Consider the following 71,790-nt stretch of genomic DNA (forward strand, 5'->3'; position numbering starts at 1 on the left):
CCTTTTAGCCATTTTTTTGGCTGACACTTCTGACATTTTTCAACACTCATACCCATATTTCGTCAAAACCACCCATTTTCAACATCTTAACTCAAATATAAGTTTAATCAACTATAACAAAAACAAATTATCCCCCGAAATAATTTATTTAACATGTCTCCTAGATATCTATGCAACATACTCACAATCTTAGATTTCAAACAACTTTCAAATAACAAAACTTACTTCTTCTCTCTCATGAATCATTCAATAACCCAATAATTCATTAAATCCTTTAAAAAATAGCTCCTTATGATCACAAACACAATTCTTCACTAGGGATTATAGAGTGGAACCATGGGTGTTGGGTTAAGGTTTAGGGATTTCTCATTAGCGGCAATTTCGTCTGAAAATTTTGTGTAAAATTGAACTGTGCTGTTTCTTGAGACACTTTTCAAAAAATGTTAGTTTTCAACTCAAGGTTGAAAATATTAGTTTCTAAACATATTATGAGTTATTCAGCATTATCCATACTAACAAGAATCCTCTGTGTAGACCCCATTAACATAGTTAATCTTTCCCACATTTGAAATTAGTATTATTTTCTTTTAAATTCCATTCGAGCAACCAAACTGCTATTTGGATCAAAATTCAAACTTGTGTATTGCGAAAATATGAATCAAACTTTTTTTTTTTTGTTGAGTTATTGCGTTGATGATATGGGGTTTGGCATCGAAAGGGGACTACTTGCATCATAGGTGCTCAAGCAAACAACTATAACAATATTATGTTAGCATGCTGTTTAATCTCCCAAAGTGGTTTGCCGGCAAACATCCACANTTTGTTGAGTTATTGCGTTGATGATATGGGGTTTGGCATCGAAAGGGGACTACTTGCATCATAGGATTAGGCGCTCAAGCAAACAACCGCAACAATATTATGTTAGCATGCTGTTTAATCTCCCAAAGTGGTTTGCCGGCAAACATCCACAACCATGAATAAAGGCAATATTCAATAGCCAAGACGTGGAGTTCCAATGAAATTTCTAGCAACAAACAAAAAAAAACTGGAAACAATATTGGACACGGCTTTTGAAGAAATTTAGGATCCGTTTGTTTAACTTTTTAGAATAATATTCTATTCTAAATAGGATATGATAAGATTTAATCTAATAGGATAGGATTCTGAAAATGTGTTTGGTAAATTTTTTGAAAACATTTTCTGAAAATATTTAGATTATTTTTAACCCCTTACATTTGTTGATTTACATAACACCCTCCCTAAATAAAAGTTTATAAATTAACAAAAACATCCCCACCCACCCAACTAAATGTCGACAACCGACCACCACCATCGGACGATGGCCAGAAGTCGCCAAAATGGCACACGACCTGTTGGATCTAGTTGGTCGTGCACCAATCTAGCATTTCTTGGTTAGATCCATCATGGATCTAACTAGAAATAGACAAATCTACTGCCACAGATCTAGCCATTGTTGACGGCCAAACAACGGCCAAGATATGGTTGTCATCAACGACCAGATATTTGGTCATAGATTTGGCCGGAAATGACCAAATCCAGCCGGTCGTGCGCCATTCCGGCAACTTGAGACCACCGTCCGACGGTGATACCCGACTTTCGGCAATTAGTTAGGTGGATGGGGGTGTTTTTGTTAATTTATAAACTTTAATTGAAAAGGTTAATTATTAAATTTTTTGAGTTGAATAAAATATGATTGGATTTTAAATTGAATAATCAATATTAAAACAAATATGCATTTCACTATTGGATAAGATAGTAAGCTAGGCTACAATAAAGCTAGGGACACCGAAAAACCTGCACCGAAATTGTGTACTGGCCTACGTGTAACACGCTTCTGATTTTTTTAATAATTTTTTTTCTAGTGAACGACCGTCCATCAAATTTGGACAGCCGTTCACTCACATGAACGTCCGTCCATATTATATGGACGGGGGTCCATATACCAGGGATGGGCATCCCCATTTAAAGGACGCCCGTCCATAAGTAAAATAGAATAAAAAATTTTTATAAAAATTAGGGACGGCTGTTCATCCGTTATGGACGGCCGTCCCTTCATTTTGGACGGGCGTCCGCAAATAAAGGATGCCCGTCCTTAACCAAAATATGAAAATAAAAAAAATAAAAAATTTGGGAATGGCCATCCATAAATTTTGGATGGCCGTCCATACTATTAAAAAAAAAAAAAAATTCTACACAGAACTCTTCTTCGTCTTCATTCCCCATCTCCTCTCTTTTTTTTCATCTTCATTCCTCATCTTTTCTTGGAAGGTCAACCTTGGGTTGGGTAAAGATTAACATTAATATTTTAGTTCATCCATAGGAACCAAATTACTCTTGGAGGTTATGCTACCTTGCTGGAGTTTTGCTATCTCTTATCAACCACTGGATGATCCCTTAAAAAATTAAGGCAGCAACCTGATATGGGTAATTAGTACCCCTGTACCATAAATACTCTCCTTCCCTGAGAAATGAGAATATTAATAACCTTAGATACTAAAAAGGAAAAAAGAACTCACCATTTATTTTTAGCGTTATATATAGCTCAGCCCTGAAAGTTTTTGTGATAGCTGAGACTCTTGAAAGTGCGCTATTTTTTATTATTGACAAAAACCCTGTTTTTGATTAATACTTTGTTGCTGCTATTGCTCTGTGTGTGTATGTATGAACTAAATAACGTGGTTTTCTAAGTTTTACTTAGTAAGTCACTACCATTTTGCTTCTCAGGTAAGTGGTTGCTTGTCATACAGTGACAAGATATCCGATGGATTTTACTACATTTTCGGGATGAACCCGTATCTGTGGGTGATGTGCAATGATTCGGAGGAAGGAAAGCGGCTACCATCTTTGGTGTTGCTTAAAGAAATCGAACCTACTGAAACCACCATGGAGGTGGTTCTTATTGATAGTCATGGTGACCCCCGCCTCAAGGAGCTTGAAGACAGAGCTCAGGAATTATATTGTGCTTCTGAAAACACCTTGGTCTTGGTGGAGAAACTTGGCCAACTTGTTGCTATCTGCATGGGGTAAGTTTGGAAATCCTTCTTCATTTGCTTCATGTTTGAATCTTTTGTTTTTATCGTTGGATATTCAGGGTATCGAATTTGTTTAATTTTTAGAGGAACTTTCCTGTTGGAGCAAGGTGATCTCCACAAGCGCTGGAAATTAGTTAGCAGGAGATTGAGAAGATACCGTAAGTGTATAGTGATACCTATTGGCAGTCTAACTACGGGACTGTGCAGGCATCGAGCAGTTTTATTCAAGGTAAACATAACACCTTTTTTTTTTTCCTATACATATTATTTTTCTTTTGTAAGCTTACAGCACCTGAAAACTATTACTGAAAGAGGAGACAGGGAACAGATGAACGGCCGTCCCTTCATTTTGGACGGGCATCCGTAAATAAGGGACGTCCGTCCTTAACCAAAATATGAAAATAAAAAAAATAAAAAATTTGGGAACGACTGTCCATAAATTTTGACGGCCGTCCCTTACGTTTGGAAGAGCGTCCTTTAAATAGGGATGCCCATCCCTGGTATATGGACCCCCGTCCATATAATATTAACGGGCGTCTATGTGAGTAAACGGCCGTCCAAATTTGATGGACGGCTGTTCACTAGAAAAAATTGTTAAAAAAATCAGAAGCATGTTACACGTAGACCGGTACACAATTTCGGTGCAGGTTTTTCAGTGTCCCTAGCTTTATTGATAAGATGGGATAGAGTTTGAAAAGTTTATCAAACAAGGGGTTAACAATTCCACACCTTGGGCAAAGGTCCAAGTTAACTTGTGAATAAATTAAAAGTTTCAGGATAAGAAAATAAAAGGTCATTTTAAGATTGGAGTGCACTTACAGGGTTTCTTTAGTTATTTTATGCTCAAAATAAAAGTTTTAATTTAAAAAAAAAAAAAACAAATAACGAGGCTAGAAAGAGTTATTTTTGAGTTAAAAATTAACACCACTCTAAAGCTGAATACCGTTAACTGAAGACAGCGCCAATGCTAGTGTGGGGCCTGCGGGCAGAGGTGTTTCTTATACATTTGGTGTGAGCCCAGGTTAGGCCTGAGACTGGGCAGTTGGGTCGTGATGTCCAACCACGTTAGACCTTACTTTATTGTCCAGCCCAGCCCATAATCAACTCTACTGGGCTCCATTACGGCGGTTAGCCTAAAGCGTTGAATACTATAAAATTTTAAACACACGAAAAGTATTGAATATTGATAACTAAGGGAGAAAAGGGACAGTCCACATGCTCACGCAAAGCACTAGAATAATATTAAATTATTAATTAATCAAATAATTAACAAGGAAAATGGAGGAGATTCTTGAAATGATGACAAAACTATGTCCACATCCTCGTGCCATTTCTTATAATTTCATTTGCTGAGGCACCTCTCCAAAGTACTATAACTTTTTAGTCTTTTACGACCTTTTCAAGATTCTACGTACCCACAAAGAAATAACGAAATTGAATAACTATGGAGGTGGAGGCACAGATTGATCAGTTGCCAATAGATTTGTTGGCTCATATCTTTGTTTTGATTACTTCCTTCACTGATTTAGCCCAGTAAGTATTGTTTTCATGTTTTATATTCATATAGGTTTCGGTGTTGTTTTGTTGTTGATAATTTTTGGTTTGTTTGTTTAAAAGGGCGAGTAGTGTATGTAAGAAATGGAAAGTTGCAGTGAAGCAGTCTTTAGCACTAAGAGAAAATTTGAGCTTTGCTGGGTGGAAGATGGATGATGATTCCACCGCACGTCTTGTTGGCCATGCTTACAGCCTCAAAGAACTTGAAATGTACTCTATCTTTCTCTGTTTTTTTTCTTTTTTCTTTTCTGACTGTGCAATCATTTTCTTTTAATGTTTGTATTTCTTGAAAAAATTGAGGCCTCATGGTATTTAGGGTCAGAATTCAGGAGATGATCAATGAAATTTTGAATGGGAACACTTTTTCTTCCATGAAATCCTGATCATAAATTCTGCATATTGGAATGTTCACAAGAAAAAAAAATGTCTTTTTGGTTTTAGTCGGCAAGAGTTCTCACCGTTTCACAGTTGCATAGCAACAAGCCTCCCTTAAGCAAATTTAAGCCGTTCTCTTTCTTTGTTCACAATTTCTTCGTAATCCAATTGAAACCTTAAAGAATATATTGAGGGCTTGGAGATGACCTGGAAGTTCTTGATCCTGGAAAAAAAAAAAAATTCGTGATTATACATAGTATGGAAAGTCTTTATTAGGTTATTTGTAAAATTCGATATATCATATAATTTCAGTTTTAATCTCTTTCCTCTAGTTTGAGAATGGATGAAGTTATGTTGAACAGGCTGAATTGCTCAAATGCAGCTAATAAGATTAGATTCTGTCCATGAAGATCCAAAATCGTGGCATAATCCAAACTGTGTTGTTTCAATGGTGATTCATTTGCTCTAAGTGTCTACATTGATCCCATATCGTGCTATTTTGATGAGGTTTATTTTGACCCTTGAGTAAATTGTGGATAACATGTATGTGCTGTGTTTCTCATCTGGAGTGTTCACTGCTAATTCCATGAATCAGTAATTTCATACGTGCATCATCCCCCTCACCATCCCTCCCTTAAAAATAAGTGAAATAAGAAAATAAACTTATATTTTTAAAGATTTTAATCAAATTAATGCAAGAAATATATCTAGTCTCTTTTCTTCTTCTCACAAGAGATTGGAGGATGGTCATTGATGTAGTGGGCAAGAACAATCCCATTTAAGTATATCTTTCATACTAGATTAATGTAGGATGCTCCTTTTCTTATAAGTTTGTACTAAGGTAGTTATGATCTAGCCAACATGTTAAGTTTCATTGTGCCCAAAGAGATATCTTAATTGGTTTTATCTCTTTCTGTCGACACAAGGTTTAGGAATCAAATCACTCTCAAACCAACATTAGAGGGATTAATGATGTTAAGTTTCATAGTTCTTGCTGTTATGTTATTGATTTTAAAAAAATCCTTCTATAAGCATTAGAATATCTTTCTTATTCTTTCAATTGATTACTTTATAATTGTTTATTAGTTGAGCATTGTGGAGAAGTGAGATGTGTTCTGATTTCTATCATCCTCTTTATATTTCTTTTAATTTTCAGTATAGGTTATAAATAAATATCAGGACAGCTAAGTTTCAAATTCCTAAAAAATGTGTAGGATATCTGGCCAGTAAAGAGAAAAAAAGGACATATGGACTTGCAATGGTCATGAAACCTTGATTATCAGATTGGTAATATCCATAAATATCTTTCTGCCACATGCTGAATGTGAAAGTGTTTGATGTCAAGTACATGTACCTGAATCAAGATCAAAATGCATCGAGCTGATTCTTTACATTTTCAGTTTACGATATTCTCTTATTGTATTTCAGTTCAAGGAGTCGGTGGGATTGTCAAATAACAGACAAAGGACTGTACAGAATATCATTAGCAAAATGTATCAGCAACCTGACGTGCATATCGCTGTGGGGCTTGACAGGGATCACAGACAGAGGTGTTATTCAAGTGGTATGTTGTCATAATCATTTTTCAGAACACAAATACGTGTTGGCAACAAAATTTTAATGGTTAAACTGAATGTCAAAGTTAGGAACTCTATCCTGCAAGCTATCTGTTTTGCATAACCAAATTTTTTTCTGAAAAATATTCATGGATAACTTTAGAAGTAAAACATGAATTTTGACATAGCTAGAGGTTTATGCCATTGACCGGGGATGTGATTAGGTTTTGTGTTTTATACATTTTTAAACTTATTTTGGCCATTGACTAAATCTATGGTAGCTATGGAGTTTTCTTTGAAACTAACTGATGATGCATTAATGGTTTTGCTTTTGAATGTATTGTATTTGTGGTATTTGTTTTGATTTAGAAGATAGCATGCCAATCTGGATTTTCTTAACTTACCTTACCACCTTTTCGACAGATATCAAGAGCTAGTTCCTTGAAACACCTGAATATAGGCGGTACATTCGTCACTGATGAATCTCTGTATGCCATTGCAAATAGCTGTCCACAATTAAAAGTGAGTTATCTGAAAAAATTGCACTTTGAATTATATTGTTGCACCAATTAAGACGTCTCAATTTCCAGTCCAGCAAGAAAAGAGTTCAATTTTGAATGCTTTTACATGGCAATTAGTATTACCGAAATGCTTTCTGTTAGTCAATATAGTTGAATAAATGCATATTGAACAAGTGTGTCTAAGTGTCTATAGCTCTTTTCCAGAATATTGTACTGTGGAGCTGTCGTCATGTAACTGAGAATGGGCTTCTTTTTCTTGTAAATAAATGCCAGAAGCTTGAGTCCATCAATGTATGGGGAACCAGAATTCCTGTAGACTGCTTCATAGGATTGCTTACAATCAGTCCAGCCCTTCAGATAAAGCCTGAGGGACTGCTCTTAAATGTTGGAAATGCTTCTATGTTGCCTGTTGTATAAGCTGTTGCTGTTCGTTCAATCTTGTTTTTTCTGTTGCGCTTTGTACAGATTATTTCTCTTCGTATTTTCATAATTGTTGTAAAAGTGTGTATAAATTGCCTATTGTTTTCACTTTGGTTATGTAGAGTGAGGCATCTGTTGTATTCTTTTGTGATTGTGCACAGGCACAAATGATATTCAAATAAAATAAATCTGTATGATTATACTACCACCCCATTATGGGAGCATGATTATATTAACACTCGAATTGAAGTAGCCCAATGGGTTATTAGATGAATTATTATTGGACATATCTCTCTTCTTGCTAATACTCACTTCATATTAAATAAGATAAATAATAAAATAGAAATCTAGCTCCAAAGTCCAATCTTCACCATTGAATTGCCCCCATAAGGCCTAAAATAATTAATGTGTGAATCACACACCAGTGTTGGTCTAAATATGCTAAAGAAGCCCTGCCCGTATCGGTACAGGCTTGGAATTCTTGGTTTATGCATTACTATATACTAAAGCCCCCATACAAGTCCGAGTTCTTTTTACAAAATATAAATTTTTTAAACTAATAATAATTCATTTATATAATTTTATAATCAATGTTTTAATTTTAATTTTAATTTTAAAACTTGAATCTGACCAATTGAATCCAAAACCGTTATTAATAGATCGAACCAACTAGGGTTAATTCGAAAAAGTATAAGTATTTTTAAATGTTAGGTTTTTATTCCAAAAATAAGTTTCACATTAAAAACATTATTCAAAATTTTAAAGAGAATTACTATTTTCCTCCCACATTTTATCTTTCATGACCCAATTTCTAAGTTTACCCCATTAAAATGCTTCAGCATATGCAAATGTCTTTATAAACCTCACCTATTTCCAAAAATCTTCTTTTATTTATAGTTTTAATATTTTTTATGCTTCTTATTTTGAATTAATGTTGAGAGATAAAATTCATTCACAGGTATTTTTACTTTCAAAATTGTAAGAATAATTAAAAATTTTGATGCTTCAAAATAACTTATAAAGAAGAAAAAAGTTTAAACTTACAATTATAAACCGTAAATTTTGTCTCCATTATATTTACATGACCTTGATTAAATTCTCTCAATTGCATAAATTCCATCTTTATTGAATTTATGCAATTGAAAGATGAACTAAAATTATTGAATTAGAGTTTATGATCAAAAGATTAAATAAAATTTTTAGATATGTAATTAAAAATTGAGGTCTTATTTAGTAATTTTAATAAAGGATAAAATTGTAATTAAAAATTTAATAATAATTGTGGTCTAAAGAGATAAAATATAGGGGGCCAATAGCATCACTCAATTTTAAATTATATTCTAAATTTTTAATATTTAAAAAGTGTTTGAGAAAATATTTTATTATAAAACTTATAAATTAATGTGAAAATGTCTTTAAATTGTTTTATAATTTTATACTAACTGAAAATTACTTTCAAAAATATTATAAATCATTTTTACCAAACATTTTCATAAGATTTTTTATATTCTCTATTTTCAAAAATAAAAAAACTGTATAAATACCAACATGCCGAAAAAGTCCAGCTTAGTTCATGTTTCTCTAATATGGAGGAAAGACAGTTCGATTTGCCTTAAGCGTAATTCTGAAGCTTGATTCTCAACCAAGCTGTGCATTCAATATAGGATAATCTTTCCAATTATTCAAATTCCATACCCAACACGAAACCACACTACACGCTATCTTCCCATGGCCATGGAATAAGCATTAAATTTTAAAACTTATAATATTATATCATCAGTGCATGGTGCAAACGTATAATATTGTATAGCTTGCTGGCTGTTGATAATTGGCTTTACATATATTCTTAGACAAACAAAACTTTTAAGAATGAGTTAGCAGAAAACACATTACCAGACATAATGGCAAACTTTGGAATGAAAACAATATGGATTAGTGGTATCAGTGAAGAAGACATATGATTAAATGTCAATATCTAAGACATTTCAATACTCAAGGCTCCTGAACTAAAACCTCAACCAAATTTTTAAACACTCTGGCTCTCTCCTCACCACTATCTACATCAGTTCCTGCTTCTTGCTTCAGTTCTTCATCTAATATTCTAAAATAACTCAACTCTATTAGCCAATGTTTTGTAAAAGGCAGTGATTTGTTCCACCAATTCTCATTCCAAAATCTACTATGTATCATAGTGCCTCCTATGGTAGGCGACTAATGTTCTCCCCCAATATATTACTCATCGCAGTAATAATAGAAACACCATCAATGAAAGATAAAATAATTTGAAAAGCAAACAATTTGGGCAATGGACTATTGAAGCAGAACTTGAGAACTGAACAGATCCAGTAAAGCTTCCCATATTATTTGTTGGTGGACTCCTCGGTACGGCAACATTCTTGCAAGATCCAAAAGGTGCTCCAGCCTGCAAAATTCCATCAATAAAGTCTTGTCTAACAAACAAATTTATATGCAGATAGTACATTATTACAAGAGCTAGAACTTAAAAACATACAAATATAATTATGTTCAACCAAAAAATATAAAATCCAAATTAATCAAGATTAATGCAAAATTCTATGGTTGATAAAGTATTGACAGTTCACTCTAGGGTGAGTGTAGATTCTGATGTGCACCCCAGATTAAGTCGATGCAAAGTTCAAATTATAAACATTTTGGCAATAAATTGTTGGAAATTCCTGCTAACTTATGACCTGCTTTCTTTTTTATTTTAGAACTTTCAGCCAGATTGGAAAAAATATAATAAATTGTGATTTCCTGGCTTGGCAAAAGGCAAAATATGGATTTCAGAGAGTGAGAGAGAAGTAACTGAACGAGTATGTGGACTTGGAACAGAAGAAGTTTCCAATTACCATGTTTTCTTCTTCTTTCAAAAAAAATTACTAGGGACCAGAATCCAAAAGAGAGGTAGTGAGTTAACTGAACCAGAATGTGGAATTGAAGTAGCTAGAAATCAGACTATTATCTGGACAAACCTGGCAGGCTTGGACAGTATTGCACCCACACAATGTCTGGCCATTCATTTTATCCAAAATATCAAAGACACCACCTCCATCACTCCTCTGCAATATTTTCTCATCAGTTAGGATGCTTAGTCGGTATAGGATATCTTTGCAAATTTATCTAAGGTAAGTAAAAATTGAGTACCATGTAAAAATTGACTGCCAAAAAGTTAGGCATCACATTCCCAGCTGCTTTATAACAAGTACCAGCCATCTCAGCTAGTGGAGTTGAATGCTCTTTGCAAGCATCATCTTCAACTGGATATGTAGGGAAATAATTCTGAAGGAAAAGGGACGCCTTTTTTGAATTTAGCGGCTGTGATTCTTTTCTATTTGGACAAGAGCCTTGTTTCACCCCAGGGTCTCCAGCTGAATGCAATACATCATGAGGCCATTAAAGGATGACATGTGTGCGATTCAAATTCATAAAAGCATAACAGTTATACAAATACTTACCTTCATTTTCCACCATGTATCTCCACTGATAAGCTATCCCTTCCTCTGATTCCTTTGAAGCAATAGAAGTGAAAACAAGAAGCCGGTAGTTCGACTGCACCATTTCTGTTACAGTTGGCCAGTCTTCACCTTTCTTGGGCATCTTGGTCACAGGAAACCAATACTTGTCCAAACCAGCACTAGTAAACAAATTAATTAACCCTTTTGGAGTATGCACATAGTCCTCTATTATAATAGTCACAATCTCAGTTGGATTCTGACTCAAGAATGATTCCACTTCTTTTAAAGTGTTGATTGCAGGTTGCTGAGAACAATCCAAAACACACATTACAAACTCATTCAAAAAACAATACAACAAAATCACATTTTCGTTGCTAAAGGAAGAAAATAGGGAGGAAATTTACAAACGCAGTGAAGTTGAAACATTGCCCACGAAATGAATGGCAGAGCCAGATATCATTATTGAAATCGTACATATCCAGCATCAATCCCCTTACTCCATTCTAATCCATATCCACCAAAAGAAAAATACATAAGAATTTGATTTAAGACAAGACAATACATATAGAGTGCATAATCCTATAGAAAGGAGTGCAAAGCGATTTAGAGGACAGAATTGACATTTTGCTTGATAAATCTTTCCTACGAATCAAGGGATCAATAAACACAGGAAAGATTGAAGAAAAACATAATGGCGTACCCTCAACTGATTAGTAACAGTGTCTTCTTGATTAAAAAATGTGAGTCTTTGAACACCAGGCAAAGCCGGTGCATCAACGATACTAAATGAATTGTGAGTCACCAACCATGTATACTTGTTGAAAGGCAACCCTCCAATCTTTTGGTCAACAATTTTCACAAAACAAATCAATCCGAAGATAAAAAGAAAACAAACCCACCACCAAATGTATTAAAAGTTTGAAGCACAAGGAAGAAGCTTACAATAGCGGTTGGTATGTTAGCTTGGCCTCTGGTGCAAATGGGTTGTCTCTTTCCCAAAGCAGGGCAGTTACCGCAGTAGAGACCTGGTCCACAGTCTGTAGGAGTAGCACATGAATCAAGAACCTGTTGATGTAAAAATCATAAAATTCAGTACTAGGTCATGAAAGAAAGAAGAATCACAGACAGATCAGGATTTAGTACCTGACAATTGCCGTTAGAACAGGCAGTAGAGTGAAAAAGGAAGAGTGAAAGAAGTGTCAGTAAGAGGTACGAAGTTGCGTAGGCTCTGCATAAGCCACAAGAGTCCATGAAACACACCAACATGGCTACTGCGTGCTTATGCGGAGCTCTAGAAAATTCCAGTAGAGAGAGAAAAGAGGTGACTCGAAGTGGTAACAGCTGCAAGCCTAAAAACTAAAGCAAAAGAGAAGCTATACTGTGCAGAGATGTGACATCCATAAGGTATTTTGGGTAGTTAACGCGGGCTTTAATATCAGTATCTATCACTTTTAATTTTTCTCTTTTTGCATTTTAAGAAAATAATCACTTTACTTTTGCTTTGGACAGTTATGTTAAGATGATGTCGTTTTGTTTGAGATCCTACTCCTACGGGGAATGTCTTCTTCTAATTTGCCTTGGGAAAATTGTCTAATATAATATATAAAATATATGTATTTTGTGTAATGAGTCTAATGACGGTATTTGTCTTTGTCTAAGGGTCTTTCATTTGGTCACACACTCACACTTCGTAAGTTTTTCTTATCAGTGGCGCTCACGTGGTGGGGTAGGTTGCCTCCACTGCGTGAATGCACCGTTGGGAGTTGGGACACTTCTCACTAACTACCCCATCTTTATCTCGTTCTCATGCGCCGCTCAAACACGCCACACGCCAATTGAGTTCCGCAACGTAATTTCTTGGTGCAATTGGTTTTCAAATGCTCTATATTTATATCTGATAAATGTATTTTCTTGATTTTTTTTTTTTTTGTGGTTGTCTTACGCTTTATTGTTGTTAAAACAGCAGGTTCTGCAAAACAAGTGTCTCGTACAATTAGTCAATTACCCAATTTTAGATGCCAAAGTGTCAGGGTAGTTTACTTTGTTAGGTGCGAAATCTACTATACTCGAATCAAGTTTGGCCACCTGAAAAGGGAACTAAAACACTTGCGTACGGGATCAGTCAACTGATTAAAACTTGTTAATACTAATAATTTTTCAAGGAAAATACCAGGCAATTTTTACTATATTCATTGAGCACAAGAGCTTGATGGTCAGAACAAGTAAATGAAAGCTTAACCTAAAAGCAAGTAATCCAGGTAATGTAGGTAATGCGTTGAAGTACATTTTTGTAGCAATCCATGATAAAAACATTATCCACAGAAAAGAGAAAGGAAGATACGAGCAACAAAACAAAAGTGGTCAATAATACTGCTTTTTCTATTGCCCTTTATCCAATGAACTAATTTCCTAAAGTTAGTGGATGTAGTCTGCAATGGAATAAACATGAATCAAAAGTAAGAATTGAATAGGTTTATCTATGGAGATGACAATTGCATCTCCAACAAAATGATGGAGAGCAAACTTTTCTCCAAGGTAAATGAGAATGATGCTTCCACATGTTAAAAGAATGTAAAAATTTTAAACTTTGAGCTTATAATAAATGCTTAAACTAAGCAAGCTTCTTAGCACGGCCACTTGAGGGAGCAGCGTCCTCCTTTTTTGACCCAGATGCCTCAGGCTTCCTAGCCCAAGCAGGAGCTCTGTCTGGCTCATAACGGTAATCATAAAAAAGTTCCTCTCCAGTACTAATTCGCTCCTTGGCAAAAATGCCCACCCGATGATCCCCTGCAACCATGATGACCTGCCAGACAATGGTTAAACATGAACTTCAAATTAGCATACTCACTGCTCTACATGTGATGCTCCATCTAGAATCTAGACTACTGTTTTCAAAAAAAGGTTTAGCGGCATTTGATCAGTTGGCAGAACCTGAGTGCATAGGTAGTCAAAGGGTTACCTTTGCATAGCAGTTTGGATCTGGAGAATGATTTGCAAACTTCAATTTGTCACCCTTCCGATAAGCATCAAGAACAAACTGCAGACATGGATTTAAATACTCATATTTAGCACTGACATATTTAGCACAAATGGAAAAAAGTTGAGACAATCTGTAGTGCCATAGATCATGCCTGATCATTGAGATTGAATAGAAATGATGAATTTTCACGATCATATATCTTTCCACGTTTGTCTGCTTCTCGATGTGAAATCAGCTCTCCAGTATATTCACCAAGATATTCATGCTTTCCAACACTATTCTGTAGGCAAGCCAAAATTTATTTAGCATCAAGAGAAAAACAGAGGTCATATCATATGAAGACTGATTCCTTCGGTTGGGCTAAGCTTAAATAAAATCTGGATATTACCTTTAAGAAAGCTCCCCACCCAGAAACATCAGACCTGCCAAGTAAAACCTGTACAAATGGAGGATTAGAAGTGAGTCAACGCAAATATACTGTAGAATCTTTAATTTCAAACTCTTCTAGTTTTACAAGAATCAGTTACATTCACAGTACATATCTAATCAATACAATGCCAATTAAGTGGTATATTTGATATACACCGAAGGCAACTGCTAAGAAAGAAAGACACACCCACACAGAATACCAAGCAGAAAAACGTTACAGAATTTCACCTCTGTATCTAAGCTGAACATTTTACTGCTTAGAATCAAACATTAGATACCCTATTTTGTCCTTAAACTTACGAAACAAATATATTGTGACTGCATATGAACTCAGCCCTCAACATTACTAAATTCACACTCCAGAAACCAAAAAATTCCATTGATTAGAAATTATTAATGCCCAAGGTTCCAGAAGGTATCAGTTTAGGGTTATTGTTTTGACCATATGCAATTTCATATACCACCTTATCCATAAAAATGGAATAGTGAATCCAACCAATTAAACCTAAAAGCAGCATTTATTTTTTAATAATTAATAAACTTTTGTCAAAATAACAGAGAAAAGGTACCACTTCAGTACATGGGACATATACAAAAGGAACACAACCACTGAACTCTAAGATAATAAATACTAGATTAAATGATAACTCAAGGACAAAATTAAACAAATACCTCTTCTACTGAACAAATTCCAAAATTAAGCAGAGCTTAACACTCATTAGTCATTAGAAAAGATGCTCATCCCAAAACTTGATGACTTCAGTAAATTTAATCCCCAAGCCCAGAAATGTAGAAAAATATTTGAAGAATATCTTCACAGTAGAAAGGAAAAAATATATACAACATTCATCAGTCTAAGTAAATTCAAATAGAAAGTAACAAAAGCAGGGTGATAGAAGAATGCAATTACTCTTTGTTGTTGTTTAAGAAGAAGCTTCATATTCCTACATTCATAGTTATCGCCTTTTTGGTCAGGAATTCCAAGAGTACCATCACCACAACTGCAAAACCGATTAAGAAAGCTCAAATGACAGATAGTGTGAAAACAGTGAAAAGAGTACCAATAGTAAAAGATTGGCTTAGTTACCTGGGCACCGTAAGATAACAAAATTCAACTGATTTGTCTAGGCGAAAAAGAAATGTGACATCTATTGATCCATTTTCAATTTTCATAATTGTTTTGATACCCAAAAATCCCTCAGCCTCACTTATATGTGCATAGTGTTTAAAACGAAGGACTGCTGTCAGACCAACAATTAGTAGTTGGAAACCAAATATCCCATGTAGCTGACTCCAAAGGGTTTTGAATCTTTGAACTTTTGTTTAAAAACTGAGGATTTATCAGTGAACCCACCCTTTGGGGTTAATTTCATGAATTACTACCATAGGAGAAGCTAAAACTCCTCAAACCAAAACACATTCACAATTGAGTAAAACAGATAAAGCAAATGTGTAACTAAGATGCAGCATCATACTTAACATGATAGTCCCCCATTTATCATTGGTTTTTATTCCCACAAATCAATCAAGGGATATTTTTCACAATATGCTACAAAGTACCTGAACGAATGAGCATCCAAAATGAAAACTCACCTCACCCAACAATTCCTACAAACATCTGGATCACATTCCCTGTCAGCTGCAAAACATGGACACTGACGACTTCGACATTGACTTTTAGCACAGTGACAGCCTCTAAACCGATTCTTGCAGCTCTTGGGACATCTGGATCAATATGTAAATCTTAAATGAGATTATCCATGCATCATCAATATTATCATTGAGTGTACAATAAAATCCTGTCGCAAAACATTTATAAGAATGACCCGATAATTGCCTAAATTGGTGTAAGACAGCCACACATCAATAAATGCACGCAATGCACAACCACACACAAAAGCTTAAATAACATCTAGATCCATAAACCCCACAATTTCCGTAAACTGGTGAGACATGCAGAAACTCTTCCAACTTGCACACTAAATCAGGAAGGAAAGCAGCCATCTTAGTAAAAAATAGTAATTTGCAATTTTCAGGGCAAGAAACACCTAGATACTTCTAGATGTTTGATTTCTATGAATTAAAGGGAAAAATAAGGACTCACCCACAATACTTTTCACAGCAGGTTCCATTTAGAAGGCAAGCACACTGCTTTCCACAAGCAGTTTGGCAGCCACATGGATTATACTGCCGGCATGGCTGATCTTTTCTCTCAGTAATCCGTTTCCTAATTGAATGGTAAGCAGCAGATTTCCAAGTATACTTCAGGCGACGTACTCTACCTCTCCTACGTAAAAATCTTGATCTTCTTCTTACTTCATTGTTACCCTAATGTTCATATAAACCACCAAGACCCCCAAAAAAATTTGAAAATAAAAAAGAAAGGAAAAAAGAAATATACTTCTTAAATCAAGGGGAGTCCAATATTTTGAGTCAAGCAAACCATATAAGATAAAAATACTAACCATATTTCCATTTAAATCAAACTTAGAATAGCCTTCAAGAAGAGAATTTGCGGCATCACCTTCGCCAAAGAGTTTATTCTCAGAGGAAGTCAGGTACTGGAAAACCTCCCAACAAGTCCTCAATCCATTTAATAGGTTCCTAGCTATTAGACAGCTGCCATTACCAACAAAGCTCCACCCTTAGATGAAGCATCAATAAACACAAACAAAAATATCTTGGAAACAATAAGCAAAAACAATGACATATATATACAGCAAAGCGTTTTCAAACTACACATTAGACACAGCAAAAAGAAAAATTGGGTTGTAAAATTGAATCTTATGAGCTGCCAACAAAAAATAACCATATGGAAACAAATTGACAGCAAAACTACTCAAATAAGTACTTTACAGTGATCCCGAGCTTTTAAAATTTCATGAAGCCAAGGAATATGTGGGGCATATGCTAAATACCACTAAACCTATTAATAGTTGTTTTTTCACAAGAAAAATGAAAAACTAACATCATTTCTCGTTAAAAAGAGATTGACGCAAGTTTTTTTTTTATTAAAGGTCAAATCTGAATCATGCAAAAATTCATCTCCAATCCTACACATAAAAAAAAATTCTTTTCAGGAAAATGAAGTAATATGGTAAATATTAACACATCACAGATTCCGTTGACCAACCTGTTCCGGCCAAAGATTTCAACACCTTTATCAAAAAGACCTTTTTCAATAGCTTTCCAAGATTTATCATCACTTAGTTCTCGTTTACAAATGTTCTCATCCACATACTCCTCTTTCCTAAAGGTGCTATTACTGCTGGTTGCAGGTGGGTCAGTAGTCATCTCAGACGATAGAACAATGGGAACTTCACCCTGCACTGAATTGCGGCTATCCTGAACTCCCTTCTTCCTAGTCCTTCCAGAATTTGGAGATTTAACATTCTTATGTGAAGAGGAATTAGCATCTTCGTTTTCTCTGCGTGAATAAGATCTAAGCTTCATATCACTAGGTGGAGGAACTCCACTCACAGTGGAATCAGAATCAAAAGCTGCCATTTTCTTCTGTCTCTTTTGCATGCAAACAAGAACACGTTCAGCAACTCGCTTGCTATTCCTTTTACGTATTCCATATTTTCCAACCACCTTAGTTTTTGAGGGTGATGAGCGGTGGGTAGAGGTGGTATCTTGCTTGGGGCCAACCTCTGAGTCACTGCTTTCAGAAATGTTTTTAGCATTGGACGAAGCACTTTCACTTTGGTAGGATTTTACCCGCCTTCTAGCAGACAGAACTGAAGATTTCTTCCTGGATGATGTCTGAGCCCCAGCACAATCAGATGATGAGACAGATCTTTCTTCAATATTAACCTTCAAAGGGGAGCTAACTGCAGCATTTCTTTCTGACTTCAGAACCTGACACAAGTGAATATAAAGCTACTTAATATATTGTTTTCAAATTCTTCAAGGAGATAAACCAAGCACATAAATCATATCAATCAAACAGCCAACACATACCGATCGATAACAATGTGGGCCACATGGCACATTATCCTCATCTAAATGGTATGATGGAGGTTGTTTATCAGCCTGACATTTTTTTTTTTTTTTTTTACAAGAAAAATATTAGAACCTGGAAAGATCTTCTAATAAATATTAACAGTCAGTTACAGAATCAACTTACAGGAAACACAAGGTCCTGCGAACATCCATGTAACCTGCAATCAAAAACCTGCCAACACAAAGAGAATAGCAATGTCCTTAACTACAGGAAGATGGATGAAAACGTAAAAAGATTGGCTTAGTTACCTGGGCACGTAAGATAACAAAATTCAACTGATTTGTCTAGGGAAAAAGAAATGTGACATCTATTGATCCATTTTCAATTTTCATAATTGTTTTGATACCCAAAAATCCCTCAGCCTCACTTATATGTGCATAGTGTTTAAAACGAAGGACTGCTGTCGACAACAATTAGTAGTTGGAAACCAAATATCCCATGTAGCTGACTCCAAAGGGTTTTGAATCTTTGAACTTTTGTTTAAAAACTGAGGATTTATCAGTGAACCCACCCTTTGGGTTAATTTCATGAATTACTACCATAGGAGAAGCTAAAACTCCTCAAACCAAAACACATTCACAATTGAGTAAAACGATAAAGCAATGTGTAACTAAGATCAGCATCATACTTAACATGATAGTCCCCCATTATCATTGGTTTTTATTCCCAAATCAATCAAGGGATATTTTTCACAATATGCTACAAGTACTGAACGAATGAGCATCCAAAATGAAAACTCACCTCACCCAACAATTCCTACAAAATCTGGATCACATTCCCTGTCAGCTGCAAAACATGGACACTGACGACTTCGACATTGACTTTTAGCGCAGTGGCAGCCTCTAAACCGATTCTTGCAGCTCTTGGGACATCTGGATCCATATAGACAAGTGTCTCGTACAATTAGTCAATTACCCAATTTTAGATGCCAAAGTGTCAGGGTAGTTTACTTTGCTAGGTGCGAAATCTACTATACTCGAATCAAGTTTGGCCACCTGAAAAGGGAACTAAAACACTTGCGTACGGGATCAGTCAACTGATTAAAACTTGTTAATACTAATAATTTTTCAAGGAAAATACCAGGCAAATTTTACTATATTCATCGAGTACAAGAACTTGATGGTCACAACAAGTAAATGAAAGCTTAACCTAAAAGCAAGTAATCCAGGTAATGTAGGTAATGCGTTGAAGTACATTTTTGTAGCAATCCATGATAAAAACATTATTCACAGAAAAGAGAAAGGAAGATACGAGCAACAAAACAAAAGTGGTCAATAATACTGCTTTTTCTATTGCCCTTTATCCAATGAACTAATTTCCTAAAGTTAGTGGATGTAGTCTGCAATGGAATAAACATGAATCAAAAGTAAGAATTGAATAGGTTTATCTATGGAGATGACAATTGCATCTCCAACAAAATGATGGAGAGCAAACTTTTCTCCAAGGTAAATGAGAATGATGCTTCCACATGTTAAAAGAATGTAAAAATTTTAAACTTTGAGCTTATAATAAATGCTTAAACTAAGCAAGCTTCTTAGCACGGCCACTTGAGGGAGCAGCGTCCTCCTTTTTTGACCCAGATGCCTCAGGCTTCCTAGCCCAAGCAGGAGCTCTGTCTGGCTCATAACGGTAATCATAAAAAAGTTCCTCTCCAGAACTAATTCGCTCCTTGGCAAAAATGCCCACCCGATGATCCCCTGCAACCATGATGACCTGCCAGACAATGGTTAAACATGAACTTCAAATTAGCATACTCACTGCTCAACATGTGATGCTCCATCTAGAATCTAGACTACTGTTTTCAAAAAAAGGTTTAGCGGCATTTGATCAGTTGGCAGAACCTGAGTGCATAGGTAGTCAAAGGGTTACCTTTGCATAGCAGTTTGGATCTGGAGAATGATTTGCAAACTTCAATTTGTCACCCTTCCGATAAGCATCAAGAACAAACTGCAGACATGGATTTAAATACTCATATTTAGCACAGACATATTTAGCACAAATGGAAAAAAGTTGAGACAATCTGTAGTGCCATAGATCATGCCTGATCATTGAGATTGAATAGAAATGATGAATTTTCACGATCATATATCTTTCCACGTTTGTCTGCTTCTCGATGTGAAATCAGCTCTCCAGTATATTCACCAAGATATTCATGCTTTCCAACACTATTCTGTAGGCAAGCCAAAATTTATTTAGCATCAAGAGAAAAACAGAGGTCATATCATATGAAGACTGATTCCTTCGGTTGGGCTAAGCTTAAATAAAATCTGGATATTACCTTTAAGAAAGCTCCCCACCCAGAAACATCAGACCTGCCAAGTAAAACCTGTACAAATGGAGGATTAGACGTGAGTCAACGCAAATATAATGTAGAATCTTTAATTTCAAACTCTAGTAGTTTTACAAGAATCAGTTACATTCACAGTACATATCTAATCAATACAATGCCAATTAAGTGGTATATTTGATATACACCGAAGGCAACTGCTAAGAAAGAAAGACACACCCACACAGAATACCAAGCAGAAAAACGTTACAGAATTTCACCTCTGTATCTAAGCTGAACATTTTACTGCTTAGAATCAAACATTAGATACCCTATTTTGTCCTTAAACTTACGAAACAAATATATTGTGACTGCATATGAACTCAGCCCTCAACATTACTAAATTCACACTCCAGAAACCAAAAAATTCCATTGATTAGAAATTATTAATGCCCAAGGTTCCAGAAGGTATCAGTTTAGGGTTATTGTTTTGACCATATGCAATTTCATATACCACCTTATCCATAAAAATGGAATAGTGAATCCAACCAATTAAACCTAAAAGCAGCATTTATTTTTTAATAATTAATAAACTTTTGTCAAAATAACAGAGAAAAGGTACCACTTCAGTACATGGGACATATACAAAAGGAACACAACCACTGAACTCTAAGATAATAAATACTAGATTAAATGATAACTCAAGGACAAAATTAAACAAATACCTCTTCTACTGAACAAATTCCAAAATTAAGCAGAGCTTAACACTCATTAGTCATTAGAAAAGATGCTCATCCCAAAACTTGATGACTTCAGTAAATTTAATCCCCAAGCCCAGAAATGTAGAAAAATATTTGAAGAATATCTTCACAGTAGAAAGGAAAAAATATATACAACATTCATCAGTCTAAGTAAATTCAAATAGAAAGTAACAAAAGCAGGGTGATAGAAGAATGCAATTACTCTTTGTTGTTGTTTAAGAAGAAGCTTCATATTCCTACATTCATAGTTATCGCCTTTTTGGTCAGGAATTCCAAGAGTACCATCACCACAACTGCAAAACCGATTAAGAAAGCTCAAATGACAGATAGTGTGAAAACAGTGAAAAGAGTACCAATAGTAAAAGATTGGCTTAGTTACCTGGGCACCGTAAGATAACAAAATTCAACTGATTTGTCTAGGCGAAAAAGAAATGTGACATCTATTGATCCATTTTCAATTTTCATAATTGTTTTGATACCCAAAAATCCCTCAGCCTCACTTATATGTGCATAGTGTTTAAAACGAAGGACTGCTGTCAGACCAACAATTAGTAGTTGGAAACCAAATATCCCATGTAGCTGACTCCAAAGGGTTTTGAATCTTTGAACTTTTGTTTAAAAACTGAGGATTTATCAGTGAACCCACCCTTTGGGGTTAATTTCATGAATTACTACCATAGGAGAAGCTAAAACTCCTCAAACCAAAACACATTCACAATTGAGTAAAACAGATAAAGCAAATGTGTAACTAAGATGCAGCATCATACTTAACATGATAGTCCCCCATTTATCATTGGTTTTTATTCCCACAAATCAATCAAGGGATATTTTTCACAATATGCTACAAAGTACCTGAACGAATGAGCATCCAAAATGAAAACTCACCTCACCCAACAATTCCTACAAACATCTGGATCACATTCCCTGTCAGCTGCAAAACATGGACACTGACGACTTCGACATTGACTTTTAGCACAGTGACAGCCTCTAAACCGATTCTTGCAGCTCTTGGGACATCTGGATCAATATGTAAATCTTAAATGAGATTATCCATGCATCATCAATATTATCATTGAGTGTACAATAAAATCCTGTCGCAAAACATTTATAAGAATGACCCGATAATTGCCTAAATTGGTGTAAGACAGCCACACATCAATAAATGCACGCAATGCACAACCACACACAAAAGCTTAAATAACATCTAGATCCATAAACCCCACAATTTCCGTAAACTGGTGAGACATGCAGAAACTCTTCCAACTTGCACACTAAATCAGGAAGGAAAGCAGCCATCTTAGTAAAAAATAGTAATTTGCAATTTTCAGGGCAAGAAACACCTAGATACTTCTAGATGTTTGATTTCTATGAATTAAAGGGAAAAATAAGGACTCACCCACAATACTTTTCACAGCAGGTTCCATTTAGAAGGCAAGCACACTGCTTTCCACAAGCAGTTTGGCAGCCACATGGATTATACTGCCGGCATGGCTGATCTTTTCTCTCAGTAATCCGTTTCCTAATTGAATGGTAAGCAGCAGATTTCCAAGTATACTTCAGGCGACGTACTCTACCTCTCCTACGTAAAAATCTTGATCTTCTTCTTACTTCATTGTTACCCTAATGTTCATATAAACCACCAAGACCCCCAAAAAAATTTGAAAATAAAAAAGAAAGGAAAAAAGAAATATACTTCTTAAATCAAGGGGAGTCCAATATTTTGAGTCAAGCAAACCATATAAGATAAAAATACTAACCATATTTCCATTTAAATCAAACTTAGAATAGCCTTCAAGAAGAGAATTTGCGGCATCACCTTCGCCAAAGAGTTTATTCTCAGAGGAAGTCAGGTACTGGAAAACCTCCCAACAAGTCCTCAATCCATTTAATAGGTTCCTAGCTATTAGACAGCTGCCATTACCAACAAAGCTCCACCCTTAGATGAAGCATCAATAAACACAAACAAAAATATCTTGGAAACAATAAGCAAAAACAATGACATATATATACAGCAAAGCGTTTTCAAACTACACATTAGACACAGCAAAAAGAAAAATTGGGTTGTAAAATTGAATCTTATGAGCTGCCAACAAAAAATAACCATATGGAAACAAATTGACAGCAAAACTACTCAAATAAGTACTTTACAGTGATCCCGAGCTTTTAAAATTTCATGAAGCCAAGGAATATGTGGGGCATATGCTAAATACCACTAAACCTATTAATAGTTGTTTTTTCACAAGAAAAATGAAAAACTAACATCATTTCTCGTTAAAAAGAGATTGACGCAAGTTTTTTTTTTATTAAAGGTCAAATCTGAATCATGCAAAAATTCATCTCCAATCCTACACATAAAAAAAAATTCTTTTCAGGAAAATGAAGTAATATGGTAAATATTAACACATCACAGATTCCGTTGACCAACCTGTTCCGGCCAAAGATTTCAACACCTTTATCAAAAAGACCTTTTTCAATAGCTTTCCAAGATTTATCATCACTTAGTTCTCGTTTACAAATGTTCTCATCCACATACTCCTCTTTCCTAAAGGTGCTATTACTGCTGGTTGCAGGTGGGTCAGTAGTCATCTCAGACGATAGAACAATGGGAACTTCACCCTGCACTGAATTGCGGCTATCCTGAACTCCCTTCTTCCTAGTCCTTCCAGAATTTGGAGATTTAACATTCTTATGTGAAGAGGAATTAGCATCTTCGTTTTCTCTGCGTGAATAAGATCTAAGCTTCATATCACTAGGTGGAGGAACTCCACTCACAGTGGAATCAGAATCAAAAGCTGCCATTTTCTTCTGTCTCTTTTGCATGCAAACAAGAACACGTTCAGCAACTCGCTTGCTATTCCTTTTACGTATTCCATATTTTCCAACCACCTTAGTTTTTGAGGGTGATGAGCGGTGGGTAGAGGTGGTATCTTGCTTGGGGCCAACCTCTGAGTCACTGCTTTCAGAAATGTTTTTAGCATTGGACGAAGCACTTTCACTTTGGTAGGATTTTACCCGCCTTCTAGCAGACAGAACTGAAGATTTCTTCCTGGATGATGTCTGAGCCCCAGCACAATCAGATGATGAGACAGATCTTTCTTCAATATTAACCTTCAAAGGGGAGCTAACTGCAGCATTTCTTTCTGACTTCAGAACCTGACACAAGTGAATATAAAGCTACTTAATATATTGTTTTCAAATTCTTCAAGGAGATAAACCAAGCACATAAATCATATCAATCAAACAGCCGGAACATACCGATCGATAACAATGTGGGCCACATGGCACATTATCCTCATCTAAATGGTATGATGGAGGTTGTTTATCAGCCTGACATTTTTTTTTTTTTTACAAGAAAAATATTAGAACCTGGAAAGATCTTCTAATAAATATTAACAGTCAGTTACAGAATCAACTTACAGGAAACACAAGGTCCTGCGAACATCCATGTAACCTGCAATCAAAAACCTGCCAACACAAAGAGAATAGCAATGTCCTTAACTACAGGAAGATGGATGAAAACAACAAATTTTAAAGTACAGAATGGTACTTACAAGACATCTACGACAAAATAAGTTGTCAAAAGAATCCAGAGCTGCTTCAAGATCTTTTCCAACAAAACTCATATTTGGAACTTCATTGCCATCGTTAGAGCCCCCAACAGCATTCTCTTCCTTCACTAGAATTTCATATCTTGCCTGTATAAGATGTTGGACGGTGTTTCATATCTCTGTAAAGCCAGCACAAAGTAAATGGGAAACGGCTGGACCAAAGCTTACACTATGACCAGTTTTTATCAGATAATAAACAAGGAAATAATTGCAGATTAAACAAAATTGTCTGCTTCTTCAAATGAAAATTTATACCAATCTGCCACTGAGATTAAGTCCATACCTTGACTTCAGAAGGACTTCTGGAGAAACACTGCGCCAGTGATTCCAGTACAGTATCAGATAAACCAACTTCTTTCACAGTCATGCTGGTAATTAAAACAAAAATTACACAAGAATTAGTTGAAAAACATCAAAATTCCTACGACAGATTGGTTACGTATCTAGAAAAACCTGGGTTCCAGATAAAATTATTAAGAAAAGTTGGCTAAGGATAAATTAATTGCAAAAAAATTAAGGGCCCCTTTTATTCACTATTTTTAGCCTATCCAATCCAATCCTATCCAAATACACATTTGTTTCAATATTCAAAATACAATACTATTTTATTCAACTCAAAATATTTAGATTATTTTAACCCCCTAGGTTTGTTAATTTAACAAAACACCCCAACAATAAAAGTTTATAAATTGACAAAAACACCCCCACTCACCCACATTTGCCAGATTCCGGTCACCACCACCGGAAGGTGACCGGAATTTGCCATAGTGGCGCACTACCGGCTGGATATGGCCGGTAGTGCGCCGATCTGGCCTTTTCCGGCCAGATCCACGGAAAAGGCCAGATCTATTACCGCCAAGTCCAGCCTTTTCCAGCCAGATCTGGCTAGAGTTTTTGGCCGTTAACGGCTGTCATATCTTGGCCGTCATTCTAGTGACCGTAGATCTAGCCTTTTCTGGCCAAATGCACGGTAAATCTAGTCAGAAAAGGCCATATCAGATCACTACAAGCCATATTCAACCAAAAGTGCACCATTACAGTAGATTTCGGCCACCTACCAACGGTGGTGGTCGGAATCTGGCAAATGTGGGTAGGTGGAAGTGTTTTTGTCGATTTATAAACTTTTATTGTTGGGAGTGTTTAGTTAAATTAACAAACCTAAGGGGTTAAAAATAATCTAAATATTTTCAGAAAATGCTATTAAAAAATGTCAAAAAACTTCTCATAATATTACTCAACTCAACCTTTTTCAAAAGACTATTCTAAAAACTCCCAAAATAGTGAACCAAATGGAGCCTAAATTTTAAAAAATAAAAATAAAAAAGTGAGAGAGATGCTACAAAACCTTCCTAAGCAATTCATAGCCCGACAAACAACTAATAAAAGTTTCAAAAGATCCAGCCCACATACTAAAAATAATCAATGCTTTCAACTCAAGTACTCACTGCTTCCTTTGAGAAAATACAGAGTATTCTCATGATCTATCCAAAACAAAACCTCAATAGAAGAACTTTTCATCAGCTAAGATGCAGGCACATATGATGACCAAAGTTGGTATGCAAGCATTGAAAGTTAGTGATGAGAAAAGAAAGGACATAATTAAACAGGAGTGCTTTAGAGAACTTAGGATGGAGTAGCACTCATAGGTCGACCAAAATGATCTGAGATCCCAGCAAGGTGAAAAATTCACAAAGTCAATTCAAAGATTAGTGCAAGGTCTTAAGGGTAACTTGAGTTAGGATGAAGCACTCAGAGAAGAAAATTGAGAAGTTAAAGAAGTTAAGTCATTGACATAACTAAATCTAAATTACAGAATGAAAATTAATTGCTTTAGGTTGAAAAACGAACTTAGAAAATAGTATAGGGAATTTATTACTCACAAACATGAATTAGAGCAAAAGCTAAGAGTGACCGATAATCAACAACAAAAAAAAAAAAAATAACAATAAAAGCTTATATCAAGAGAGAAAGGGAAAAGAACCCAGAGACAACAATATTTAGATCACGTCAAATAGTTGATTATACCAACCTAAGAATAAAATCTTCAGAATCCACAAAATCTCTTCTCCTCTTCTTCAATTGCTTCCTCCGCTGTCACTGCAGATTAGTGCTTCACCGCCATTGTGGCATATATATCCTCCTTCGACCCACCACTGACTGATCCTCTGTCATTCTTTGATTTCTGCATCAGAATCATTATACCTTAATATCACAGTGAGCAAGCTAAAATAAAACTCCAACAAACAAGAAGTCAATATTTTAATTCAAGTAAATAAAAAATTGCACCAAGTAAAAGTTAGAACATTTGATATTCTATATCTCAATAGATAAGCACTCACTATACAAGTCACTAAAATGTAGCGAAGAAGCTATTCTAGCTATTAATAATAATTTAATATCCTTAATTCAATCCCACAAAAATAAATTGACTAAGAGGCAAAAACAACAGTATTCAGTCTGTCAATATGACTCTCAAAATAATGGATTACTGTAAAGACTCATGATACCCAAAACAGATCATAGTTGTATATCCAATGTTCAAATTAGTTAACAGCAAACAATAATTATAGTGACTAAACTATAGGAGAAAAAATTCATTCATAAGTAAAAGACAAGGCAACAGCTTGTTCACAATGGACTGAAGCCTAAGAGTACTTTTCAACTTTGATATGGTGTAATTTAAACAATTGGCAGAAATCCTCATTAAGATGTTTTGTTTTTTCAATCTCACTTTTATTTACTTATCTTTGTGTGGTTGGGAGTTATAAAACCAGAAATTGTGCATAGCATATTCAGGTGAACAATGCGCCCACGGTTCATGTTTTTCCTTAGAAGAAAAATAATTTTTGATTGGAATAATTATAAACGCTCACTGGTTTCATAATAAACTAAACAATAGCACAGTCAACAGTTTAAAACTTAGATTGTGGATCCTTTTTTTTTTTTTTTTTTTTTTAAGAAAAATAAAATAACTTATGCTGCTGTATAGCTGAAACATTTTATAAACAACAAGATTATATAAAAGAAAAAGGTTTAAAAAAGTCCCATCTAGAACATTTAGGCAAAATACAAAGTATTCTAACAAACCTGTCTAGAAAAATCCATGTAGTATAAGGAGGTAATTTAACCTAACGAGCTTAATAGGGCGAACAACATTTTTGGAAGGATTGTAGATCCTGAATAGCTGTAGAAGCATGACCATCTTCCTGGGAGCTATGGCTATCCCTATCCCATCAGCATCAATACCAATTTGCACCCCAAATGCATCTCTTTGCCTCCTAGTTAGTAGATCTACACTGTTTGTGATGTTACTTATTAGGTGATTTTCTTTCCAGTGATAATCTATATATAGGTTCGTGATACCAGCCAACTTTTGCCTATTTCTTCCACCTTCTCTGAGCAAAAGAAAGAGCAGAAACAATTAGACAATGATGAATACAAGATCCAAAAGATTGCTACTTAAAAATCAGCTATAACGAGCTGAAAAACTGCACCTTTATTGAAACACAGTGGTCAGCAGCAAGTTGCTTCTTTAAAGAATCAAAACAGACAAAATCTCCTTATGAGATGTAGTTTTGTCTTGAGATTTTATCATCTGTAAACATAACAAAGCAAATGTCCCTATAATTCAACAAACACTAGAAAAGAGAATTTAAGAAATTAAAAGTTTCACATTGCAATAAATAACTCTTCGAGAGAATTGTTGTAAAAGGCAAAGCAAAATAATATTATGAGAAAAATGCAAGACAAATTTCTGCTATGACACACGTACACCTTTTTCACTTTCGTTCTTCTCAAAATTTCCTAATGTTGCATCATCCAAGCCTTATATTAAGAAAATACTTCGGTAACAATTTAAATTAATATCCAAAGCATAGACCAATTATCCTGTATTAAACACAATGACCATAATTTGATCTCTAATACACTCCAAATAAATCCAAAAACCTAAACAATCCACTTTAATAAAAGGCAGCCATTTTTTTCCTCTATCCAATAATTACCTACTCAAATAATGTGCATTTATAAAACTTTACAGAAACCTAATCCACTAAAAAAAATGCAATCATAATTTAGTCTATAATTCACTCAAAATGAATTCAAAACCTAAACAATCCAGAGTTCACAAAATGCAGTATACTCCCTCTATCTAATAATTACCCTATGAATGCAGCATACATTCAATTAAAATCACATCAAAAATTTCCAGCGTATCACCAAAATAAAATTCAAATTAGATACCGAAGAATCTTAAGAGGCTCCGATTTGCTGGCGGAAGCAGAAGGCGAGGCCTTGGAAGCCATTGTAAACTGAACCGAAATCGGCAATGGCGGTTCGGATCAGGATCCGATTCATGCATAGACAATGCCGAATAAGAATGTGTGTATGGTAGGGTTCGCGAGAGGATTTGGCGGGTCTGCTTGAAACCCTAAAGTAACATCCCTCGCTCTCCAAAAAAAAAAAAAAAAAAAACAAACAATTCCTTTTTTTGGGGTTCAATAAGTAATCTAGTTGAGTAGTTGGTGGTTTTGATGGGCTTTTGTTTTATTTAGTAATTTGGTTAATTGAACATTGGTTGCGTAACGCGGGGGGCGCGCGTGGAACAAGTTTTAATAAAGGATAATAATTGGGGGAAAGTGGTTGAATTATTCACTGTTGCAATTATTCCTCTTCCTGTTTGGAGTTGGAGTTGGAGTTTGGACAAACAACAAAGCAGCGAGAGCCTTGAAATGTGAGTTGTTTTTTTTTGTCTTCTCCTTCGTTTTTCTTATTAAAGTAATACACAATGTATTATGCATGCAATATAGTCAAAGACTTTAAATTTTTTTTTTTTAATGACCGGAGATGTTCAAGCCAGTTTACGCACACCTCGACTAATTCCGAAACTTTAGAATTATCAACGGATAAAAGCTCTAGTAGTTATCCTATTAGCTACGTACACTCAACTAATCCCTTAAAATCCTGTAACTACCGATCGAGTATTAAGAACTTAGTGACTACCCTTATTAGCAATTAATGAGGGATTTAAACTTAAAACTTCTTGAATAATATACCAAGAGTTATATCGAATCACTCGATACCAAAGGTAGTTGACTTAAATTGTATTATATTATTTGCGTACATTAGTTTTTCGTTTGGGGTAATCGCTAAACCTTAGTTTTTATTGACCCTTCTCGTTTTCGAAATAATCACAAAACCCCCATTGTTACTCTCACTTACATTAATTAGAACTAAGCATGATTACATATACTTAAAACTGAAATTTTACTGATAATTAAAACAAATTTAAAATAAATGAATTTAATATTTTTGATGTTTTAATAATTAATAAGAACCAATACGTATAGTAATGTTAAAATGGGATTCTTACATTTCAAAAGTTTTAAAAAATAAAAGGGTTTTGGGATATATCCTTTAATCAAACGGTAACATTACGGTTGACCGTCAACATGGGTTTTTAATTATTAGAAATAACATACTGAATAGATAACGTTTTAAATTTGACTGTTGACTATAATTTGCTAATATAAAATAAGAGTAATGTTAAATATACAAAACATTATATAAACTATTCTGATGTGAGAATTTTACACGTGGACATATCATTATTTAATTTGTTTAAACTGTTTAAATTATATAATTTAAAATTATCTAATCATTGGATGACAATTTTTGCACTTTTATTAAATGGACCCTTATAGTTTCAAAATTGTACACTTATACCTTTTTACCCTAATCTATTATATTGATGTTACCGTATGTAGATGCTTGAATCCACAATCAAGAAGTTGGGATGTGGCGACACGAACAAGAGAAAAGAGACGGACATAGATCATTGACACCGGATGGTGCCAGCTAGGGGGGGACTCTGGTGCCAGTCAAAAATATATCGAAATTTAATAGAAACAAAAGTAAATGGTGTTGTGTGTGAAAGCAATTGTGATGGTGGGAGCGTATGAATGTCAATGTTGGTCCTCCGAAGAGGTTCGTCGGTCCTCCAAAGAGGTAGTCTCTAGAGAGGTTTTCGGTCATTCGAGTTCGAGCTTCCCAATACTCGGCTTGAGCAGTTTGCAAGCTTACTGGAGCTCGACAGGGGATATTTGCAAGTTTTTACCATTTTGCATATAAAATATTATTTCAATTCGAGAAAGGGAGAAACCCTAACTTCTTCATCCGCGCAGACTCACTTCTCCTTCTCTTTCCTTCTTCGTCACCTTCTTCTCCTTCTCTTTCTCTTCCCCTTTGAGTGCTTACATACACTTTCATTATCCACGCTGAACTCGAAATTTAGTGCTAGGAGTTATTTCGATCATTTTCGATTGGTGTAAAAATTCTGGTTAGGGTTTTTTTTTCTGACTATAGTGAGATTTGTTTGATTTGTTTTAGGGTTTTGTATGTTGTAAAAGTTTCTAGGGAATCGTTTGATTTGTTTCAGGGATTTCAATTGGTGTAAAATTTATGGCTAAGAGTTGTTTGATCGTTTTTGTTTTGATTTTTTTATCGAGCCGATCCCCATAATCCTTGCATAGCTCGAGTTCAGCTTGAACTCAACATCGTAAATTCGGTTGAGCTCGAGTTAGCTCAACTCGGCTCGATTACACCCCTAAATTTGTTTTCTCAATTTCAATCAGCTGTGTCATGCGAATAATATACGTACGAAAGATTAATAGGAAATTATAGTTGAATGGCAACACTTTACAGAGATGTGTGGCAGCGATATATGCTGGGTCATAATTTATGCACAAACCATGCTTGTCTTTTTTAGCTAGTTAGTAGTTTATTTTATCAAAAAGTATTTCCTGAAGTATATATTGTACATCTCTAGAGTCTTTGATAATCTTGAAAGAAACTACGAAATTTTTTTAATTATCATCTATAAAAAATTTCAAGCAGAAGGAAATGGACTTGCCGCTTGCGTGAAATTGGCCTATCAACTGACGTTTAATGTAATTCAACACGTCTATCTCAATTCTCAAACATGATTTCTGGAAGCCAACCATAATCAGTCATCAAAATCCTAATAAGATTTATCTTGAAGAAACTACGAAATCTTTTTATATTATCTGGCTATTCGCTTCTATTAAAAAAATTCTAGCACAAGGGAAATGGACTGCCGCTTGCTTGAAATTGGGTATCAACTCACGTGTAATGTAATTTCACCACGGTTGTTTAATTCTCAAACGTGATTTCTGGAAGCCAACCATAATCAATATCAAAATCCTGATTCGATTTTGTCTCCTTCAAGAATTGGCAATGAGATGTTGTAGGTCCTGTTTGTCTTTTAACATTCATGGTCAACATTAAACTTGAAGTTATGAGGGTGACAAAGGGTGGATACGGGTAGGTTAAAACCCAAACCAATCCAAACTTAATACAAAAACATGATTCGTGAGATTGTGAACCATCACTCATGAACGATGATCTTTTTCATTTTAAAAAATGTTAATTGTAACGTGTAAACTGTGAAAAAAAGTCTCCCAATGGTATAACCCCACATCCATAGAGTAGCAGATCTTCAGATTATTGAGTCATTTCCTTTGAGATAAAGTAATATATATTGTGTAGATTTACGGACTTAAAAGTCTGAAATGTGAATCAAAAGCAATGAAATTGTTCGACTTAGGTTGAATGGCAAGTTTTCTCGAATCGGACTAATGAAATTACGAAATTACGATGTTAAAATTTTAGGTGAAATGAGTTTAAAAGAGTTAGTCATCACTGAATGGCCTAATGAAAAAAGGAAAAGAAGGTTTCATGAGTTCCTTAATTAAGTCTCCACAGACGTTGCGTCTTAAAGGAATGGTCATTGAGAGACTTACCTGGTCGTCAGGACATGGTAAATTATTAGGTACGCACAAACTGACCCGGATCCTCGGTCGCCAAAAAAAAAAAAAAAAAAGAGTATAAAGGAAGTACAAGCATCATCGGCAATTTAATGATTAATTAAGAAATGTGTAATTAAGTAACACAGAAGTTTATTTTTCTTTTTTAAGACAAAGAAAACAACATAGTTAGGCTTACCTTTAAAAATTAATTTGATAACTAGCTACAACTTGTTATAAAGAAAAATGAAACATAACTGCAAGATAAAATATAAATACAAAAAATAAATCATGCAACAAGAGAGAAAAAAAGGGAATAGCCTAAGGAAAGAATAACATATAACATCATCAAATGTTTAGAAATAAGATAATAAAGCTTCATCACACATTCATCCTTATAGTCCATTTGAACTTATTGCATCTGTTGTGATGTGGCACTTGATACTCACACGTGGAAGTCAATTTATTTATTGGATGGTCAATGTAAATTGTCAAGTCTGAAATCAGAATCAAAAGCAATGAAATTGTTCAACTTAGGTTGAATGGCAAGTTTTCTCGAATCGGACTAATGAACGATGTTAAAATTTAAGGTGAAATGAGTTTAAAAGAAGTTAGTCATTACTGAGTGGTCTGATGGTAAAAAAGTAAAAGAAGGTTTCATGAGCTTCTTAATTTAAGTCTCCACAGACGTCACGTCTTAATAGGAATGGTCATTGAGAGACTTACCTGGTCGTCAGGACATGGTAAATTAGTTTAGGTACGCACAAACTGACCCGGATCCTCGGTCGCCAAAAAAAAAAAAAAAAAAAAAGAGTTTAAAGGAAGTACAAGCATCATCGGCAATTTAAAATGATTAATTAAGAAAATGTGTAATTAAGTAACACAGTACTCATTTTTCTTTTTTAAGACAAAGAAAACAATATAGTTAGGCTTACCTTTAAAAATTAATTTGATAACTAGCTACAACTTGTTATAAAGAAAAATGAAACATAACTGCAAGATAAAATATAAATACAAAAAATAAATCATGCAACAAGAGAATTAAAAAAAAAAAGGAATAGCCTAAGGAAAGAATAACATATAACATCATCAAATGTTTAGAAATAAGATAATAAAGCTTCATCACACATTCATCCTTATAGTCCATTTGAACTTATTGCATCCATGAAATAACTGCAGAAACTTATTCGTAAATGGAATATGTAATTAACTAGATTCCGGACTCAATCTAGACTAGTTAATGACAGCTTCCATGAGGTCTGCATCCTTTGCCATACCCTGTAATGTTTCAGTCGAAAGGCAAGCTTCAATGGCTACACTGCCTTCTCTTCTCCAGTAAACAATGTTATCTTCCCATCAGACTTGTTTCCTGGTCCGCTTCTTACTGCAATTGGTCTTCCCCACCCAAAATCATTGCCGTAAATGTTGAACCTTGGCGAACTACTAGTGACCAAAGCATTAGTTACCATGCTGTCCATTGTTATTAGCTTTGGGCTGTCTGTCCATGACTCTAAGAAGTTCATTAACTTCTCTTCTGTGTGCATAGCAACCATCTTGTTCATTTGCAATGCCACATAGCCAAGTCCTTTCTCTACTACCTCTCCTGCTTTCATTCTTACGGTCCCAGATTGAACTGCATTTCCAAAATACTCTGGCTGCAATTCTGCTTGCAATCTTTGTCTAGCACCGATCAAGATGCGATAATTAATCTCTTCATTGGGATCAAAATGTTTGTTGCGGATGGCAGATCGCCAAAAGTGAGATAAGAGAGCTTGAAGAGAGGAGATCTTGTTGGTGCCAGTTTCGGCATTGGCTTTTGCTTTGAGTTTTGCTGTATTTTCCCTTGTAAAGTGAAAGACTATTTGCCGCAGAAGTGGTGGAACAAACCTATTATCAAGTTGTTTGTTGGTAAAGAGAGGTATGCGAACAGGACAATCAGCATCACGAACAAACCAGCGCTGAAGAAGAGGAGGTTTGGATAAACAATTCAAACCTCGAGAAATTTTTGACCAAGAATTGAAGAAATGCCAAAAAGATGAGCCAACAGCAATGGTTAATGGTGCAACCACTAAAGATCCCATCCACAAGCTCAGTAACTTGCACGGCGAGCAATGGCTTGGAGGTACCCTCATGGTTCCTAACACCATTTAGTGGGAAAAAGGAGTAAACAATTTTAGGAACGTAGATAGGTTCAATGATATCTGCAACTGAAACTCCCTCAGCTACGGCATGAATAAACTCGGCTCCAGCATTATTGCAATCTATGAAAAAGGAGACTGTGTTATCGTCATGGTCAGCGGTGGCAAGGCGACCTGCTAGCGGGGGAAAGAAGGCAAGCGTACGTGCAACTGTGCAAGGGAGGTCTTAAGGTGGTGGATTATGGAGTTTAAGGTTGTGTTTTCTAAATCTTCATTGTTTGGAGGTTTTGGTTTGTGAAAAAGAAGTCCCTTCTGGATGGAATCCACCAGAAGGAGCTGAAGATCCCAAGGAGTTAAATCAATCCTTAGGTTTGGTTTCTTGTGACTGGCTGCACAGACTCTGCTGGAGATTAAACGAATGTTCGCCATGCTCTCTCAAAATATTGGTTCAAAAGTCCAAGCAGAGAAGAAACAGAGAGGGAGAAAGTGGGGGAATAAATTGATTCTGAGAGGTGAGGTGAGCATCACTAGAGAAACAGAGAGGGAGAAAGTGGGGGAATAAATTGATTCTGAGAGGTGAGGTGAGAATCACTAGAGTCTCGACTTTTATATTGGGTTATGTTGAGGTCTCTCACCATACATATAAGCATCATATCTCCCTTCTCATCAAACAACATTTTTTTATTATTATTGATTTGCATTTACTTAATTGTCGGAATTTTCACGTGACTTTATTGTTTTCAAGATTTTATCGCTGTGAATTTACTTAATTGTACAGTAGAGATTTGCATTTTTATTTTTACCAACGGTCCAGAATCTCCGGATACGTGATTGGATTATAAAATACACACGACTTACTCCACAGCCAACGAACTCAGGAGACCAATTTGAATTATAAATTCTTAATTTTTGTTCACGTTTTCAATTCCCACATTCATAGAATCATATTATATATTATCTGCATGCACCATATTCCTAAGTCCTAGAGGTCATTAGTATATATGCTTTGGTATTCGTACAAGTTTTGTGGTAAAACATGGTGGACGATTTTTTCCCATCTAAATAATGGTTTAATGACATTTTTATATTGATAGATTTTTAAAATATAATTTTATTATTTAAATTTCTATTTCGATAACAAACAGATAGTAAACTCAGTTTAAACTATTGAGGTTTTTGAAGAGAGTAATGAGTCTTTTGTATACATATAAGTTTTGTGGTATAAGTGCATCTCTAATTGTGCTATTTATTTTGAAGAACATCTTTCATATAAATAAAGAATATCTTCATTAATTTTAAAATATAAAGAACATAATTTTTATTCAAATTCAATAAATTTTTAAAATTTAATGAAGATGCTTTTTATTTTTAAGAAAGAGACTTAATGTGAGAGATAATTAATAAATAAAATGCATAAGAACTTGTAGATTATTAATTAAAATTATGATAGAAAGTGAAATTTGACTCTCTAAATATAGAGAGTCAAACTCACTCTCTAATTTATATTTTAAAGATAAAGAGTCTATTAAACTCTTATTTTTATGAATAAATTCTTTATAATCAAGAGTTTGTGTTATATAAAGAGTTATCTGAATATGCTTTAACATATATAATTATTAACACATCTAACATGTGTGACTAAAAATTGTGAAAACTAATATTTTAGGGATAAAATTACACTGACATAGTACCACCAATCAGAATAAGCTACTAGTCTCATCAATCAAAATTTAGCAAGACAGGTTATTAAGAGGATTTATATCAACATTATCCCATAAAAAAGATCAAGAGGAATGAAAGATTCTCACGTAAGTAGACACCTTATAAAGTAATCATTACATTGGACTCAATTATACCTATATAATTAAGCAACAATCTTCATTGAATGAGGGTCAGATATATGAAATTTGGGTATGCATTTGAGTTTTAACCATTATTTTTCTTTATAATAAAATATTATTTTATATTTATACGTTTTTTAGATAATATTCGAAAAATAATTTGAGAAAAATAAAATAACAGTGGATGTATGATTTACTTAAAGCATCAAAACCACTTTAAAAATCTCTTTTATCAACTTTTAATTACATTTTTTCCAACATATATCACCATTTTATCATAATCAACTCTGGTAATCTTCTCATACGCTTGATTTCTTAGACTTTTACACATGCAAAGTCAACGTTAACATCAACACAATAGATAAGGAGGTCATAAATCACAATTTTCAGTGTTGTTTCAGATTTCTTAGCTGTTGATCGTTTTTATCGTGGGCGTCACTGGCATCTTTGAAAAATTAATTTTAACTAAAATATTTATATTTTAACCAAGTATGACATCAACTCCTCCTGATTCCACTTGGATCGGCTTTGAAAGATGCCTCACGTGTTTCAAGGATGACTATGAACAGCCCAACAAAGAAACCAGCTAAAATGATTATAATCTGATGGGTAATAATTGAAATATAAATTAAATTAAAATGCATATCATGAATAATCGATCTGTATTATAATCTTGAAAATTTGAAACTGAAGGAAGAAAATTTCGATGATGGAGACAAATGCAGCGAAGAGATGTTATTGGGACTAACCGAGTTGTATGAGATCATTCACCTTCCTCTCTTAGTAATTTGAGACAATTAATGAATGAATAGGTTATTGATATTAGCGTTAATTAATTTGTATTCTTGGCACGTGTACCATATGTCTTTGATCCTCCTGTCATTGAAAGACAAAAACAATTGAGCATACGGCAAATATATACAGAGTAAACGACTTTTTTCCCACCAAGGTTTGCCTTAATCACTTTCATGTTCACCCAAAAAATTTTAAAATATCATATTCCCACCCAAAGTTTATATTTTAACCAATCGTCAACCGATTCTGACATTTTTGCTACCTCAAACCAAAACAATTCTCTTCTTCAATTATCACTTATCAAAACCCCTCAAATTTTGCTCTCATCGACATCGTAAGTAATCGAGTGATTTGTGAAACACACAGTTGTCCCTCCCAAATCAGATTTCGACCAATCTCGACCATCAAAATCCAACCTACTATCAAAAAAAAAAAAAAAAAAAAAAACAAACAATTCCTTTTTTGGGGTTCAATAAGTAATCTAGTTGAGTAGTTGGTGGTTTGATGGGCTTTTGTTTTATTTAGTAATTGGTTTAATTGACACTTGGTTGCGTAACGCGTGGGGCGCGCGTGGAACAAGTTTTAATAAAGGATAATAAATTGGGGGGAAAGTGGTTTGATTATCACTGTTGCAATTTCCTCTTCCTTGTTTGGAGTTTGGAGTTGGGTTGGACAAACAACAAAGCAGCGAGAGCCCTGAAATGTGAGTTGTTTTTTTTTTTGTCTTCTCCTTCGTTTTTCTTATAAAGATAATACCCAATGTATTATGCATGCAATAATAGTCAAATGACTTTAAATTTTTTTTTTTTTAATGAACGGAGATGTCAAGCCAGTTTACGCACACCTCGACTAATCCTCCGAAACTTTGAATTATCAACCGGATAAAAGCTCTAGTAGTTATCCCTATTAGCTTACGTACACTTCAACTAATCCCTTAAAATCCTGTAACTACCGATCGAGTATTAAGAACTCTAGTGACTACCCTTATTAGCAATTAATGAGGGATTTAAACTTAAAACTTCTTGAATAATATACCCAAGAGTTCATATCGAATCACTCGACTACCCAAAGGTAGTGTGACTTAATTGTATTTATATTGCGTACAAGTTTTTCGTTTGGGGTAATCGCTAAACCTTAGTTTTATTGACCCTTCTCGTTTTCGAAATAATCACAAAAACCCCCAGTTACTTCATTACATTAATTAGACTAAGCATGATACATTACTTAAACTGAAATTTTACTGATAATTAAAACAAATTTAAAATAAATGAATTTAATATTTTTGATGTTTTAATAATTAATAAGAACCAATACGTATAGTAATGTTAAAAATGGGATTTCATTACTATTTCAAAAAGTTTTTAAAATAAAAGGGTTTTGGGATATTATCCTTAATAACGGTCAACATTACGGTTGACCGTCAACATGGGTTTTTAATTATTTAAGAAATAACATACTGAATGATAACGTTTAAATTTGACTGTTGACTATAATTGCTAATATAAAATAAGAGTAATGTTAAATTACAAAAAAATTATATAAACATTCTGAGTGAGAATTTTACACGTGGACATATCATTTATTTAATTTGTTTAAACTGTTAAATTAATCTAATTTAAAATTATCTAATCATTTGGATGACAATTTTTGCACTTTTTATAATGGACCCTTATAGTTCAAAATTGTACACTTATACCTTTTTACCCTAATTCTATTATATTGATGTTACCGTAGAGATGCTTGGAATCCACAATCACGGAAGTTGGGATGTGGGACCTACGAAACAAGAGAAAAGAGAGGACATAGATCATTGACACCGGGATGGTGCCAGCTAGGGGGGGACTCTGGTGCCAGTCAAAAAATATATCCGAAATTTAATAGAAAACAAAAGTAAATGGTGTGGTGTGTGAAAGCAATTGTGATGGTGTGAGCGTATGAATGTCAATGTTGGTCCTCCGAAGAGGTTCGTCGGTCCTCCAAAGAGGTAGTCCTCTAGAGAGGTTTTCGGTCATTCGAGTTCGAGCTTCCCAATACTCGGCTTGAGCAGTTTGCAAGCTTACTGGAGCTCGACAGGGGATATTTGCAAGTTTTTACCATTTTGCATATAAAATATTATTTCAATTCGAGAAAGGGAGAAACCTAACTTCTTCATCCGCGCAGACTCACTTCTCCTTCTCTTTCCTTCTTCGTCACCTTCTTCTCCTTCTCTTTCTCTTCCCCTTTGAGTGCCTTACATACACTTTCAATTATCCACGCTGAACTCGAAATTTAGTGGCTAGGAGTTATTTCGATCATTTTCGATTGGTGTAAAAATTTTGGTTAGGGTTTTTTTTTCTGACATAGTTGGAGATTTCGTTTGATTTGTTTTAGGGTTTTGTATGTTGTAAAGTTTCTAGGGAATTCGTTTGATTTGTTTCTAGGGATTTCAATTGGTGTAAAATTTATGGCTAGAGTTGTTTGATCGTTTTGTTTGATTTTTTTTTCGAGCTCGATCCCCCATAATCCTTGCATAGCTCGAGTTCAAGCTTGACTCAACATCGTAAATTCGGTTGAGCTCGAGCTTAGCTCAACTCGGCTCGATTCACCCCTAAATTTGTTTTCTCAATTCTCAATCAGCTTGTGTCATGCGAATAATATACTACGAAAGTTGAATAGGAATTAATAGTTGAATTTGGCAACACTTTACAGAGATGTGTGGCAGCTGATATATGCTGGGTCATAATTTATGCACAAACCATGTTGTCTTTCTTTAGCTAGTTTAGTAGTTATTTATCAAAAAGTATTCCTGAAGTATATATTGTACATCTCCTAGAGTCTTTGATAATCTTGAAAGAAACTACGAAATTTTTTTATTTATCATCTATAAAAAATTTCAAGCAGAAGGGAAATGGACTTGCCGCTTGCGTGAAATTGGCCTATCAACTGACGTTTAATGTAATTTCAACACGTCTATCTCAATTCTCAAACATGATTTCTGGAAGCCAACCATAATCAGTCATCAAAATCCTAATAAGATTTATCTTGAAAGAAACTACGAAATCTTTTTATATTATCTGGCTATTCGCTTCTATTAAAAAATTCTAGCACAGGGAAATGGACTTGCCGCTTGCTTGAAATTGGCCTATCAACTAGTGTAATGTAATTCACCACGGTGCTTAATTCTCAAACGTGATTTCTGGAAGCCAACCATAATCAGATATCAAAATCTGATTCGTTTTGTCTCCTTCAAGAATTGGCAATGAGATGTTGTAGGTCCTGTTTGTCTTTTAACATTCATGGTCAACATAAACTTGAAGTTATGAGGTTGACAAATGGGTGGATACGGGTAGGTTAAAACCCAAACCAATCCAAACTTAATACAAAAAACATGATTCGTGAGTGATTGTGAACCATCACTCTGAACGATGATCTTTTTCATTTAAAAAATGTTAATGTAACGTGTACAACTGTGAAAAAAGTCTCCCAATGTATAACCCCACATCCATAGAGTAGCAGATCTTCGATTATTGAGTCATTTCCTTTGAGATAAGTAATATATATATGTGTAGATTTACGGACTTAAAGTCTGAAATGTGAATCAAAAGCAATGAAATTGTTCGACTTAGGTTGAATGGCAAGTTTTCTCGAATCGGACTAATGAAATTACGAAATTACGATGTTAAAATTTTAGGTGAAATGAGTTTAAAAGAGTTAGTCATCACTGAAGGCTAATGATAAAAAGGCAAAAGAAGGTTTCATGAGTTCCTTAATTTAAGTCCCACAGACGTTGCGTCTTAATAGGAAAGGTCATGAGAGACTTACCTGGTCGTCAGGACATGGTAAATTAGTTTAGGTACGCACAAACTGACCCGGATCCTCGGTCGCCAAAAAAAAAAAAAAAAAAGAGTATAAAGGAAGTACAAGCATCATCGGCAATTAAAAATGATTAATTAAGAAAATGTGTAATTAAGTAACACAGAATTATTTTTCTTTTTTAAGACAAAGAAAAAACAACATAGTTAGGCTTACCTTTAAAAATAATTTGATAACTAGCTACACTTGTTATAAAGAAAAATGAAACTAACTGCAAGATAAATATAAATACAAAAAATAATCATGCAACAAGAGAAAAAAAAAAAAAAAGGGAATAGCCTAAGGAAAGAATAACATATAAAATCATCAAATGTTTAGAAATAAGATAATAAAGCTTCATCACACATTCATCCTTATAGTCCATTTGAACTTATTGCATCTGTTGTGATGTGGCACTTGATACTCACACGTGGAAGTCATTTATTATTGGATGGTCAATGTAAATTGTCAAGTCTGAAATCAGAATCAAAAGCAATGAAATTGTTAACTTAGGTTGAATGGCAAGTTTTCTCGAATGGACTAATGAACGATGTTAAAATTTAAGGTGAAATGAGTTTAAAAGAAGTTAGTCATTACTGGTGGTCTGATGGTAAAAAGTAAAAGAAGGGTTCATGAGCTTCTTAATTTAGTCTCCCACGACGTCACGTCTTAATAGGAATGGTCATTGAGGGACTTACCTGGTCATAGGTATGGTAAATTAGTTAGGTACGCACAAACTGACCGAAATCTTCGGTCGCCAAAAAAAAAAAAAAAAAAAAAGAGTTTAAGAAGTACAAGCATCATCGGCAATTTAAAATGATAATTAAGAAAATGTGTAATTAAGTAACAAGTAATCATTTTTCTTTTTTAAGACAAAGAAAAAAATATAGTTAGGCTTACCTTTAAAAATTAATTTGATAACTAGCTACAACTTGTTATAAGAAAAATGAAACATAACTGCAGATAAAATATAAATACAAAAAATAAATCATGCAACAAGAGAATAAAAAAAAAAGGAATAGCCTAGGAAAGAATAACATATAACATCATCAAATGTTTAGAAATAAGATAAAAGCTTCATCACACATTCATCCTTATAGTCCATTTGAACTTATTGCATCCATGAAAAACTGCAGAAACTTATTCGTAAATGGAATATGTAATTAACTAGATTCCGGACTCAATCTAGACTAGTAATGACAGCTTCCATGAGGTCTGCATCTCTTGCCATACCCGTAATGTTTCAGTCGAAAGGCAAGCTTCAATGGCTACACTGCCTTCTCTTCTCCAGTAAACAATGTTATCTCCCATCAGACTTGTTTCCTGGTCCGCTTCTTACTGCAATTGGTCTTCCCCACCCAAATCATTGCCGTAAATGTTGAACCTTGGCGAACTACTAGGACCAAAGCATTAGTTACCATGCTGTCCATTGTTATTAGCTTTGGCTGTCTGTCCATGACTTAAGAAGTTCATTAACTTCTCTTCTGTGTGCTAGCAAACATCGTTCATTTGCAATGCCACATAGCCAAGTCCTTTCTCTACACCTCTCTGCTTTCATTTACGGTCCCAGATTGAACTGCATTTCAAAATACTCTGGCTGCAATTCTGCTTGCAATCTTTGTCTAGCACCGATCAAGATGCGATAATTAATTCTTCTGGGATCAAAATGTTTGTTGCGGATGCAGATCGCCAAAAGTGAGATAAGAGAGCTTGAAGAGAGGAGATTGTTGGTGCCAGTTTCGGCATTGGCTTTTGCTTTGAGTTTTGCTGTATTTTCCCTTGTAAAGTGGAAAACTATTTGCCGCAGAAGTGGTGGAACAAACCTATTATCAAGTGTTTGTTGGTAAAGAGAGGTATGCGAACAGGACAATCAGTCACGAACAAACCAGCGCTGAAGAAGAGGAGGTTTGGATAAACAATTCAAACCTCGAGAAATTTTGACAAGAAATGAAGAAATGCCAAAAGATGAGCCAACAGCAATGGTTAATGGTGCAACCACTAAAGATCCCACCACAAGCTCAGTAACTTGCACGGCGAGCAATGGCTTGGAGGTAACCTCATGGTGTCCTAACACCATTTAGTGGGAAAAAGGAGTAAACAATTTTAGGAACGTAGATAGGTTCAATGATATTGCAACTGAAACTCCCTCAGCTACGGCATGAATAAACTCGGCTCCAGCATTATTGCAATCTATGAAAAAGGAGACTGTGTTATCGCATGGTCAGCGGTGGCAAGGGACTGCTAGCGGGGGAAAGAAGGCAAGCGTACGTGATGAAGGGAGGTCTTAAGGTGGTGGATTATGGAGTTTAAGGTTGTGTTTTCTAAATCTTCATTGTTTGGAGGTTTTGTTGTGAAAAAGAAGTCCCTTCTGGATGGAATCCACCAGAAGGAGCTGAAGATCCCAAGGAGTTAAATCAATCCTTAGGTTTGGTTTCTTGTGACTGGCTGCACAGACCTGCTGGAGAATAAACGAATGGTCGCCATGCTCTCTCAAAATATGGTTCAAAAGTCCAAGTAGAGAAGAAACAGAGAGGAGGAAAGTGGGGGAATAAATTGATTCTGAGAGGTGAGGTGAGCCACTAGAGAAACAGAGGGGAGAGAAAGTGGGGAATTAATATCACAGTGAGCAAGCTAAAATAAAACTCCAACAAACAAGAAGTCAATATTTTAATTCAAGTAAATAAAAAATTGCACCAAGTAAAAGTTAGAACATTTGATATTCTATATCTCAATTAGATAAGCACTCACTACTACAAGTCACTAAAATGTAGCGAAGAAGCTATTCTAGCTATTAATTAATAATTTAATATCCTTAATTCAATCCCACAAAAAATAAATCTGACTAAGAGGCAAAAACAACAGTATTCAGTCTGTCAATATGACTCTCAAAAATAATGGATTACTGATAAAGACTCATGAATACCCATAAACAGATCATAGTTGTATATCCAATGCTTCAAATTAGTTAACAGACAAACAATAATTATAGTGACTAAAACTATAAGGAGAAAATAATTCATTCATAAGTAAAAGACAAGGCAACAGCTTGTTCACAATGGACTGAAGCCTAAGAGTACTTTTCAACTTTGATATGGTGTAATTTAAACAATTGGCAGAAAATCCTCTATAAGATGTTATTGTTTTTTCAATCTCACTTTTATTTACTTATCTTTGTTGTGGTTGGGAGTTATAAAACCAGAAATTGTGCATAGCATATTCAGGTGAACAATGCGCTCACGGGTTTATGTTGTTCTTAGAAGAAACATAACTTATCTTTGATTGGAATAATTATAAAATGCTCACTGGTTTATTATGTTTTCAGAAAAATAAAATAACTTATGCTGCTGTATAGCTGAAACATTTTATAAACAACAAGATTATATAAAAGAAAAAGGTTTAAAAAAGTCCCATCTAGAACATTTAGGCAAAATACAAAGTATTCTAACAAACCTGTCTAGAAAAATCCATGTAGTATAAGGAGGTAATCTTTTAACCTCAACGAGCTTAATAGGGCGAACAACATTTTTGGAAGGATTAGTAGATCCCTGAATAGCTGTAGAAGCATGACCATCTTCCTGGGAGCTATGGCTATCCCTATCCCCATCACTTGCATCAATACCACTTTGCACCCCAAATGCATCTCTTTGCCTCCTAGTTAGTAGATCTACACTGTTTGTGATGTTACTTATTAGGTGATTTCTTCTTTCCAGTGATAATCTATATATATGGTTCGTGACACCAGCCAACTTTTGCCTATTTTCTTCCACCCTTGTCTGAGCAAAAGAAAGAGCAGAAATCAATTAGACAATGATGAATACAAGATCCAAAAGATTGCTACTTTAAAATCAGCTATAAACGAGCTTGAAAAACTGCACCTTTATTGAAACACAGTGGTCAGCAGCAAGTTGCTTCTTTAAAGAATCAATAACAGACAAAATCTCCTTATGAGATGTAGTTTTGTCTTGAGATTTTGTCATCTGTAAACATCCAACAAACCAAATGTCCCTATAATTCAACAAACACTAGAAAAGAGAATTTAAGAAATTAAAAGTTTTACATTGCCAATAAATAAACTGTTCGAGAGAATTGTCGTAAAAGGCAAAGGAAAATAATATTAAGAGAAAAATGAAAGATCAAATTTCTGCTATGACACACGTACACCTTTTTCACTTTCGTTCTTCTCAAAATTTCCTAATGTTGCATCATCCAAGCCTTATATTAAAGAAATACTTCGGTAACAATTTAAATTAATATCCAAAGCATACACCAATTATCCTGTATTAAACTACAATGACCATAATTTGATCTCTAATACACTCCAAATAAATCCAAAAACCTAAACAATTCACCTTTAATAAAAGGCAGCCATTTTTTTCCTCTATCCAATAATTACCTTACTCAAATAAATTTGCATTTATTAAAACTTTACGGAAACCTAATCCACTAAAAAAAATGCAATCATAATTTAGTCTATAATTCACTCAAAATGAATTCAAAACCTAAACAATCCAGAGTTCACAAAATGCAGTTATATTCTCCCTCTATCTAATAATTACCCTATGAACGCAACATACATTCAATTAAAAATCACATCAAAAATTTTCCAGCGTATCACCAAATATAAAATTCAAATTAGATACCGAAGACTCCTTAAGAGGCTCCGATTTGCTGGCGGAAGCAGAAGGCGAGGCCTTGGAAGCCGAAGGCGAGGCCTTGGAAGCCATTGTAAACTGAACCGAAATCGGCAATGGCGGTTCGGATCAGGATCCGATTCATGCATAGACAATGCCGAATAAGAATGTGTGTATGGTAGGGTTCGCGAGAGGATTTGGCGGGTTTGCTTGAAACCCTAAAGTTAACATCCCTCGCTCTCAAAAAAAAAAAAAAAAAAAAAAAAAAAAAAAAAATTCCTTTTTTTTGGGGTTTAATAAGTAATCTAGTTGAGTAGTTGGTGGTTTTGATGGGCTTTTGTTTTATTTAGTAATTTGGTTTAATTGAACATTGGTTGCGTAACGCGTGGGCGCGGCGTGGAACAAGGTTAAAATTAAAGGATAATAAATTGGGGGGAAAGTGGTTTGAATTATGCACTGTTGCAATTATTCCTCATCCTTGTTTGGAGTTTGGACAAACAACAAAGCAGAGAGAGAGAGCCCATGAAATGTGAGTTGTTTTTTTTGTTTCTCCTTCGTTTTTTTATTAAAGATAACACGCAATGATTATGCATCAATAATAGTCAAAGACTTTAATTTTTTTTTTTTTTTTTATGACCAGGGTATTCAAGTCAACTTACACTCACTCGATTAATCCTCTAAGACTCTGGAACTATCAACCGGATAAAAGCTAGTAACTATCCCTATTAGCTTACGCGCACTTCAACTAACCCTCGAAACCTTGTAACTACTGGTCTAGTATAAGAACTCTAGTGGCTACTTTATTAGTAACCGAAGAGGGACTCGGACTTAAAACTTCTTGAATATATACCCACGAGTTCATATCGAAACTCGCATATCCAAGTAGTTGACTTAAATTGCATTCTATTATTTGCGTACATTAGTTTTTCATTTGGGGTAATCTGCTAAACCTTAATTTTTGTTGACCTTCTCGTTTTCGAAATAATCACAAAACCCCCCATTGTTACTCTCCACTTACATTAATTTAGACTAAGCATGATTACATATACTTAAATCTTAAATTTTACTGATAATTAAAACAAATTTAAAATAAATGAATAATATTTTTGATGTTTTAATAATTAATAAGAACCAATACGTATAGTAATGTTAAAAATGGGATTTCATTACTATTTCTAAAACAAGACAGATGTTTTAAAAATAAAAGGGTTTTGGGATATTACATTACGGTTGACCGTCAACATGGGTTTTTAATTATTTAAGAAATAACATATTTGAATGATAACGTTTTAAATTTTACTGTTGACTTATTTTGCTAATTAAAAAATAAGAGTAATGTTAAATATATAAAACAATTTATAAACTATTCTGATGTGAGAATTTTGCACGTTGGACATATCATTATTAAATTGTTTAAATTATATCTAAATAAAATTTTCTAATCACAGTAAAACACATCATTTATACGAAGAATATACATATAATATTTTCATAAAATAATATGCATTTTGTATGACCGCCAACAAACACGACAACCCATTAGTATTGAGAAAATAAAAACTGACAACCTTAAGGTTTCCAAATTAATCATTTGGATGACAATTTTTGCACTTTTTATAAATGGACCCTTAGGGCATCTCAATCACGCTAAAATGGTGCAAAAAACACCAAATTGGCTGGGTTGGCAATCCAACCCACGCTAAACACTGCGCCATTTTGTGGTGCAGTGTTACAGTGCTGCGCCAATTTGGCGCAGTACTGGTAGCACTGCGCCAAAATGGCGCGGTACTGTAGCAAAAAAAATAAATTTTTTAATTTTGGTTTTTTTGTTTTTTTTTTAATTTTGTTAAGTTAATTTGAGTATTAAATTTTACACCAAAAATCACACCAAATTTGAGTATTGTATTAATTTAATTTGTATTATTATAATAATAAATTATAATAATGATATAATTAAAAATGATGAAAAATTAAAAATAGAACTTTATCAATGCAAATATTAAACTACATAAACTCAAAATAAAAATTAACACTAATTTAAAAACACTAAAATTAAAAGAAAATACAACATAAACTAAATAAACAATTTAGTATTCCGGTAGATTAGTTTCGGATCCAGTAAGATCATCAAAATATTAAAAAAACTTGAATAGACAACACATCTTTTTTTTGTATCATTTTATATTAGATGTAATGTTTTTCTATATTAAATGTAATGTTTATTTGATTAAATAAATGCTTAATTCTATTAAATTAGTATAATTTTCAAAATAATTATTATTTAATAAAAATATCATTCCCAATATTTAATTAATATATACAAAAATAATGAGTGAAATAAATTAATTGTTGATTATTACAATAAAAGAAAAAAAGAATATTCTAGGGAATATTCTTTTTGGTGCAATATTTGGTGTTGTGGGTTGGAGATGGAATAGTGTTTTGCACCAAATTTTGCACCAAATTGGTTTGCACCAAATTGGTGCAATGGGTTGGAGATGGTCTTATAGTTTCAAAATTGTACACTTATACCTTTTTACCCTAACTCTATTATATTGATGTTACCGTATGTAGACGTTCGGAATCCACAATCACGGAAGTTGGGATGTGGCGACCTACGAAACAAGAGAAAAGAGACGGACATAGATCCTTGACACCAGGATGGTGCTGGCTGGGGGGGACTTTGGTGCCCAAGTCAAAAATATGTCCAAAATTTAAATAGCAACAGAAAGTAAATGGTGTTGTGTGTGAAAGCAATTGTGATGGTGTGAGCGTATGAATGTCAATGTTGGTCCTCCGAAGAGGTTCGTCGGTCCTCCAAAGAGGTAGTCCTCTAGCGAGGTTTGTCGGTCATCCGAGTTCGAGCTTTCCAATACTCGACTCAAGCGGTTCGCGAGCTTACTTGAGCTCGACAGGGGATATATGCAAGTTTTTACCATTTTGCATATAAAATATTATTTCAATTCGAGAAAGGGAGAAACCCTAACTTCTTCATCCGCGCCGACTCACTTCTCCTTCTCTTTCCTTCTTTGTCACCTTTCTTCTTTCTTCTCCTTCTCTATTCTTCTACTTCCTTCTCTTTCTCTCCCCCTTTGAGCCGACTTACATACGCTTTCAATTATCTATGCTGAACTCGAAATTTAATGCTAGGAGTTGTTTCGATCATTTTCGATTGGGGTAAAAATTATGGTTAGGGTTTTTTTCTGACGTAGCTGGGGATTTCATTTGATTTGTTTCAGGGTTTTGTATGTTGTAAATGTTTCTAGGGAATTCATTTGATTTGTTTCTAGGGATTTCGATTGGTGTAAAATTTATGGTTAGGAGTTGTTTTGATCTATTTTTATTCGAGCTCGATCCCCCATAATCCCTGTGTAGCTCTAGCTTAAGCTTGAATACAACATCTTAAGCTCGGTTGAGGTCGAGCTCAACTCAACTCGGCTCGATTACACCCCTAAATTTGTTTTCTCAATTCTCAATCAGCTTGTGTCATGCGAATAATATACGTACGAAAGATTGAATAGAGAATTAATAGTTGAATTTGGCAACACTTTACAGAGATGTGTGGCAGCTGATATATGCTGGGTCATAATTTATGCACAAACCATGCTTGTCTTTTCTTTAGCTAGTTTAGTAGTTTATTTTATCAAAAAGTATTCTCCTGAAGTATATATTGTACATCTCCTAGAGTCTTTGATAATCTTGAAAGAAACTACGAAATTTTTTTATATTATCATCTATAAAAAAATTTCAAGCAGAAGGGAAATGGACTTGCCGCTTGCGTGAAATTGGCCTATCAACTCACATTTAATGTAATTTCACTATGTCTATCTCAATTCTAAAACATGATTTCTGGAAGCCAACCATAATCAGTCATCAAAATCCTAATAAGATTTATCTTGAAAGAAACTACGAAATCTTTTTATATTATCTGGCTATTCGCTTCTATTAAAAAAATTCTAGCACAAGGGAAATGGACTTGCCGCTTGCTTGTAATTGGCCTATCAACTCACGTGTAATGTAATTTCACCACGTTTGTCTTAATTCTCAAACGTGATTTCTGGAAGCCAACCATAATCAGATATCAAAATCCTGATTCGATTTTGTCTCCTTCAAGAATTGGCAATGAGATGTTGTAGGTCCTGTTTGTCTTTTAACATTCATGGTCAACATTAAACTTGAAGTTATGAGGTTGACAATTGGGTGGATACGGGTAGGTTAAAACCCAAACCAATCCAAACTTAATACAAAAAACATGATTCGTGAGTGATTGTGAACCATCACTCATGAACTATGATCTTTTTCATTTAAAAAAATATTAATTGTAACGTGTACAACTGTGAAAAAAAGTCTCCCAATGATATAACCCCACATCCATAGATTAGAAGATCTTCAGATTATTGAGTCATTTCCTTTGAGATAAAGTAATATATATATTGTGTAGATTTACGGACTTAAAAGTCTGAAATCTGAATCAAAAGCAATGAAATTGTTCGACTTAGGTTGAATGGCAAGTTTTCTCGAATCGGACTAATGAAATTACGATGTTAAAATTTAAGGTGAAATGAGTTTAAAAGAAATTAGCTACCACTGGATGGTCTGATGGTAAAAAAGCAAAAGAAGGTTTTATGAGCTCCTTAATTCAAGTCCCCACAGACGTTATGTCTTAATAGGAATGGCCATTGAATGATTTACCTGATCGTCAGGACCTGAGAAATTAGTTGAGATACGCACAAACTGACTCGGACCCTCAGGTCACCAAAAAAAAAAAAAACAAAACGTTTAAAGTCCATTGAGGGACTTACCTGGTCGTCAGATGAGGTGCTCACAAACTGACTCAGACCCTCAGGTACCAAAATAAAAAAAAAAAAAAGAGTTTAAAGGAAGAGCAAGCATCTTCGGCAATTTAAAATGATAATTAAGAAAATGTGTAATAAGTGACACAGTATTTATTTTTCTTTTTTAAGACATAAAGAAAACAACATAGTTAGGCTTACCTTTAAAATTAAAAATAACTGCATGACAAATATAAATACAAAAAATAAATCATGCCAACAAGAGAAAAAAAAAGGAATAGCCTAAGGAAAGAATAACATATAACATCATCAAATGTTTAGAAATAAGATAATAAAGCTTCATCACACATTCATCCTTATAGTCCATTTGAACTTATTGCATCCATGAAACAACTGCAGAAATTTATTCGTAAATGGAATATGTAATTAACTAGATTCCGGACTCAATCTAGACTAGTTAATGACAGCTTCCATGAGTCTGCATCCTTTGCCATACCCTGTAATGTTTCAGTCGAAAGGCAAGCTTCAATGTCTACACTGCCTTCTTCTTCTTCAGCAAACAATTTCATCTTCCCATCAGACTTGTTTCCTGGTCCGCTTCTTACTGCAATTGGTCTTCCCCACCCAAAATCATTGCCGTAAATGTTGAACCTTGGCGAACTACTAGTGACCAAAGCATTAGTTACCATGCTGTCCATTGTTATTAGCTTCTGTCCATGACTCTAAGAAGTTCATTAACTTCTCTTCTGTGTGCATGGCAACCATCTTGTTCATTTGCAATGCCACATAGCCAAGTCCTTTCTCTACTACCTCTCCTGCTTTCATTGTTACGGTCCCAGCCTGAACTGCATTTCCAAAATATTCTGGCTGCAATTCTGCTTGCAATCTTTGTCTAGCACCGATCAAGATGCGATAATTAATCTCTTCATTGGGATCAAAATGTTTGTTGCGGATTGCAGATCACCAAAAGTGAGATAATAGAGCTTGAAGAGAGGAGATTTTGTTGGTGCCAGTCTCAGCATTGGCTTTTGCTTTGAGTTTTGCTATATATTCCCTTGTAAAGTGAAAAACTCTTTGCTGCAGAAGTGGTGGAACAAACCTATTATAAAGTTGTTTGTTGGTAAAGAGAGGTATGCGAACAGGACAATCAGTATCACGAACAAACCAGCGCTGAAGAAGAGGAGGTTTGGATAAACAATTCAAACCTCGAGAAATTTTTGACCAAGAATTGAAGAAATGCCGAAAAGATGAGCCAACAGCAATGGTATGGTTAATGGTGCAATGCAACCACTAAAGATCCCACCCACAAGCTCAGTAACTTGCACGGCGAGCAATGGCTTGGAGGTACCCTCATGGTTCCTAACGCCATTTAGTGGGAAAAAGGAGTAAACAATTTTAGGAACGTAGATAGGTTCAATGATATCTGCAACTGAAACTCCCTCAGCTACGGCATGAATAAACTCGGCTCCAGCATTATTGCAATCTATGAAAAAGGAGACTGCGTTATCGCCATGTTCAGCGGTGGCAAGGCGACCTGCTAGCGGGGGAAAGAAGTCAAGCGTACGTGAAAGGGAGGTCTTAAGGTGGTGGATTATGGAGTTTTAAGGTTGTGTTTTCTACATCTTCATTGTTTGGAGGTTTTGGTTTGTGAAAAAGAAGTCCCTTCTGGATGGAATCCACCAGAAGGAGCTGAAGATCCCAAGGAGTTAAATCAATCCTTAGGTTTGGTTTCTTGTGACTGGCTGCACAGAATCTGCTGGAGGAGATTAAACGAATGTTCGCCCTGCTCTCTCAAAATATTGGTTCAAAAGTCTCAAGTAGAGAAGAAACAGAGGGGGAGAAAGTGGGGGAATAAATTGATTCTGAGAGGTGAGGTGAGAATCACTAGAGTCTAGACTTTTATATTGGGTTTTGTTGAGGTCTCTCACTATACATATAAGCATCAAACAACATTTTTTTATTATTATTGATTTGCATTTACTTAATTGTCGGAATTTTCACGTGACTTTATTGTTTTCAAGATTTTATCGCTGTGAATTTACTTAATTGTACAGTAGAGATTTGCATTTTAATTTTTACCAACGGTCCAGAATCTCCAGATACGTGATTGGATTATAAAATACACACGACTTACTCCACAGTCAACGAACTCAGGAGACCAATTTGAATTATAAATTCTTAATTTTTGTTCACGTTTTCAATTCCCACATTCATAGAATCATATTATATATTATTGCATGCACCGTATTCCTAAGTCCTAGAGGTCATTAGTATATATGTTTTCGTATTCATATAAGTTTTGTGGTAAAACAAAGTTAGATTACTTTTTCTCATCTAAACAATGACACTTTCACACCAATGGATTTTTAAAATACAATTTTATTATTCAAATTTATGTTCTGATGATGAATAGAGAATAAACTCAGTCTAAGCTATTGTGGTTTTTGAAGAAAGCGATGAGTCTTTTGTATATATATAAGTTTTGTGGTATAACATATATAATTATTAACACACCTAGCATGTGTGACTAAAAATTGTGAAAACTAATATGTTATGAATAAAATTACACTGACATTGATCAAAATAAGCTATCAATCTCATCAATCAAAATTTAGCAAGAGCTAAAAGACAAAATAATATTAGCCCTAAACAGGTTATTAAGAGCATTTATATCAACATTATCTTATAAAAAAGGTCAAGAGGAATGAAAGATTCTCACATAGGTAGACACCTTGCTAAGTAATCATTACATTGGACTCAGCTATGTCTATATAATTTAGCAACAATCTTCGTCCAAAGAGTGCCAAATATATGAGAGTTGGGCATACATTTGAATATTAACCATTATTTTTCTCTGTAACAAAACATTACTTCATATTTGTATGTCTCTTAGATAATATCAGAAAAATAGTTAGAGAATAATAAAATAACAGTGAATATAGGATTTACTTAAAGCATCTGAACCACTCTAAAAATCTCTTTTGACAATCTTTTAATTATGTTTCTTCAAACATATATAACCATTGCATCATAATCAACTCTCGAAATCTTCTCGTGTGATTTTTTAGCCTTTTAACATGCGAAGTCAACATCAACAACAACACAATAGATACGGAGGTCATAAATCACAATTTTCAGTGTTGTTTCAGATTTCATAGCCATTGATCGATTTTATCGTTGCATCTATAAAAAATTAATTTAACTAAAAGATTTATATTTTAATAAAGTATGACATCAACTCCTTGTGATTCCACTTGGATCGGCTTTGAAATATGCCTCACGTGTTTCAAGGATGAATATGAACAGAGCCCAACAAAGAAACCAGCTAAAATGATTATAATCTCAGGGGTAATAATCGAAATATAAATTAAATTAAAATGCATATCATGAATAATCGATCTTTATTATAATCTTGAAAATTAGAAAACTAAAGGAAGAAAATTTCGATGATGGAGACAAATGCAGCGAAGAGATGTTATTGGAATAAAAAATATTAGCCTTATAAAGATAAATCATGCTCTTAATCTTTATGATTATCTCTTTTTTTTTTTTCTTATTTTAACAATAAAATTTATCTTTATATGTCATTTTTTATATTTATCATAGAAACATTTATCTATTGGGACTAACCAGAACCAGAGTTGTATAAGATCCACCTTCCTCTCTTAGTAATTTCAGACCATTAATGAAAGAATAGTTTATTGGTACTAGCGTTAATTAATTTGTATTCTTGGCACGTGTACCATATGACTTGGATCCTCCTGTCATTGAAAGACAAAAACAACTGAGCAGACGGCAAAGATATATAGAGTAAACGACTTTTTCCCACCAAGGTTTGCCTTAATCACTTCTCTATTCACCCAAAAAATTTTAAAATATCATAGTCCCATTCAAAATTTATATTCTAACCAATTGTCAATCGATTTCGATATTTTTATAACCCCAAACTAAAACCATTCTCTTTCTCAATTATTACTTACCAAAACTTCTCAAATTTTGCTCCTAACAACCTCGTCAATCGTCGATAATCGAGCGATTTGTGAAACATATAGTTGTCCCTCCCAAATCAAATTTCGATCAATCTCGACCATCAAAAGACTCAATGACATCCTATCTTTAAAATCCTCAATAACTTAGACCAAATTTACTCTTTGTTGACTACTGAATCAGAAAATGTACTGTAAGTAGTCAACGAAATAAAAACTTTGAGTGAGAAAATGGTATTTTAAAACATTATATATATATCTTATTTTATTATCATATGCATCTTAAGATATTCTAATTAATTTAATTAAATATCTTGTCGTATCTTAAGATATATTCTATTAAAATTGATTCGTTACCTTCACCCTTAGCTTGTTTAATTATTCTAACGAACCTACTGTTTTGGCTTCATTTCTTTAAGTGTATATTCTGACAACACAGGTTTAATTTAGAAAGTGATGAGGTAGATAGGGACTCCGTTACGTTACGTTCAAATTTTTGTTCTCTTACATAAATACAAAATTACCACATTTATTTAATAAAAATATATATTTTTTAATTAATTGATTAATATGCTTAGCATAATATACACTGAAAAGAGAAGCCATTTGGTTTCTAAAAAAATTATATAACGGTGGAATACTATTTCAACTAACATTCTAATATAAAACTTGCAACCTTTCCAACATTTATATCACATGGGTCATGAATTGAGATATGCATCATAGAAGTAGAATTGAATTAGTGACAATTGTGAACTAACCTCATAAATATGTAAATTCATTTATAGTACTTAATTATTATTTAATTAAATTAAGGATAATAAATAATTATTATAAAAATATTTTCATATTAAAACATATCAATTTTGGTTATTATATTTACGTCAATGTAATCGAATTTACCACACATCATTAGATTTTAAAGGCATGAAAATTTTAAAAGTAAAAGTTTATAAAAAAACAATAAATTTCTTTAAAATTATAAAATTCCAATAAAGCCATGTATTTAACTTCAATAAAGCCATTTTTTTAACTTGAAAATTATAGTATCCAAATTGGATCAAGTTAATTGATTTTCAAAAACTATATATTTAACTTCAATAAGTGGCATCTAAACGACAAATTGTGTAATCATATTTATATTCTATGTCATCACATTCATATGAGACAGTTGACATGTAATAAAATATGTATAATTTTTATTAACAACTATTTATATATAATTTTAAGTTAAACAATTATATATATTTAATTCTTTAGTAAGTACATCCTAGTATAAATTTATCAGGACTGTACATATATACCATTAGATCTAAGTTATAAAATATCATTTTAGTCCAATGTAATGAATCCAACAGTGAATATATATGATCCTGACAAAATTTATATCAAGTTGTCCTTACTAGAGAACGAGTCTCTCTTTATATACTATAATTAGGAATCAATAATAAAGTAAATAGTATTATTAATATACTTATTGAGCCTATAACTCATTGTGCAAGAGTTGAAAATGATCAGTTTTAGAATATATGGAAATTGGTGCAAAAAGAAATTTGCGAGGGCATTTAGAAAATAGGCTTGAAACTTGAAACAATTTAATTGAAATGTGATAGGTAAAACATGAAACAAATAACATTGTACATATTTGAAACTAATAAAATCTAATACCAATACTAATATATTAAAAACATTTAACATGAGATTGAAACATATATATAAACTTGAAAATTATAATATAAACCCCATAACTATCAACATTGAACTTGAAACCAAATTGACTTGATACCATAACATTAGATTTGAAACTAATAAGACCACACTAAAAAACCCTTTATATAGATTTGAGACCTATAAATAGTACTTTATACTGACCAAAAAAAAAAAAAAAAAGTTGCATCTGAAATTATAACATAAAACTTGAAATTACTAACATTGCAATTGAAATTTGAGGGATTTGATACAAATGATGTCATGTTTGAAATTGACAATGCAATGCTTAAAAACTTTTAATAAGAATTTGAAAACTATAATAGTACTTGAAAACTAGGATAATAATATATGTAAAATCCATAGTATAAAATGTGAAACCAATAACATATAACTGTAAGAAAATTATACATGAATTTTATCAACATTTACTCAATCAATAAAAAAAGAATTAAGTCACAATCAACAATATATCAAAAGATCAACATATAGATTATAGAATATAAAATCAATAATTAAAGGTTATAGAAAAACCTGTTTATGCCATGATTATGATTTTTGAATTTCTTATAGAAGAAGCAGACATATAGCGTAGGTATTTATTTCCAATAACGCACACTAACGGACAACTTACAATGGGTTAAGTTGTTCTAATGTATGTGCAAAGAGGACCTAACCAATTTAAATATTGGTTAATTGGGCCCTCTCATTAAAAGCTTGATAAAACCTGAAGCCCATTAAAAGCTCAAGCCCACCCTAGTTGTCTATCCAGATTATTATAATGAAGTATATTGGACAATCTTGGAACGATCACATGAAATCCATTTGGATATCTCATTTGGACCACATATTTAGCCGATTTTTTCAAACCAAAACATAATTAATTTTAGTCCACAATTAGGAAATTTTCTAACAATAACTTGATATCTAAATGATTTGATACCAAAAACATATTTTTTTTAAATTTATAACATCATACTTGAAACCTTTTACATTTATTTAATACCTATAAATAGTACTTGAAACCTATAATAATATACATGAAACTCATAATAACAAACGTTGTAGTTGAAATTTGAGGGACTTGATACTAATAATGTTATGTTTGAAATTGACAACGTTATACTTGAAATTTGTAAGGTGAACGTAAACTATAAAAAGTACTTGAAAACTAGGATTATATATGTGAAATATATAAATATAAAATGTGAAACCAATAACATATAACTTGAAATTTAAATGACTTGATACAAAAACTTTTTTTTTTTTTGTAACTTTTAACATCAGTTTTGAAATCTTTTACATTGATTAATGCCTATAAATTGGATTTAAAACCTGGAAAATATACATCATAATGTATAACTTGACACTAGAGAACTTGGAATATTGATTTTGATGCTTACAATTATACACATAAAACCTTTAAATAATATTTGAAACTTACAACAATATATGCAAAAATCATAATATCATAATATTAATTAAAAACATTAAAAATATTTTCAATTTAAATTTCATTATTCAACGATCCATCCAATTAAGCGAGTGGTGTTATGGAACGCGCCTCCGGTGACAATATCTAGTCAGTTGTACATTATTCTTGATTTTTTTATTATATTATTAATTTAAGTAAATTTTTTTTTTTTTTTTGGTAATTAACCATATCACAACAACTTTTGAATTTTAAAAAAGGATAAAAGCTACAAAAAGTTTCAAAAAATCTACTTTTGGATTAATTTAACAAAATATATTTCATAATTAGCTTGTTGTATAATAACTTTTTAAAAATCAAACACCTTTTAGATTATAGTATACCCTTTTCTGCTTATAAGCTAATTTGATCAAGTATATTACCACATTATCCTTGTTTAATTTTAAAATTCCATAGTATACCATTGTTTAATGTAATACCCTTTTTAGTCATTTTATATTAAAATGTATTTATAAGTCACATTTTACCAAACACGCAACTACATTACTTAAAATTTCAAATGCTTATAAACTAAAATAAGCACTTTTCATAAGCTCAGATAAACACTCTCTAGGGGGTGTTTGTCTAGACTTATAAGCTGGTCAAACTAACATATAAGCTCTAAAATTAAGCTGACATGTTTGTTTATAACTTTTTTGAGCTTATAAATTGAGTTTATAAGTGAAAAAAAAAAAAAAAAAAAAGTTGGAGGGAGGTACTTTTTTTTTCTGGCTTATAAGCACTCTGCTTATAAGCTAGTTTGACCAAGTATATTACCACATTATCCTTGTTTAATTTTAAAATTTCATAGTATACCCTTATTTAGTGTAGTACTATTTTTAGTCATTTTATAATAAAATGTATTTATAAGTCACATTTTATCAAACACGTCAACTACTTATCAATCACTTATAAATACTTTAACCAAATACGTAATTGCTTAAAATTTCAAATGCGTATAAGCTAAAATTAGCTTATAAGTACTTGTTGCTTATAAGCTAATTTTCATAAATTCAAACAAACACTCCTTAAAAATTTCTATAAGAGTAATAATATTAAGCAAAACATTAGGGACAAAATTGTTATTTTCCCTACGACAACACATTCCTTGTACATGTTAACGGCTACATAACGTTTATGCCAACCCTTCACTCGACCCAGTATCAGCTGTACTGCGATTAAACGAAGAAATGAAAATTGGCAGCGGAGTGGTGAAAGGGCGTCCACGCGCCAGCGCTTTGCCCCCTTTCCTTTTCAGCTCTCTAACTGCTTGCTCCTTTTCATCTACGTTTTCGGGTAAGATAAAAAGCAGAACTAGACTGGTCTGAGCTTAATTTGATTTGATAATTTTGATAGTCATTGAAATTGCAGATCATATAAGTTTCGTAAAGGATGTGGGTGCAGCGGAACCTCCTCAACATTTGTCTCATTTGTTAAAATTGCTCAAGATAAGAGGTAAGGTTACAGGAACATTTGTCAATTGTCAATGCAATATAGAATTGGATTGTTATTTAGCATAGAGCAGGATTGGCATTGAATTGGAGTAGATTAAACGCGATATTATCCTTTGTTTAGTATATAATTATACGGGATATGTAAATAACATTAATCTTGGTTTAGTGTAGTCTCTACTGGACTATGTAAATAATATTATATTAACCCATGCTTGGTGCAAAGCTTGAGTTGGACTGCAATTAAGTTGTGTATATGTACATATTTTTTTTAATGATTTTTATTTAACATCATGTCTTGCTATAGGCAATAATCATTTCTATCATTCTCAATGTTGTTTTATCCGTAGATGCTACTGATTAATATGTTAAGAGTAATATGAGCCCTAGATTTTTTTCTTGTCATATGTCCTTCTATTATTAGCTCCATTGAGAGGCTCTAACATGGTTCGGTTCTGTTTCCGAATGGACCCTCTATTTTCATTGTCTTGCTTGCAATTATTTAGTTTATTATAACAGGGGGATTGGAACTAAGACAAGCAATATTCAGAACACTTAAATTACAGTACCTCTGTTTGTGGTAACAGTCATGAAATACGAGGCATTTATTAACTTTGAGACTGTGCAGTCTGGTTCTTGTAACTCATGTTTCCATCTTAGCATCATAACATGAAATTTTGCTGTGAAATAAAGTTTTTTACTGTGTCCTCACTAAAAATCAGGTTTCAGGAACCCACTAATCTGGATCTGGCATATATCTATCTTCATGAATATTGCATAGATACCTACTGCTGACCAACATTTGCCCACAATATTGACACATGAATATGTATTAACTTATTTCTTCTTCATTGTTTTCATGATTAAAGAATTTGTGTAGAAATGTTTTCTTATCTATTATATTGTAATAGGTGAATCCATTATATCTCCTGGAGCCAAGCAAGGGTTAATTCCTCTTGCAATTCCACTGGCTAAGAGTAGCTCAGGTACAGATGATTATTGTCTATGTTTGCTGTTGCTATCTTGGGAAGTGCAAAAGTCAAAGCTCTTATATGATTTCCTTGTATATAGGTACTGTTACTGCATTGCTGAGATGGCCAACAGCTCTGCCTGGGTATGAAACTCATATGCTTCTGACCCTTCAGGTTTTTTAATTTTCTTTAGCTTGACCAATCTTCTGAATAATTGCAGGATGGAATTGCCAGTGGTGGAGGTCCATAAACATGGAGTTTGGCTACTAGCCAAGAATGTAAGTTAAATCTGTTGTCAGTAAAGAAAGTCTAGATGTCATGGCTGAAGTTTAGCCATTCAAATGCATCTTACTGGAAATTCATATTTTTGAATTGTCATATGCTATGTTATTCTCTCTCTCATTTATAGGTAGACCAACTCATTCACAGAATCCTGGTTGAAGAAGATGCCAAGAAATCCCTAGAGGACAGTGACAAGCTATTTGATGCTGCTACTGAAGCTGGGGAGAAGCTTTACAAAAAGGGTGACTTGGCTAAGTCTCAGATATCCGATACGGACGTCTATCTTTTGAGAAAGGTACCAGACCAAAGTCTATGGTTCTTTAATGAGCCACAGAATAAATTTTTATGACAAACAATTTACTTTCAGGTTGGCTTGTTTCCAGATGTAATAGAGCGAAAGGTTATGCAGCATTTCGCAAAGGGAGACCACGTAAGATTCAGCTGATTTGTGCTTTTCTTTTCAAGCACTGTTGGATTTCTGATACAAACCCCTCTCAACTTTACTGTTTCAGAAATCAACACATGCACACACAAAAATTCAAACAATTCCACAGATAAGAAATATTCCAGAATTATATTGATAAGCAGAGAATTACATATAAAGAGAAAAGCAACTGATAAATGAAGAACAGAATTCTAGCATTTTGAGGAGCTAGAGACCTCCCATCACTATTTCCTTGACAAATTAACCGCCCTCACGTCTTAAGACTCTTCCCTTATATTCACAATTGATTCTCACTCAAGTCCCAATCAACTTAGGACACGTATACACTCCACTAACTAATTCCCCTTCCCTTTTTTCACACCCAACGTCCCTCTGCCTTGCTTGTGATATTTCATAATAATTGGTGGCCTAACAATTTCTGAGTTTATATTGCTGATGTTAATACTTGATCGTCGAAGGTCTCAGCTCTCGTGACGGGGGAATTCTATACAAAGAAAGATCATTTTCCAGGATTTGCACGGCCTTTTGTTTTCAATGCACAGGTTTTGTTAAAGTTCGTAGGAATTTTATCCAATAATTATCTCTTACAGTTTATGTTGCATAATTCAACTTGCAAATGTGTTGTTATATTTTAAGAATCCCTTTTTTCTGCATTTTATAGGGTTGGACGTAATCTAGAAGCTAAAGATGCCGCCAGGGGGGCTTTAAAATTACCATGGTGGACTCTGGGTTGCAAGTACCAAGTATGGCACCGGGAATAATTGTTTTTCTTCTTTTGTCTACACTCTATGCCTTCTCATCTTTATATTTTTACTTTCTCCAGTTCTTGGAGTTAAAGGGTTAGTTTCTGTTCAGGAAGTTGCTCAAATAGCACAATGGGAGGATGAGCAAATTGAGTATATCAAAGAAAAAGTAACAGAAGAGGGAAAACAGGAAGATTTAAACAAGGGGAAGCCAGCTGCTCAGGTATAATAACTGGTTTTATTATTTCTTAATTTGCACAGAGATTAAGGAAAGTTAGATGATGATTAGCTTATTGTCATTTTTCTTATTCAAATTTGCAGATTGCTTTGGATGAAGCTGCATTTCTATTGGATTTAGCTTCCGTAGATGGCAATTGGGATGACTTTGTGGAACGCATTGCCGAGTGCTACAGGGAGGCCGGACTCTTTGATATTTCAACATTTGTGTCTTACAGAGATTGAGTATTGTGAACTTGTACGAGATTGATAGCAATCTAGATTTCATATGTACCATTGAAATTTTAGAAATTCAAATTTTATTTGTAACTTTTGGGTTCTGTTTATTTGCTCTGAACTTTAACTTGTATCAGTTGTTGATCCTTGAGAGAAAACTTGTAGTTCTTCAGATAAGCTAAGAATTTAAAATTCTCTCTACTTCAGATTCATTGCTCTTTAGAGAACAAAATTTTGATATATAAGATAATTTAAGATCATTTGTACTTTATCAAAGTATATATTTGAGTTCCATTCAACTCTTTTTTATTTATTTATTTTTTTTTTATATCTAAAGATATGTTTGATATTAATATTTAAAAACTACTTTTAAAACTAAAAATTATGTAACATTGAAAAATGAATTTTCTTCATTATATTATTTTACACTAATATTTAGGGTGTGGTTGGTTGGGGATAAATGTTGTTATCTATATTTTGTTTTCGGAAATTCCCGCGTTTGGTTTGAAGGTTAAAAAAGTTGATGGTAATTTTTATTTACCAATAGTGAACACTATGGGTCAACTTTGGGATAATCAGATAACCTAGTCTAGGGGTGGTTTTTTAACATTACCGGATGTATCTTATTTTTGTTCCAAATTTGTACATATTAGTCACTTGGGACAGATTTGCCCTTAAATATCTGCCTAATAACAAATATGTCGTTTTAGCAGAAATTTCTGTTTGTAACCTTATTTAATAATATTTTAGAACAAAAATGCCTCTGAAGTTTGAAAGAACTACACCTATAACTTACCAATTTTGTGAAACCCTAACCATTCTCATTTCTCTTCTTCGACGATAATAGCAGCGCTGGCATTGTGTTTGACCTGAGCTCCAGACGACGTCGACCACCATGCCCAAGGTTTGTTGTCTTCTTTTACTTTGTAACTATTATTATTGTGTATCATTGTGGTAATTTTGATTTTTTCAAACGGCCGCGAACCATTTCCAACTTCACTACGGTGATTTTCGACAATCACAAGCGGCAATGTCTTCAAGAGGTTAGGTTTGTACTTCTTTTAATTATAAGCCGTTTTTTTATAATATAATTCGATTTAGACCCATGGTTTAGGGTTTAGGACCATTAGATGGACAGTTTAGGGATTTCAATCCATGGTTTAGGGAACAAAATGGACAATGTTAAATCTGAGTTGCTTGCTTCGATATGAACCATCATTTTTTTGGTTTCTAAATTGTTTTGGATCTGTTTGATGTTTATCTTCCTTGTTAGTTGCTTTTGGGAATCTGACTTGCTGAAAACAATTGCATATCTGGTGGTATTCTTGTTAAATGGGTAGAATTAATATGAACTCTTGTTATTAGGAGTGCTAGTTTTCTATGATAATAAATTATACTAAAGTCTGGGACTTGATGTTGAAGATTATTGCATAGTGATTGATTCATTTTCACTAACTAAGTATTCCGATTTTAGTTGTTCATTGTTGTATGTTGTATATTATTGACAAAGATTGGTGATAGTTGTTGTGCAATAACCTCATGTTTTGGGTGTTGCTGAATAAGTTGATGTTGTTGTTTATTCTCACATATTTTGGTACAGTTGTTCTTAAGTAATAGTTTGCTTGTTCGTACATGGATTAGGTGAAACAACCATGCCTCGTTTAACACTAAGCTAGAAGATGCGTTTGGTGGCAGTTTTGTGTATGCACTTGGACATGCTGAAAAACATGTTCACCATGTTTCTCTTTCTAGGGTTAGCATTGCACCTTAGGAATAGGAATCGATCTAGGTGTTCCATAACCTACATGGGTGAGTTAATGGGTAGATGTGAGATTAGGAATTATAGACTATGATTTTCGAGATTGATGGAGTTTGTCTCGAGAACTGTAGAATGGATAGGAAAGTGTTTTCTAAGTTATGTAATTTACTAGAAAGTCATGGGGGGTTAGTTTTAACTAGATATACCAGTATAGAGGAAATGGTAGGTAATTTCCTTCACATCCGTGCTCACCATGTCAAGTACAGGGTTATGAAGGGACAAATATCTAGATCAAGTAAGATAGTTTCACGTTGTGTTAACAGTTGTGTTGAAATTGCATTTCTTTTTACTTAAGAAACTGGAGCCAATACCCGAGAATTCAATTGATGAACGTTGGAGATGGTTCAAGGTAGATATTTTCCTAACGACCACATATAATTGACTTAAAATTCTAATTTGGACATTATCTAGTAACTACCTCAATGTTTTCTTATTTTTTGTATTGTTGGAATTGCTTAGGTGCACTGGGCGGAACATACATCAGCGCTCACGCTGATGCTGGTGATAAACCGAGGTATCGAACGCGAAAGGGTGAAATTGCAACTAATATGCTTGGTGTTTACACATCCGACATGCAATTTATTAATGTTCTCCCCTCGTGGGAAGGTTCAACTGCAGATGGTGGAGTGCTAAGGGATGCCATTAGTAGGAGAAATGGATTAAAGGTCCCTCAAGGTACATCCTTAATCAAATTTACTTGTACATGTTAGGATAGAGTGACAAAGTATATGGTTATATGGATTTTGACATTGTGTTTTTTCATGATAGGGTGTTATTACTTATGTAATGCTTGATACACCAATGGAGAAGGGTTATTGGCCCCATACAGGGGCCAATGATACCATTTGAACGACTTGAGGCAAGGCCAACAATCGAGAATAGCCCAAGAATATTTCAACATGAAACACTCTCAAGCAAGGAATTGTATCGAGAGGTGTTTTGACATACTGAAGAAGAGATGGGGTATTTTTGAGAGATGCATCCTTCTACCCCATCAAAACCCAATGTCGAATAATTTTTGCCTATTGCATGCTTCATAATTTCATTAGGAGTGAAATGACAGTAAACCCAATTGAGAGTGAAGTTGCAAATACTCAGGATGACAACAATGCTGAGGGTGACGTAATATGGCACGTTGAGACAAGCCCTGCTTGGACTGGGTGGAGAGATAATTTAGCGCATGAAATGTTCAATAGTTGGATGGCATCGCACAATGTATAGTGTAGTGTTAATATAGGGAGAAATATGTACTGTTTTGTCATTGTAAGTCGAGTTTGATGTAATTTGGTGCAAAACATTTGCGATGTGCTTTTTTGAAACTTTATGTCTGCAGCTACTACATTCATTATGTTTATGTGAAACTGTTTGATGCCTGGTTGGATGCTAAATTGTAGTTTATTACTTATTGTATCACATATTTTATAATGTTGTCGATTTTTTATACATCCCACCCTTTCCATGCTATCCCTTTTGTGCTTGTTCAACTATGTTTTGTCAAAATGGCTAACGCTGTCATCTACTTCTAACTGCAAGATGGATAGGTCAACATCAGGAACCAAAAATGGCGATAAGAGCTTGTCCATGTTTGAGCCAGACATCACCCGACAAGGGAAGGACAAAGCCAAGGCTGGTAAGAGCAAAAGGTAGTGGACAAAAGTTGAGGACTCCAATCTGGTTGACTGCCTTGTGAAACTGAGAGAGAGCGTCCACTGGAGGGCTGAAAATGGGCAATTTAAAGTTGGCTTTTATGATCAGCTCAAGAAAATGATGGCTTAAAGGTTACCTAGACATGGGTTGAAGGCTTACCCACACATAGAGTCCAAGTATAAGTTGTTGATGTGCCAATACAGTGCCATTAATGACATGGTAGAACATGACAGTGGATTTGGCTGGAATGACCAGGAGAAGTGCATCATTGCGTCATTGGATGTCTTCGACGACTGGGTTAAGGTAAGTGGTCCATGGTTGCAACCCATATAATTACATGCTTTCAATTGAAGTTTAGACATGCAATGCTTTTGATTACCTTATTTACATCTTTTTGACCAAGTTTATTATTTATTCTTTGCAGAGTCACCCTGAAGCAAAAGGGTTGCATCACAAATCATTTCCCCACTATGACAAGTTAGTGTTTGCTTTCGGGAAAGACTGCGCAACTGGCATGAATGCTGAGACCCCCGCCAATGCGGTTGAGGAATTAGAGAAAGTTACCACTGACATCCATGACATTGACATGGATGTCAATGTCGAGGTAGAGGTGGAAGGCCATAGTAATGTCCTGGTGAAGGAAGATATGGTTACGTGTACATGCCAAACAGCCACTACTAGCTACAGTAGAAGGGTAGTCCACAGTAGCAAGAGGAAGGCAAGGGTGAGCCTAGACAGTTTCATGGAGCAAATGAGCATGTTTGGCAAAGATGTTCAAGGATCTCGTGAAGAAATGAAGGACATTGCCTCGTATTTCAAACGAGAGTCTTTGGAGAAGGATATGAGGGGGATGTTGTTCAATGTTATTTTCGAATTGGATGGATTTACATTGGATCAGATCTGGAGGTTGGCAAGGCAATCGCCAAGGAACCCCATAAAATGGAGTTTTTCTCAGGGCTGCCGATGGATATTAGGTAGGAGTATGTGAGGAAGCAGCTATCTGAAAGTAATGTGTATTATTTATCGTTTGATCATTTAGATTAAATTAAAGTTAGCTTATTTTGATTTGTGCAATGATGTGTTATTTTATCGAACTGGGTTGTCTAAGTTAGTGTTATCCCCCTCAATGTAGCCAAAAACTACCATATTTCCAATTAGCTTACCCGTGGTAATGCATTGTCTATGCACTTAACCGTACCTTGCAGTGGTATATTTTGCCATGTAACTAACCTGTTTTTGTAAACCTAGCTTATCTAAGTTAATGTATGGAATGGTGTTCATGAGTGATAGACATTAATGAAGTTAAGTATCTCATATTCATGTTGTCACTACTTTATTAATGATAACGCATAGTCTTGTGCACCAAGAGTTATTTAACAGATGCAAGGTATAATAAAAATGACTAGAGACTATTATTTCATAACACCTATCAAGAAGAACTAAAATTGTCTAATTGCGTTGTTTTTTGTACAATTTCAAGGGGAATTGCAACAACACTGTTTACGCGAGCAAAGACTCCCCCTAGGGGATGGATGGAGTTGCAAAAGTCAGATGCTTAGTATGCACTGAGAGAACTTATGAAGGTAACGGTACATGTAACTTAGATTATTAAATTGCCTATTAAATTGCAGCTGAAGTGTTAATACCTTGTATTTGCTTAATAGGTGTTAAACCTCCATGACATGTGAGTCAGCGCATTGCCAACAATGGAGAGAATGAAATGTTGAGCAGTAGTATGTTCGACCAACACTTGGGGTATGCCTCTCTTCTTCATCTGAAACTTGTTGACCTGATGCACTTTTTTACATGAGTTTATACATTGGGTTATGACAGGAAATTGGGGAAAGGTTGGGTATATGTTAACATGTCAGATTTCAAATGCCTTGATTCCATGTGGCGGAAGGTGCTGAGATGGGTTCAAAAGGAGGATATACTGTAGAAGAAATATGTATTCATTCCCATTGTACTCTGGTTAGTTAATGTGCACTGTATTTACATGTTGTTGCCTTGTGACTTATGTATTTAGAGGATGCTAACACATTGTGTTTCTATAAGGGTAGGGGTCATTGGCGTCTACTGATCACATGCAACTTTGGGGGAAAAACGTGTTCAGAACCCAACACCAGCTACATGTTATTGCTGGATTCCCTTAGATCAACAGACCCTATGAGGTTTGAACCCTTGATAAGAAAGTAAGATCTCCTAAAACCTAAACCTCTTTTTGGTCCAGATCCATGTCTATCCACAGTTAAGCAGTTTGAGTTGTTTTAAGCGATTACATTTCCCAACTTGCTTGACTGGTTTGTTCGCGATGTATATAAAAACCAAAAAATGACAAAGAAGATAGACAAGCTTGTTGAAATACCTCTCCTATTGCCGAAGGTCATTATTATGGCCTTAAACTAAACTGAAATTTCGGTTATGTATTACCATATAACCGTATGTTGACTAAGTTAATGACTCCAATTGAATGCAGGTTCCCCAGCAGAGAAACCAAACGGACTGCGGGTATTTTGTCCTTTACTATATATTGAAGTTCGTGGAAGCAACTGACATGCTATTCGCAAGTATACGAAATCGCGCAAGTAATAAAGCTCGAGTAAACGAGTGTTGAATCCCAAGGGAACTACCTACGAAGTACCAAACTAGTCTATTTTGTTACTATTTGATGAAACATAATTTTAAGAATGAATTTAATGAAAAAGATAACAAATTAAAAACTAAACAAAAGCAGAATTTTATGAATAATTTGGTAAATAGACCAATATGACTAAACCCAGGGCACAGATTTCACACCAATTTAATCCTATGCATTGACATTTATTGCTAACTTAATTAAGCTTATTCTAAAGGCCAAACTCCCTAATATTTCACTAACTTTCTCTCGAACAATTAGCGAATTAACCCTTAAGCAACAACCCAAAATATCTCTAAGTTGGATTTAGGAGCTAAGAAATCATTACGTTCTATGGAATTTACTAGAGCCTCATAAATCGCGGTAACCTATTTCTAGCGTTCGCTCAATCTATGGTTTTATTACCTTAGACTAATCAGGTTTCATCTCTCGATCTCAACCCAACCCATGATATCATTCAACTCTCGGATCCATAAGAACTGAAAGCATTACACACAATAATAAAACTAAGAATTAATGCTCAATTAAAAATCAACAACAATAACGTCAACACATATTCATAAATTGGGCTACATCTTTCGCTCTAGAAAAGGGATTTAGTTCATAATTGCAGTAATAAAAACAACCATTGTATTCAATAACATGAGTTTAAGAAAGAAAAATATAAAAACTTCTCTAATTGGCGAACGAGAACTGTAAGAATTTCGATCTCCAAAATAGTAGCTGTCATTTCTCCTTCTCTCTAATCCCTTAAAAACTACTTAAAGACCCTTATTTAAAGTGCTAGGGTTTGGAGGTTGCTTAGGAAAGAATTAAATGCTTAACCCATTCAGATTCGGACTAAGAGAATGCAATAACCTAAACAGGCCCGTGACACATCGCTGCGGCGATAAGAAACAGTCGTTGTGATGATCGTTCGTTCCGTGATCTCTAGAATTTGGTAAACTAATCAACACAAACTTTGTAGCTCTCTGAATAATCTTTCCAACGCCATAAGAATCGTCGAATTCTGATTTCTATAGCTCAAGTTATGACAGAAATATCGAAGCATGTTCATCTTGAAGGATTTCCAGATTTTACGTTGCATATTCGAAGCGTCACAGCTTTCTCGTTTCAACTCCAATTCTTGCACCGTTTGTTCCTACTTGTCATGAATTCCATCGACATCATTCTTTTTCCTTCAAATATCGATTTGAACCTGAAAATACTCAAAATACATCCCTGATCCCATAAAATGTATTTATGAAAGAATTAATTCAAATTCCACGAATTAAACACCTTTTTCCACAAATAATCCAATTAAATCACTAACAAAATATATAATTTCAAGCTCTTATTAGCAACCCCATAATGTTTTTCTGTAATTGAAGGGTACCCTTACTTTGTGAGTACAACAACATTGGGAAAATACTAACATTTGTTTACTGAAATGTGCAAAGTACACATGCAATTGGTTTTTTAATTTATTTTCTAACTCCTTTATTCTACTTTTCTTAACACATGTGAAGGAGAACTGGTTCGGTAGGGATGAATTTCAATCCTTCCATGACAAAGTACAGTTGGACGTCACATAGAGTAAGTTGTTTATAACATTTGTGTTGTCAATTGGTTACGTATGGGATATACAGGACAGTTATTGTACAGTCTTTAACATGTCTTCTGCACTGCCATTTACAGGACTATTTGCACCCAAGGAGGTCGGGATCAATTAGCAATTAGACTTTGACAGAATTGAGAGATGTGTAACGGTGTTGTACTATTATTTAAAACGTTAACAAATAGACTAATTAATTTCATTATAATACAACCCAAAACCTGTCAGTCGGGTTGTTTTGAATTCAAAGTTGCAAATAACATGTACGTTCTAAAAACTTATGATTTTCTATTAACCTAACATTTTCATTTGCATCAACCTGATGTCTGGGTGAATTTTATGGTTCATGAACCTCATGTAATGTCATGTTGATGTGTGATTAGTTTGACTATGGGTTGAAGTGGGGTGTGAATGTGTGATACAGGTATATTTTGTGTGTATTTGGGAATCTTGGCAGGGTTGCTTCCATTTGAATGGGAAAGTTGCAGTTGGGAGAGCATGGGATTGTTGGTGTTTTTTTGCAGGTGGTGGTGTGTATTGGAAGTGTGTTCACTAGTGTATTTGTTGTGAGGGTTCACTGGTGTAATTTTTTGCAGGTGGCAGAGCAATTTTTGTGCAGTGTTGTTTTCGTTGTATTAATTAGATGAGGCTGATGTTGTTGGTTTTTTTGTTTCCATTTTTTTTCTTGTTGAACGAGCATGGGCTTAAGTTTTGTGCATAGTTGGCATGCTAGATTTGGTGTGGGGGTAGGTCTGACGAGGGGGTGAGTGTTGATTTATGCAAGTGCATGGTGTTGGTGTGTTGCTAGGTGTAGGGGGGGAAGCAAGCAGGTTGCTTGCTTCTGTTTGGAGGAGTGGGCGTTGCTTAGGCCATATGGTAGAACCACCCAAAAGTGGTAGGTGTGTATTGGGTGATGATTGGCCTGTCACTATGCGGTGATTGCAGGATTTTCTGCCTTTGCAATGGTTTTCATTTTTCTGGAAAATACCAGTTGCCAAAACAAAATCAATTTATTATTATAATTTACATTTTCATTTTGTAACTTAGCTATAATTTGGATAAATACTGTGCCCAGGTCCAAGGATGAGTTGTTTAATTGGAATTTTACACTTTTCAACCAAACAAATTTATAATTGATACCTAGTAATCTTACATACATAAGGGCATTTTATTAAAATAATATATCAATAATATATAATTACCGTCAACCAAACACCTTAATCATTTATACAACTATGACAAACCAAACACAATAATAATTTATACACAGTTATCTTTACCAGTAATCTATATACACGGTAATATATGTTTTAAGGTATTACAACAATCCATAAACCAAACGCACCCTTAAGATCATATCATTAAACTATTTATGTTAGATACCTATTTACAAAATCTTTTGAGTCTCTTGTTTTATAAAGGAAAGGTTTTCATTCCAATGTTAAATTCACTTTTAATTTTTGGGTAATATTATGCTTACATACTCTTTTCATTAACTTTCTTTCACAAATGCGACGTGGTATCTCTCAATTGGTTCTGTCTTTCCAATAATGGTTTTTGTATGATCAATTGTGAGTTATCACATCGTATTTATAAAAGAAAGTTAACGAGAACATCCTCTTTCAACTAAAAAGTGAAATGTAATGGGATCGCAGGTGAAATCAAATTTCTTTTATTTATTTATTTTGTTTTTGTATTTTTTTTTTCATTAATAAATTCTAGGCTATCT

The 71,790-nt window shown here is 34.2% G+C and overlaps 6 protein-coding genes and 2 pseudogenes across 9 annotated transcripts in view; 2 read left to right on the forward strand and 6 right to left on the reverse strand.

Annotated features, from left to right (window-relative positions):
• The first annotated feature begins 4,298 nt into the window (after window positions 1–4,298).
• On the forward strand, window positions 4,299–7,661 carry LOC116138397 (F-box protein At5g67140). Of its 2 annotated transcripts, none has more exons than XM_031424105.1 (5): window positions 4,299–4,586; window positions 4,671–4,817; window positions 6,411–6,546; window positions 6,962–7,060; window positions 7,333–7,661. In XM_031424105.1, the coding sequence occupies exons 1-5, from the start codon at window positions 4,498–4,500 to the stop codon at window positions 7,474–7,476; spliced, it is 615 nt and encodes a 204-aa protein (XP_031279965.1). In that variant the 5' UTR covers window positions 4,299–4,497; the 3' UTR covers window positions 7,477–7,661. The 2 variants fall into 2 exon arrangements, with proteins under 2 accessions (XP_031279965.1, XP_031279964.1); XM_031424104.1 differs by having other exon boundaries at window positions 4,315–4,586; window positions 7,264–7,661.
• A 1,693-nt stretch (window positions 7,662–9,354) lies between these two features.
• LOC116138396 (PI-PLC X domain-containing protein At5g67130) lies at window positions 9,355–12,351 on the reverse strand. Of its 2 annotated transcripts, XM_031424102.1 has the most exons (8): window positions 12,099–12,351; window positions 11,898–12,020; window positions 11,656–11,793; window positions 11,360–11,458; window positions 10,956–11,259; window positions 10,645–10,868; window positions 10,473–10,559; window positions 9,355–9,901 (listed from the first exon to the last, which is right to left on the reverse strand). In XM_031424102.1, the coding sequence occupies exons 1-8, from the start codon at window positions 12,219–12,221 to the stop codon at window positions 9,716–9,718; spliced, it is 1,284 nt and encodes a 427-aa protein (XP_031279962.1). In that variant the 5' UTR covers window positions 12,222–12,351; the 3' UTR covers window positions 9,355–9,715. The 2 variants fall into 2 exon arrangements, with proteins under 2 accessions (XP_031279962.1, XP_031279963.1); XM_031424103.1 differs by lacking the exon at window positions 11,656–11,793.
• Window positions 12,352–13,215: 864 nt separating this feature from the next.
• LOC116138349 (histone-lysine N-methyltransferase CLF-like) lies at window positions 13,216–19,252 on the reverse strand. Its single transcript, XM_031424064.1, has 12 exons — window positions 19,145–19,252; window positions 18,494–18,541; window positions 18,328–18,399; window positions 17,498–18,225; window positions 16,830–16,983; window positions 16,469–16,692; window positions 15,958–16,089; window positions 15,275–15,365; window positions 14,324–14,371; window positions 14,087–14,215; window positions 13,915–13,992; window positions 13,216–13,758 (listed from the first exon to the last, which is right to left on the reverse strand). Exons 1-12 carry the CDS (start codon window positions 19,250–19,252, stop codon window positions 13,567–13,569), a joined length of 2,004 nt encoding a protein of 667 aa, XP_031279924.1. The 3' UTR covers window positions 13,216–13,566.
• Window positions 19,253–19,610: 358 nt separating this feature from the next.
• LOC116138393 (histone-lysine N-methyltransferase CLF-like) lies at window positions 19,611–46,128 on the reverse strand. The gene is given in 20 exon segments (XM_031424101.1): window positions 19,611–20,083; window positions 20,240–20,317; window positions 20,412–20,540; window positions 20,649–20,696; window positions 21,600–21,690; window positions 22,283–22,414; window positions 22,794–23,017; window positions 23,155–23,308; window positions 23,823–24,550; window positions 24,653–24,724; window positions 24,815–24,862; window positions 24,949–25,092; window positions 25,289–25,373; window positions 27,035–27,070; window positions 27,072–27,095; window positions 27,097–27,132; window positions 27,134–27,187; window positions 44,884–45,206; window positions 45,309–45,410; window positions 46,074–46,128. Coding segments are annotated over 19 exon segments (2,700 nt in total). The 5' UTR covers window positions 46,074–46,128; the 3' UTR covers window positions 19,611–19,891.
• Window positions 33,897–35,524, reverse strand: LOC116138394 (annotated as a pseudogene).
• Window positions 46,129–51,300: 5,172 nt separating the features above from the next.
• LOC116138350 lies at window positions 51,301–53,432 on the reverse strand (annotated as a pseudogene).
• Window positions 53,433–59,199: 5,767 nt separating this feature from the next.
• On the forward strand, window positions 59,200–62,472 carry LOC116138411 (protein IN CHLOROPLAST ATPASE BIOGENESIS, chloroplastic-like). The gene is made up of 11 exons (XM_031424121.1): window positions 59,200–59,317; window positions 59,378–59,476; window positions 60,384–60,458; window positions 60,544–60,586; window positions 60,664–60,721; window positions 60,853–61,020; window positions 61,093–61,155; window positions 61,629–61,723; window positions 61,832–61,913; window positions 62,026–62,136; window positions 62,235–62,472. The coding sequence occupies exons 1-11, from the start codon at window positions 59,212–59,214 to the stop codon at window positions 62,373–62,375; spliced, it is 1,041 nt and encodes a 346-aa protein (XP_031279981.1). The 5' UTR covers window positions 59,200–59,211; the 3' UTR covers window positions 62,376–62,472.
• A 9,245-nt stretch (window positions 62,473–71,717) lies between these two features.
• The window catches only part of LOC116138407 (filament-like plant protein 7), a 7,165-nt gene continuing 7,092 nt past the window's right edge, over window positions 71,718–71,790 (reverse strand). For both annotated transcript variants that reach the window (XM_031424115.1, XM_031424116.1), the window contains exon 6: window positions 71,718–71,790. This exon is cut by the window's right edge and continues 733 nt beyond it. The gene's annotated coding sequence lies outside the window, so the exon portion shown is untranslated.

Source organism: Pistacia vera, unplaced genomic scaffold, assembly GCF_008641045.1.
Source record: "Pistacia vera cultivar Batoury unplaced genomic scaffold, PisVer_v2 Contig340, whole genome shotgun sequence".
Taxonomy (NCBI): Eukaryota; Viridiplantae; Streptophyta; class Magnoliopsida; order Sapindales; family Anacardiaceae; genus Pistacia; species Pistacia vera.

What these genes read in the sequence shown, in the direction of transcription:
- LOC116138397 (XM_031424104.1), top strand. Translation starts at nt 4,498, where the DNA reads ATGGAGGTGGAGGCACAGATTGATCAGTTGCCAATAGATTTGTTGGCT. An exon ending in TCCTTCACTGATTTAGCCCA is followed by an intron (nt 4,587 to 4,670) that starts GTAAGTATTGTT and finishes TTTGTTTAAAAG; the next exon opens with GGCGAGTAGTGTATGTAAGA. An exon ending in ATAGCTGTCCACAATTAAAA is followed by an intron (nt 7,061 to 7,263) that starts GTGAGTTATCTG and finishes GCTCTTTTCCAG; the next exon opens with AATATTGTACTGTGGAGCTG.
- LOC116138396 (XM_031424102.1), bottom strand. Translation starts at nt 12,221, where the DNA reads ATGTTGGTGTGTTTCATGGACTCTTGTGGCTTATGCAGAGCCTACGCA. An exon ending in GTTCTAACGGCAATTGTCAG is followed by an intron (nt 12,021 to 12,098) that starts GTACTAAATCCT and finishes TTACATCAACAG; the next exon opens with GTTCTTGATTCATGTGCTAC. An exon ending in ATACTGTCCAAGCCTGCCAG is followed by an intron (nt 9,902 to 10,472) that starts GTTTGTCCAGAT and finishes GGAATTTTGCAG; the next exon opens with GCTGGAGCACCTTTTGGATC.
- LOC116138349 (XM_031424064.1), bottom strand. Translation starts at nt 19,252, where the DNA reads ATGGATCCAGATGTCCCAAGAGCTGCAAGAATCGGTTTAGAGGCTGCC. An exon ending in GCCCACATTGTTATCGATCG is followed by an intron (nt 18,226 to 18,327) that starts GTATGTGTTGGC and finishes CACTTGTGTCAG; the next exon opens with GTTCTGAAGTCAGAAAGAAA. An exon ending in ATCCAAACTGCTATGCAAAG is followed by an intron (nt 13,759 to 13,914) that starts GTAACCCTTTGA and finishes ATTGTCTGGCAG; the next exon opens with GTCATCATGGTTGCAGGGGA.
- LOC116138411 (XM_031424121.1), top strand. Translation starts at nt 59,212, where the DNA reads ATGAAAATTGGCAGCGGAGTGGTGAAAGGGCGTCCACGCGCCAGCGCT. An exon ending in CTCTGGGTTGCAAGTACCAA is followed by an intron (nt 61,914 to 62,025) that starts GTATGGCACCGG and finishes GTTTCTGTTCAG; the next exon opens with GAAGTTGCTCAAATAGCACA. An exon ending in AGGGGAAGCCAGCTGCTCAG is followed by an intron (nt 62,137 to 62,234) that starts GTATAATAACTG and finishes TCAAATTTGCAG; the next exon opens with ATTGCTTTGGATGAAGCTGC.